General features: G+C 37.9%; 1 long non-coding RNA gene and 2 pseudogenes across 1 annotated transcript; all 3 read right to left on the bottom strand.

Annotated features, from left to right (window-relative positions):
- Positions 1-31,008: 31,008 nt before the first annotated feature.
- Positions 31,009-34,393, bottom strand: LOC114259577 (G-type lectin S-receptor-like serine/threonine-protein kinase SD2-5; annotated as a pseudogene).
- Positions 34,394-57,507: 23,114 nt separating this feature from the next.
- On the bottom strand, positions 57,508-58,908 carry LOC145814716 (G-type lectin S-receptor-like serine/threonine-protein kinase SD2-5 pseudogene; annotated as a pseudogene).
- Positions 58,909-65,679: 6,771 nt separating this feature from the next.
- Positions 65,680-70,464, bottom strand: LOC145814679 (uncharacterized). The gene is made up of 3 exons (XR_014358024.1): positions 70,261-70,464; positions 68,352-68,420; positions 65,680-67,824 (listed from the first exon to the last, which is right to left on the bottom strand). It is a non-coding gene; the product is annotated as an uncharacterized LOC145814679 (long non-coding RNA).
- Between the last annotated feature and the right edge of the window lie 1,625 nt (positions 70,465-72,089).

Here is a 72,089-nt window from a genome sequence, read left to right as displayed (position 1 = left end):
CAAAACCTCAGGACTGCTCCCTTGGACAGAGGCGATCACCACCGGCCGAAGGAAATTGCCACCGGCAGTGTGTTATGGCCATCGGCACAAAAATAAGCTGTCGGCAGAGAATTTGTTGCCGGCCGGCACCTTACACTGCCGGTCGGCAGAGTGTTCCTGCAGAACCTGCAACTCACAGCAACAGAGGGCAAGGCAAAGCATGGCAGCACAATTCAAGGCATATATGCACCAACCATGTCCCTTATCATTGTAATGACTCAAAGGGGCATGTGCCTCGATTCTCGGACCACCAATCACGCATTTCCATGCATGATGGCCCAAAGAACCAAGTATGCAACTTTGATTTCAAATGCAATGCAAACCAATCAAACAAACAAGGCCCAATTCCTATCATCTAGTCAAGGAACAAGGCATGCATGCAAGATGCAATGCAACCTAAGCATGCAAGCTAAGGATGCAACATGGCATGGCAACCAACTTATGCAAGCATACAAGCAAACATAGGGGCATGTAAATGGATGCAAAGATGGACTTAAACATGAATTAGGCAACTCCAAAATAGGCCTAAAACAAGGGCCAAAGTGCCAAAAAGTGGAGACCAAAACACATATACATACATGCACGTGTTAAGGCCCAACACTTAGGCATAAATTAGACGACCCTCAAGCACGCTTGAAAGGGACAAACATGAGCAATTAGCATGCAACATAAGCATTGAAATCATGCTAAAACATGGTGTCAAACCAAGCAATAAACCAAGCCAAATATGCAACAAATGGCCTAAGTGCTCAAAACAAACCAATGGAGCATTGGACTACACTAAGCAAGACTAAACATGGCATGCATTAAGCAACTAAAAACAGGTTTATAGCATGTTAAAACAAGGCTAAAGGACTCCTTAGATGGCATCTAAGTGGCCCAAATACAAAGGCGTGCATAAACACCAAAACATGGAGCATTGCAACACATGCTTCCAAAGCGTTAAAGAGGCATGCAAGGCAATCAAACAAGCATGGAAATGGGACTGAAATAGCATGTAGGGGGACCTCAAATCACCAAATCGATGCAAAGATGTCATGCTACACATGCACATACTCAAGGCCAACAAGCCCAAATATAAAGGAGCTATATCAAGCATGCCAAAATCAACCCAAACACTTAGGGACAGACCTAAAACATGTCAAGATAAGCACATAATCTTCACAAATGTAAGCCAAAAACATGCTCCAACAAAGGCTAACAACCTAAGGCATGTTAAGGCATAACAAGGCATTACATGGCAACTATGCTAAGCATGTATGGAGTACCAAAACCAACTTAGAATCATGTTATATTATGGATATATAAGCATGAAAAACAGCGTAAACATGCTCAACACACACTCAAGCATAGGCTTCCTTTAAAGACCAAAACATGCCCTTTTCAAGGACAACAAGGAGAGGGGGTGGCCCTCTCCTTCTTGGGACTTCAAGGCATCATCTTCACCACTGAAATCCCTCAAGATTTCAGTGGTGAAGAGACCCCAACACCAAAATCCCGGAGCTAGCACAAAATGGCTCAAAATGAGGCCTTTCAAGGCCTAAGGGTGGTCAACTACCTTCAAACCAAGAAACACTCTTAATAAACAATAAAGAGGGCCTAAAAACAGAACTTTTTTGTGTTATACAATAAGCACGAAAACAGCTCTAAGATAGGTAGAAAATCAATGCAAAAATGGGGAATAATGGTGTAAGTTTCTTACCCTTGAAGCCTTCTTCAACAATGGAGCTCCAATGGCCTTCCTTGACTTGAATCCAACACCAGAACCTCAAAGCAAACCCTTTAGAACCTCAGCTCCAAGAGGAAGGTGAAACACTAGGTGTTTGTGTGCAATAGTAAGACACAAAACACATAGAGCACAAATGAGAGGGAAAGAGAGATAGAAAGTGTATCTAAGTCTAACCCTAGAACTCAAACCCTAACAATGGCTGTTCTTGCTCTCAAAATATCCTAAGTCTCTAACCTTGTCTCTCCTCTTGCCACTAGAGAGAGCTTCTCTCTATATTGTCTTGTAAAGCTTACAAGACAAGCTTTACAAGAGGGAGATCCCTCCATACACGTGTATGGAGGGATGCAAAAGCAAGACAGCTGTCTAAAAATATCTGCAAAAGCAGATGAACAGCAATCGGCCGGCCAAAAATGCCATCTTGGCCAAAAAGAGTGCCGACCGGCACAAAATAGTGCTGACCGGCAACAAAGAGTGCCGGCCGGCAAACTATATTGCCGATGGAGACAAAAACCAGCCGGTGGCCTCTAGCCACTGCCGGTGGTGGGTGGGGATGGTCTACAAGCCCTACCCTACCCTTCCAAGACAAAACACAAGTGTTTGGTGTGAAACCAGACACTAAACGGTCGAGTTCGGAGATCCTGAGGCAAGGCGCGCGAGCCGAGACCTCCGGGAACTCCAAACGAACACGAACATGGATAATCACCGAGTGTTCAAACGGTGACGTCCAAGTCTTGAGGACGGTCAAAAATGGGGTGTCTACAGTTGCCCCTCTTTGACAGAACTCGAAAGTCATAACAATGACGTGAGTGAATGTCAAAGCCCAGAGACGACCCATTTTTGACAAGGCCGAAGACTTAGACAAACATGCAAAGCAAATAAGATATGCGCCCGAAGGCAGGGGCAAAATGCAAGACAATGCACAGAGCCGGACATAACTTATGATCATTCAAAGAAAGCTGTAATGAAGCAAACATGCAACAGTTTTAAGCATAGCATACACCAAACTACACTACAATGCAGAAAGGATGTAAGAGAATTATGCAATGCTCAATACGTCTCACTCGGGAGATACAATACCTGTGCGGCTCGTCTGGTTGCACCAGCCTCAAATGAACCGTACATACAATATCGTGCCTGAAAAGAAAACAAACTTAACAGGTACAATATTGTTAGCAACATGCATGACAATGCAAGAATGGATGCAAAATGATATGCAATATATACAAAACAATGTATAAACAATGCAAATGAAGATGCAATGTAATTGGAACAATGCAAACTAAAATGCAAAGCAATCGAATCACGATCCAATCACGAGCGGTTCAAAACCACACCTATGTCAGATAGATTGATGGAAGTAACAAGTCTGTCTACCACAGAACGGTCAACTGAACTGTGAGCATTGTAGACAGACACAAGAACAAATATTAGGTGGAATGACATAAGTGGGGAAACAACCCGCTAGAGAAGGGACAATGATCCTAATGCCGGATGCAAAAATTACACTACGATGTAATGAGAATGAATATGGCACGCAGGCCAAACCAAATCTTGCCTAGGAAAGGTATGTACGTATACAAGCCATGTCTAACACAGAAAAGGTGCCGCAACCCTCAACCAACATACCAGCGTGGAATTGGCGCGATACACATGCAGAACTGTGTTTTACGTGAAAAGTAAGGGCACATACTAGACCAAGCTCAACATGGAAAGGCGCAAGCCATAGATGGAAGGTGATACAATGAATGCATGCAATCTACAATGCAATGGATATGGCACGCAGGCCAAACCAAATCTTGCCTAGAAAAGGCATGTACACATACAAGCCATGTCTAACACAGAAAAGGTGCCGCAACCCTCAACCAACATACCAGCGTGGAATCGGCGCGATACACATGCAGAACTGTGTTTTACGTGAAAAGTAAGGGCACATACCAGACCAAGCTCAACATGGAAAGGCGCAAGCCATAGATGGAAGGTGATGCAATGAATGCATGCAATCTACAATGAAATATTTACAAATATGCAATGGAATGGATATTTACAAAATGCATGACAATGCAGTATGATGCGATCTACGGGGAAAAATGCAATGAATGCAAGCTATAATGGAAATGCATGACAATGCACTATGATGCAACGACTATGTTTGCAACTTTCCCTATCTTACCAACAGGGCGATATACTAGGTTGGTTCAGTATCCAGAACTGAGGCGTAGACACGCCGCCTCAACCTATGGGGCATCCATACAGATTTCAAGCTGAGGGTAAACCCCTGGGTATTTAAACCAGACTTTAGTCTCGGAACTCTTGAACCTTTGCGTTCTAGGCATAAGCCGTTCGAACTCTAGTTTCCACCGTCCCAGTTGGTCTTCTAGGAACTCACCGCAAACATAGGCAGGTGGCTTTACCAGACCACCGAAAGTCGTTCGGGCACGACAAACACCGAAGGAATTGCACCTCCCGAGGATTTAAGGTCTCCTAGACCGCGCGTGTTTAAGGTCTCGCCAGACCGCGCGTGTTTAAGGTCTCGCCAGACCGGCGCTCTTTATAAAACGCACCGAAGGTTTCGCACCTCCAAAGGATTTAAGGTCTCCTAGACCGTGCGTGTTTAAGGTCTCGCCGGACCGCGATGCAAAATGTATGCATGCGTGACACGTATGCCACACGGAATGCAAATGGACTTAAATGCGTAACAACGCACGTGTTCCGGAATGCATGACAATGCATGGAATAAAAATGCAATGACAATGCATGAGAAATGTGCACGACAATGCAAAAGGGTGTGTGTTACAACGCATGTAGTATGCAAAACAATGCGAATTCGAGGCGCATGACAGCGCGATGTAATGCACCAAAGTAGCATGATGAACGCGTGCAACACACATGGGGCAACTTTTGAATTTAAAAGGATACAAAAAGGATACACCTTGCACGAATTCGAGTGCCACGCACAGAAGACACGACCCGAGGTCACAACGGAGGCCGGTTGAGCGTCGGAGATGCACTTTCTTGCACTTTCTTGAGCTATGAAGACCACAAACTACTCATATGGCCTAAACAAGGCTGTGGGAACACCACCGGCCGGGAGGGGAGGCCACCGGCTGGCCACCGGCATCAAAATAAGTCCATCAGCACAAAAAAGTGCCGGCCGGCACAAAACATTGCCGACCGGCAAACAGTTGCTGGTTCGGGGCAGTTTCGACTTTTCACCTTGGGTGTTTTAAAATAGGGCTTCAAGCCCTATTTCCTCACTTCCCCACCGCCGAAATCTCTTGCTCTCTCTCTCTAGAGTGTTCTTCTCTCGTTCTTTCTCCGTTTCTTCGCATTCTACGCCCGTTTCGTCGTCGGATTCGCGTTTCTCTTCGCGTTCCGGACATTTTCGACCGATCACATTTTCGTTTCGGTACCTCGTTTGGCGTTCTCACCTTTTCGGGGTTTGTTCCCCTCATTTTCCTCTTCATTTCCGTGCCTTTTCACATTCTGGCCTTCCCGGCCATTTCCGACCCTCTCGGGAGTTGACTTTTCAGTTGACTCTTCGTATTCCGGCCCGGTTTTCCTTTTTTCGGCCATTTTCACACCATTTTCTACATGGCGGACGACATTCCACGTGGTGGGACTCCCCCGGACCACGAGATGGATCTCGGGGTCGAACTTCTACCGTTGAGCCAGCGCCCGTTCGACCCGGCGACCTACCGACCGGCGGTCCATGTTCTGCCCCCCGACGGTCTGCGTCAGTTCCGGAGCTTCGAGAGGTACGCGGCGCCTGAGCTACTACTACGCGAGCCTACCTCCCATCTGTCATTCAGCACTTCCGAGGTAACTCTTCATCTTCTGCTTTACTTTTCGCAATGTAGGATACAAAAACTGTCGTAGTTAGTTGTACTCTTTAACTGCTTGAATATGATATACCGTAGGCTGTAGTTGACTGTAAACATACATACAACTGACATCTGTTCGAGACTGACACATGCACACACACTGCACTAATCCCGAATCACTCAAACACACGGCACACACTGTACCTCACTGCATACACAGTGGCACTCAGTATTTATCTGAATCTGTTGAATTTGCACGCATGCTATATCTGTTCTGAAACCCCTCAAACATGTTGACGCATCACACACTGTAGTTCACTGTAAGCACACCGGCACCCGGTATTTGCTTGAATCTGACAAACTTGCACACATGCTACATCTGTATGCTTTTCAAAACTGCATTTTGAATCTTGTTTTGCCATTGTTATTTTCTGTTTGCAGGAGGGTTCCCATACCATTCGCCGGTATGGGAATACTGGTGCACGGGAGTGGTATGATGAGCTCCCTGATGCGGTCCGACACATTGTGGATCGGGCGGGCTTCGGCGCCTTCTGCCGAGGGCTCTCTAGGTTGTCCACATGCAGACCTCTCCTTGCCACTCTGGTGGAGAGGTGGTGGGACACCACCGATTCTTTCCATTTTTCTGCAGCAGGGGATATGACGATGACCCCTTATGACTTCTCGATGCTCACAGGCATCGGGGTAGGGGGTGATCCGATCCCCTTCGACACCGACATGGATGAGTGGACCGCCGCTCAGGTCCATCTGTTGGGGGAGGCGCCACCACTAGCTCGTCCAGGTTTTGTGCGGTACTCCTGGTTCGAGGTCCAGTTTCGGGTCCAGCCCGCGTTGGAGGAGGAGGCGCAGATGACCCAGGAGGACGTGGAGAGGTATGCTCGCGGCTTCCTCATGTTCCTGTTCGGGACTACCATCTTCGCCGACCGGGTGAACACCGTGCCTCTCTGTCTTCTCAGCGCACTGGTGGACGTCCGGGACATCCTGCACTATGACTGGGGCGGCGCTGCTCTGGCCACCCTCTACGGGTATATGAGCTTGGCTTCGCGTGGCAGCGGCCAGCTACTTGGAGGCTACTGGCGAGCTTGGGAGGTACACTTCTTCTCCGCTTTTCATTTCTATCCGATATTCTCTGTACTCTGTACACTGCACACACTGTAGTCTGCTTTACAGTTGCTGTATACTGTACACACGGCACACACATACATTCTGCTTCACACTGACCGTACACTGCTCACACTGTACACTGCACACAATACACTGCACAACACACGGCTCTGCCATTTCTGCTTTATTCTGTATTCTGCTTTATCTGATAGTCATACTGACACCCGTTTTGCAGCTGTGGGTTTATGCCTACTTCCCTAGGCTTGCACCCGTACCAGTCGCGGAGCCTCCTCCGGCTGTCCCGTTCTCGAGTCGCTTCGACGGGAGATGCACCCGGCGACCATGGGAGACATTCGGCTTCTTCCGCCGATACTTTGACACCATCACCTCGGCCGAGGTATGTTTTACTTTCAGTTTATTTAAGCTTCGCTTTCCCACTGCATACTTCAATAACAGTAGATAACAAACTGTCTGTCACTTTCAGATCACTTGGCGGTCGTGGGCTTCCTTGCCGGCGGCGATGCGGGGTCGGTTCCCTGGTGCGGAGGAGACCTCGCGTTTCCGGATCTTGCTAGAGGGCCCGGTCTGTCAGGCTTGGTACCTGGGGGAGCGTTTTCTACGCCAGACCCGCGGGTTACCTGAGCAGATAGTCCCGGCTCACCATCCTGCGGATATGAGGGAGACCGAGAGTCTCACCAGCGAGCAGATGGACGACTACACCATTGGCTGGGAGGAGGCCGGCTTCCGAGGCACCGGCGACTACGGGGAGTATGTCCGGACATATCTGATGCGACCCCTGAGCGGTGGCCGTCGAGCAGAGGGGGCCAGGCCTGCGGCATCAGCGGCTGGGGCCGGAGCGGGAGTTGGAGTAGGGGCTGCGAGGAGGGCCCGGGTCCGTGGCAGGGGCGGAGCTCAGGGAGGACGGGGGGTTGGTTGGCCCGCCCTGCCTGCTGTACTGACTTTCCAGGGGCAGGGTGGGACGACTTATCAGCTCCCCTTCGCCCCTCCGCCGGCTGGTCATGAGTTCATCGATGTCCCCGACTTACCACCGGTATGTATTACTGCATTTTGTACAGTCATTTCATTTCAGTTCATTTGCTTATTCCACAGAATATTGATGCATCTGATACTTTTGCAGGCTTCTTCTGAGTACACCCGTCAGTCGTTGGCGATGAATGCCTCGATGATGGGGATGCTTCAGCGGACATTTGACCTCCTAGCCCTCTACAGCATACCGGTATGTTCTTCTGACACTGGCCTCAAACCGTTCATACACTGCTTTGCATAATCTGATTCATGGCACCACACCTGATACACTGATCTCACAGCATCTGATACACTGCATACACTGCATTCTGCACTGTTAAGCTGCTCACGGCATCCACACACTGTACTCATACGTCGCATTCTGCACTGATAAACTGCCCGCGGCATACTCACACTGTACTCATACACTGCACTCTGTACTGTTAAACTGCCCACGGCATACGCACACTGTACTCATACACTGTATTCTGCACTAATAAACTGTCTACAGTATACTGATGTATTTCCCCTTATGTACTTTTTTCAGCCTCCTTTCCAGGTTCCCATGGCAGGAGGGGCTCCAGCGGGACCTTCCGTCCCTGTCCGAGGGAGAGACGAGGAGGGCAGGATATTTCCCCGCACCAGGGGAGGGCGCACTCATGTCGGGAGTAGCTCGCGAGCTCCAGTCCCGGACGATGACGATGACGAGGAGTCAGAGGCAGAGGTAGAGGTAGAGTCCGAGTCATCGGAGGAGGAGACCGGAGGCGGTTCTAGCTTGGGCTCTGACGATGATGCTGATGACGCTCCTGGACCCTCGTCCAGGAAGAGGACAAGGACCGACTGACAGCCCTCAGGGTGTTCGACACAGATGCTGGTTTTTGTTATTTTTCTTCTTCTTGTACTTTTCCCCTTTTCTTTGGTAGTTAGATTACCTTGTACTGCCGCAGGCAGATTTTGTTTCCACAAAACTTTGTACTTGAAAAAGATTATGAAATGAACAGATTTTTTTTTGTTTGCTAAAAAGTGTTTCATTTACATATCTCATGTATTGCATTGCATCTCATCATGTTACATCTCAATGTAAGCGGAATTGATCAGTTGTCTGAAAATTGAACACTCGCATTGTAATAATCAGATAACTAAATAGCCAACAGCAAAATACACCCACTGCCTGATTCTGGACACACAGCCCTTACTCGGTTGGGGATTGATCTGCATACAGCCCATAGCACAGCATTCAGTTCATTTTGCACACAGCAAACTTTAAACAAAACAACCCAATCTGACAAGACGGAGCTCAAAGATGGAACCGGTTGGAGTTGAAACATGCTCCAATGTAGAGAATGGCACAGCATTCTGAGTGTAAACGATTTTTGAAATCGAATGAGGGTTCTTCGAACCGGGGTAGCGAGCCTACAACTGAACACAGCAGGGAGGACTCGAACACAGGTACACGACCTAAACACAGCGAGACACGCTCTAAACAAGAGACGAGACCGTCAAATCAAAAGACACGACACACAGACGATTTAACGAAAACGGGGGACCTCGGATCACGAGGAGCCAGTTCGATCTGGGTATTGTTTCCCACCCCTTCTGATTTGTGATTCTCACATCACTCAACTCTCAAGCTTGGATTTTTTCTCTCAAAACCCTTTTTCTCGCTTTTCTCTCAACTCACACCTCTCTATTCTTCATTCTCTCATTTTTCTTCCCTCCCCGGGGTGATTGATGGATGAATAGGAAGTTGCGGGTTCACGCCCAACATCGTTAGCTCACGGTTATTTCTTCTGGCGGGTAGAGCGCTCTTCTGGCAAGTACGTCGATGATGGGGGGAAGACAGAATGCCTGACTCAACTGTGCCCCTAGTTCATCATTTTAACCATTCTTTTCGTTTTGGTTTTCTACTAAAACAAGTTTGATCAAAACAAGAGTCGGATTAACGTACTTGTTCGATTTTTGATTTGAAAACTATGCAAGTCAGGCTGTAAGCACTGAAAATTTTCCTTTTTGGGTCTAAGACAATGGTCCAATTTTGGAAAATGGAATAGTTTTCGAGAAAATAGTCAACCTCAGTAAAAATTTTCAAAAACTATTTTTCAAACAGTCAATGCTCAACGGGCATGGAACTTACTCTTTGAGATACGCAACCTCGGATCGGAGGCAATGGAAAATTGCCCCTGGTTTGGCAGGGGGGGAAGGCAACGGAAAGTTGCCCCTAGTTTGAATGGCGCCTCTCGACGGCTTATGGCAACGGAAAGTTGCCCCTTGTTTGGATGGTGCCACAGCAATCCGTAAACAGTCTTCATTGGCGGTGGTCGAGCTCTTGGACACAGCGATGACGAAGACGGTCACAACAAATATATGGATAGAATCGCCTTGGAAGGTGTTGATGACTGGACTTTGGGATGAAATCGAAACCATTGCATGGACTGAGACGCTATGAAAGCATTGGGGGCTGGACTTCATGATGAAGTTGCCTACGTATCCCAAACATGGGAATCAAGCCTCACGTAGTTCCGGTTAAGGTCCACTCGGGCATTTTAACCTTCACTTTTCAGGCTCTAACTTTTGCCAAGGCGCCCGATGCGAGTTTTCGACCTTGCGAGCTTCTTTTTTATTCTTCTTTTTCTATTTTCTTTTGTTCATTTCTTTTCTCTTTTTTTTTTGCATTTTTTTTTTGCTTCTTCTTTTTTTGTATTTTTTGTATTTTTTGTATTTTTCTCTTGCTCTAACTTTTGCCTGGACCGCCCTCCCGGGTTTTCGGCCCAGCGAGCCTCTCAAAGGGTAAAAGTGTAGCAAGTCCATGCCAAATGTTTTTTGGAGTCGAAGCCTCTCTGTGTCTAGGAGACGGCTATTGCAATGTTTTGCAGGAGAATCTATCCCGGTTGCTCCACAAGCTTCTTCCGGCGAGATCTACTCTTTCTGATTCGGTTTGGGTGCCTCTTCCTCGAGGGCTGCTTTAGAATTGGCCATACAGACCTTGCATGATGTTTGACCGTTGAACTTTCTGAATGTTCTAAACGGGTTCAAAGTTTGAACGGGTTGAATCTTGAGGCTGAGAGCGATCCTAGGCTGCGCAATCTCAAGAGCGGTTCCACACAGGTCTTCACAAGGCCGCGCAAAATATTTGTTTTTGAAAGTTTTTAAGAAAGCGACAAATCGCTCGTGCCGAAGATAGTGTGGAACCAATCTGGATCAAGCCAGGGTCCTTCTCAGTACTCACGCCGACAATCATAGTTTCGTTCATGAAAAAGGCTTAGCATGCTTCTCTTTCTCTCAAATGATCAAAGTTTTGCAAAAGCCGAGGAATTCCTTCCTCTTTGTTTTTACCACCGCAGTGTCCAAAAGAGGTTTTTGAAAAACTTAGGTTAATACAATGAGTTTGGCACGCAGGAGAGCAGGCGAGATGTACTGTCAATCCATTCAAGTCCTCTGGCACAACTAGTCCAAAACACATAATAAACACGGAAACATGATAGCCGCAGCCATTTCATTCAGGTTTCTTGGATGTAACTGGCTCCACAACAGAGACAGACTCAAAAAGAAAGCAAAAAGATTAAATACAAAACGGTGTCCGAGGCAAAAACCCCGGAATCACTAGACATCCTATACAACGGGACTGACTCGGTAGCACAAGACAAACCCAAAAACCAAAAAGACTGACTCAAAGGAAAGAGGCAGACTCAAAACAAAACTGAGAACTGACCCAAAACCCCAAGCCAGGAGCTACAAAACTGCATTTACAAATGCTCAAAAAGTGCGTGCCAAACGCCACATCTAGAATACAACGAGCGCCGCCCGCAGGTGGTCCAACCCCTGATCACAAACTTGCAGTATCCTCAAAATCCAACAGCTCAGTAGTAACGGAATTTGCCGAGGTAGGTGGAAGAATGACCTCATTATCGATCAGATCCTGAACTTCGTGACGAAGGCGAAAACAACCGTCGGTGCTATGGCCGGACTGTTGGTGGTACGCACAGTACAAGGTAGTATCGTGTGTGGCGGGGAGATTCTTCGGGAGTGGCCGGGGCTCCAGGGGTTTAAGATGCCCCTTTTTGGCCAATATTAGAAATGCCCTAGACAAAGGCATGTAAAGGGCGTGAAAGGCTCTGCGTCCTCGAGGCAGATACTTTGAAGTTTGAGGACCCTTGCTAGATGTGCTAGTGAAAGTGTCGGCTGGCGCTACCTTGGCTTTTTGACCTTTCCCCGGTGCAAGGTTGGGAACGACAGGAATTGTCTGGGCATGATGGGGCCCGTCCCGATTTTCTGGCTGGCTGGAACTGCCTTCGGCTGGAGTGGGGAAAGCATTACCCACAGCTTTGGCTACGATCGTAGATACCAGCTGCTTATTCATCCCCCCGGCTTTCAAGGCCTGGACTGCCCACAGCAGTTGTTCAATGGGGTCGGCATCTGCCTTCATTTTGTCTTTTCTTCCGGCCTCAGCCTGGTCAATGGTTTGGGTTGCTACTTCAGAGCGAAGCCCAGTTGTTGTTGACATGTCGTGGCTGTAGCTAGAAGCCACCTCTGGCTGGCTGAGCTCTATCACAATCCGCCCTAGCAGCGGGGGCTCCTGTGGTATGAAATTCCCAGCATACGGTGCCACTGGGGGCGAAGCTGACATCCCATAGGCGAGATCTGCCATAGACCTTTGGAGGTCACCTATCATTCCCATCAACTCAAAAGTAGTAGGTTCGCGAGCCTGGTATAACTGGGGAGCCCAACCCGGGTGCATAACAGGTGACCTAGGTGGATGTGACACATCAACGCTGGCCTCACCTTGCGGGGTGATCCCTTGCTCTAATGCTGTCGTCATAACTACAATCTCTTCTGAACTCTGCGTCATCGTTAGCCCTGCCGCGGCAAAAGGGGGACACTGACTATTCTATACTGGCTCTGGATACTCTGAACTGAAAGGAGAAACAAATAGCATTTCAGCCCAAAACGGATCAAACACTGGTGTAGCTGAACAACTGTACTCCACTGCTGATCACTGTTCCCGAAAACTGAACCCTGATACCCGCGGATAACTGATTCTCATAACTGACACTGATACTGGTGCCCTCAGGTTTGATACTCAAACTTGCAAACTGATGTGTACTTTCCCTATAGAAATACATTCTACAAGCACATAGCAAGTAAAGAGAACCAAAACACCCCTATATTGAGGTAGGGTTTCCCTGTCCTATCTTGTCAGGAGCTAGGGTTTTACTATGCACGCAGCGGTTTCAAACAACTTAGCATCGGGTAAGTAACCTGTCCTAGTTTGGAATGGTCACTATGGATCCGAATATGCACTAGATCGAATGGTCAAAAGGGTGCCCTGGTAAAACCAGGGTTTGTGTTCCCATGCTGTCAGAGCCCATAGCCGATCAGCCTTATGGACATGCCTTGACAAGACAAGCCTCCGGCAAACCGTTCAGGAATGGCAGATGGCAAACACTGTGTTCCTAGGCGCACCAATGCACATGCAATGCAAAGAGACACATAAATGAAATCAAAATGGGATATCACGAGTTCGAGTCAAGCTCTCTAAAACTCCCCAGCGGAGTCGCCAGAAACTGTAACAAGCCCGCGGGGGACCCTTCGCTACAGTTCGGACTCGATTGCCGTCACGGTTCTTAATCTTGAACCAAAGAGTCCAAATCTGGCAAAACGTTTGAGAAAACTGATTTTTTGAAAAGTAGTGCCAAACATGGACTGCTTTGCCAGATAAAGAGTCGCCACCTAAATATTTTTTAAATGGGGAATTTAGGAAACCCTGACTCGGTGCCGAAGGCCACATGTCCGTCATCACCGGAGTTTGTCTCGGCTCGGGAGCTTGGGTACGATCGGGGAAGGTCAGCTATGAGCACCCCCTTTCGCCCGGTCCGAAGACCGGCCTCTACTAACCATGATATCCGTTTTTGAAAACTTTATGTGTTCTTAAACCAATTATTAGCCTAGAATTACTATGTTATGCGCGCAGCAAACAAGTATAGACTAGATTGCCTAATTTGGAAACAAGCATTGCATATCCGTTCGGTTTTGAAAAAGGTTTTGGATTTGCTACTCGCAAGTAGGCTAAAATACGGATTTCAACGAGTTTTTCCAACTCAAACAATCCACCCTTCACCCACAGGCATTAAAACAGTTTAACACATAAGCATCTAGCCACATGGTAAACATACTGTCATGGTAGCATTCACACACATGCGACATGCTAAAGCATTAAAATACTTACATAGTACTCCATGCCAAAACAAAGAACTTGTTAGCAAACATGCATGATCCAAGTCCATGTTAAGTGCCTAATGTATCGCATGCAAAAATGCAATCTAGAATAGGCTCGGCTATCCTAAACATGGCAAGTGAAAATGCGCAACTATCACATATTCAGTTTGGGAATTGAAGTACAGATGCAGTTAGCATGATGTACCGAGCCTAATGTATGTGATACAAATGCATGAATGCATGCATGCATAGCATAAGGTATGCTAAATTAAACGTGCCCTAATCTACCATCAAAGCAGGTAAATAAAAGGGAAGAAAGAAGTGGGGATTGGAAGACATTCACACACCACCCACACACACTTATTACAGATTTGCCCTCACTCGGAGGGGCCAAATAAATATTACAAATTAATTAACTACTCAAGCTAATTAATATTACAGATTAATTAATTTAATTAACAAATTAAATTAATCTAGGAAAACAGTAAATCGCCTCGGGAAGCGTGCCGCCATGCATGGGCTGCCTCTGTTTTCTTTCCTTCACTCCTCTGGAGGCTGCCAAAACCTCAGGACTGCTCCCTTGGACAGAGGCGATCACCACCGGCCGAAGGAAATTGCCACCGGCAGTGTGTTATGGCCATCGGCACAAAAATAAGCTGTCGGCAGAGAATTTGTTGCCGGCCGGCACCTTACACTGCCGGTCGGCAGAGTGTTCCTGCAGAACCTGCAACTCACAGCAACAGAGGGCAAGGCAAAGCATGGCAGCACAATTCAAGGCATATATGCACCAACCATGTCCCTTATCATTGTAATGACTCAAAGGGGCATGTGCCTCGATTCTCGGACCACCAATCACGCATTTCCATGCATGATGGCCCAAAGAACCAAGTATGCAACTTTGATTTCAAATGCAATGCAAACCAATCAAACAAACAAGGCCCAATTCCTATCATCTAGTCAAGGAACAAGGCATGCATGCAAGATGCAATGCAACCTAAGCATGCAAGCTAAGGATGCAACATGGCATGGCAACCAACTTATGCAAGCATACAAGCAAACATAGGGGCATGTAAATGGATGCAAAGATGGACTTAAACATGAATTAGGCAACTCTAAAATAGGCCTAAAACAAGGGCCAAAGTGCCAAAAAGTGGAGACCAAAACACATATACATACATGCACGTGTTAAGGCCCAACACTTAGGCATAAATTAGACGACCCTCAAGCACGCTTGAAAGGGACAAACATGAGCAATTAGCATGCAACATAAGCATTGAAATCATGCTAAAACATGGTGTCAAACCAAGCAATAAACCAAGCCAAATATGCAACAAATGGCCTAAGTGCTCAAAACAAACCAATGGAGCATTGGACTACACTAAGCAAGACTAAACATGGCATGCATTAAGCAACTAAAACAGGTTTATAGCATGTTAAAACAAGGCTAAAGGACTCCTTAGATGGCATCTAAGTGGCCCAAATACAAAGGCGTGCATAAACACCAAAACATGGAGCATTGCAACACATGCTTCCAAAGCGTTAAAGAGGCATGCAAGGCAATCAAACAAGCATGGAAATGGGACTGAAATAGCATGTAGGGGGACCTCAAATCACCAAATCAATGCAAAGATGTCATGCTACACATGCACATACTCAAGGCCAACAAGCCCAAATATAAAGGAGCTATATCAAGCATGCCAAAATCAACCCAAACACTTAGGGACAGACCTAAAACATGTCAAGATAAGCACATAATCTTCACAAATGTAAGCCAAAAACATGCTCCAACAAAGGCTAACAACCTAAGGCATGTTAAGGCATAACAAGGCATTACATGGAAACTATGCTAAGCATGTATGGAGTACCAAAACCAACTTAGAATCATGTTATATTATGGAAATATAAGCATGAAAAACAGCGTAAACAGGCTCAACACACACTCAAGCATAGGCTTCCTTTAAAGACCAAAACATGCCCTTTTCAAGGACAATAAGGAGAGGGGGTGGCCCTCTCCTTCTTGGGATTTCAAGGCATCATCTTCACCACTGAAATCCCTCAAGATTTCAGTGGTGAAGAGACCCCAACACCAAAATCCCGGAGCTAGCACAAAATGGCTCAAAATAAGGCCTTTCAAGGCCTAAGGGTGGTCAACTACCTTCAAACCAAGAAACACTCTTAATAAACAATAAAGAGGGCCTAAAAACAGCACTTTTTTGTGTTATACAATAAGCACGAAAACAGCTCTAAGATAGGTAGAAAATCAATGCAAAAATGGGGAATAATGGTGTAAGTTTCTTACCCTTGAAGCCTTCTTCAACAATGGTGCTCCAATGGCCTTCCTTGACTTGAATCCAACACCAAAACCTCAAAGCAAACCCTTTAGAACCTCAGCTCCAAGAGGAAGGTGAAACACTAGGTGTTTGTGTGCAATAGTAAGACACAAAACACCTAGAGCACAAATGAGAGGGAAAGAGAGATAGAAAGTGTATCTAAGTCTAACCCTAGAACTCAAACCCTAACAATGGCTGTTCTTGCTCTCAAAATATCCTAAGTCTCTAACCTTGTCTCTCCTCTTGCCACTAGAGAGAGCTTCTCTCTATATTGTCTTGTAAAGCTTACAAGACAAGCTTTACAAGAGGGAGATCCCTCCATACACGTGTATGGAGGGATGCAAAAGCAAGACAGCTGTCTAAAAATATCTGCAAAAGCAGATGAACAGCAATCGGTCGGCCAAAAATGCCATCTTGGCAAAAAAGAGTGCCGACCGGCACAAAATAGTGCTGACCGGCAACAAAGAGTGCCGGCCGGCAAACTATATTGCCGGTGGAGACAAAAACCAGCCGGTGGCCTCTAGCCACTGCCGGTGGTGGGTGGGGATGGTCTACAAGCCCTACCCTGCCCTTCCAAGGCAAAACACAAGTGTTTGGTGTGAAACCAGACACTAAACGGTCGAGTTCGGAGATCCTGAGGTAAGGCGCGCGAGCCGAGACCTCCAGGAACTCCAAACGAACACGAACATGGATAATCACCGAGTGTTCAAACGGTGACGTCCAAGTCTTGAGGACGGTCAAAAATGGGGTGTCTACACCTAGGCTTGAGTGTTTACATGTACTAACAAATAAAAACAAACAACTGAAAATAGTCTTCAAAATTCAAGTCCCTTCCAAGCTAAGTCCTTGGAGGTAGTTTATCACCTAAACCTGAAAATGATGTTCCCATATAGGGTGAGCCACAGCCCAGTAGAAATATACTAAACCAAATATAAGCAATGAATAAAGCAATAGCATTCAATAGATGGTTAACCAAGATAATCAATTACAACATTATCCAGTCTCATGACACTATTGTCAATGACACGTTCCACTTTCCAACATTATCAATATGGCTCAGAACCTGGCCAAACTTACAACAGTGAATCATATATATCATATTCACATTCTTCCAATGTCAACAAACAAATGAGACTCAAGCTCAAATCAAAACACTTCATACTTCCAGTTTGATACACATTTTAGTGTTGTATCAATAAAAATACTTCAATATAAATAAGCACACATAAAAGTGATGCTAATGGAGTCCATCCCCTATCTCCTCCCGAACAAAATCCGGTTTAGAGGTCCATCCCCTATCTTCCCCTAAACCGTGGAGTACATCCCCTATCTCCTCCCACACAAAACAATGCATGTAAACACATAACATATAACACACAATCAATACACATAATGTCTGTATTAATTCAGCAGACAAAATAAATGACTCAACCAATGTGATTAGTTTCAATTATCCCTAATCCACATGCAATGTCTACAACAATCACGACTATCCTCCACCGATAGCCCAAAACAATTATTTCTAGATTTGGAAATAAATATATCAACAATTCAATAGGCGAGTGATTTAAATTATCCATCTACACCATTTAATCAATGAATTCCTCAATTTCATGAATTTAACCCAATTCCCTAATTCCCTTAAATTAATTATACAAATTAATTAATTAATACAACTAGGGTTTTTCCCAAAATTATCAAAGTAACCCCAACATATCAATATAACAAAACTTAGAACAAAACCTATAAAATGGAGTAGGAAATCCCTACCTCGAAGAAAACAACCCAAATGGAGAAGACAGAGATGAATACCCAAATACCAATGTGCTCCAAATCGCCAAATGTTCAGATTGAATGAAAGCCCTCGACTCCCTCTATCTTTTTAATAAAGCAACTAGGGTAGAAACACACTCTAAATAGATCAAACCTAAGAGAGAAGTTGAGTAGGGAGAGAGAGAAGTCGGACCTAGGGTTCGGAATCAAAAAGAAGATGAAAAAGACTGATCAAAACCCGGTGCTGCGTATATAAACTGGACAGGCTCGCTCGAGCGAAGACTTGGTCGCTCGAGCGACCAGAAACAAGAAATCCTCGCTCGAGCAAAGAAAATCTCGCTCGAGCCAAGAATGCAATGCTACAGGTCCATACTGGACGCAATCTCTCGCTCGAGCGACCAAACCCCAGCTTGAGCAAAGAACCAAAAACAACAGCTCGCTCGAGCGACCAACTCCTCGCTCGAGCGAAGAACCAAAATTCTGGACAGCAACACCTGGTTTCTAAACCCAACCAACCTAAAACAAACCTACCCAACACATCCTATAACTCCAAATAAGAAAATATGGGACAACAACAACAATTATATAATGACAGAATCTACGGAACCTAAGTCCAGATACAATAATCAAATGGGAAAAGACCGGGGTCGCTATACTACGTATCCTCAAGATAGGAATCAGGCCATCGTAGTTCCGGCTGAGGGTCACTCGGGTATTGACACTCTCCTTTTACGCTCTAACTTTTGCCAAAGCCGCCATTTTCTGGTTTTCAACCTTGCGAGCTTTTCATTTTTTCATTTTTCTATTTTTTTTAATTTTTTTTATTTTTTTTATTTTGTTCATTTCATTTTTTTTTTTCTATATATTTTTTTTGTTTTTCTGCTTTAACTTTTGCCTGGGTCGCCCTTCCGGGTTTTTAGCCCAGCGAGCCTCTCAAGGGTTATTTTTATTTTAACTTGACCATGTTGATTGGGTGTGAAATCTCTAGGCCATCTATAAGAGCGACTGCTACACTTGACCAGTAGATATGATGATGTAGGGACTAGACTAAATGGGTCTAAATTTTCCCCTAGTGTTGCCCCTAGTGTGGTGCATAGGAACCCGACTGTCCTTCAATAATAAAATTCATTCTCTCAAATTATGGGTTTTGCCTTTCTGTGCGGTCTTCTTTGGGAAACGATTCAGTTTTAACTCTTTGATCACATCCAACCTTTCCTAGTTTAACGGCTGCTTCAAATCTGAATCACATCCGACCTTCTTGCCCCTAGTTCAAGGGTTGCTTCCAATCTGAATCACTGGCCCTACATAGTTTTGGCTAAGGTTCACTCGGGTATTGACACTCTCCTTTTACGCTCTAACTTTTGCCAAAGCCGCCATTTTCTGGTTTTCAACCTTGCGAGCTTTTCATTTTTATTTTTATTTTTATATTTTTTTTTTGTGCTCTAACTTTTGCCTGGGTCGCCCTTCCGAGTTTTCAACCCAGCGAGCCTCTCAAGGGTGGTACCTTATTGCCCCTAGTTTAAGGGCTGCCCCCATTTCAGCTATCCAAGCCTCACACTTTTGCCCCTAGTTCAAGGGCTGTTTCAAATCGATATCACATTCTCTATCCTGAGTTCAAGGTCTGTTTCCAATCTGGATCACATCATTGCCCCTAGTTCAAGGGCTATTTCCAATCTAAATCATATTTGACCTTATTGCCCCTAGTTGAAGGGCTGCCCCCATTTGAATCACATCATGGCCCCTAGTTCAAGGGCTATTTCCAATTCGACTATGCAAGCCTTACACTTTGAATGATCATTGAATACTTCGAATCAAGGTTTGAAAGCTAAGGAGCTAAGGAGGTCGGACCACGAGTCAAGAGGGATCTTATGTTGTATAATCAATTCCAAGCATGTCTTCGTAGGACCACGCAAAAACAGTTTTTGAAATCTTTTAACAAAGTGACTAATCACCCGTACTCTTACGAAGATAAGATAGAACCAATTTGGAAAGCTAGGATCATTCTCAGTACCCACATTAACAAAAATGATTTTATTCATCAAAGGCTTAGCACACCTCTCTTCTTCTCAGTTGATCAAAATTTGCAAATCCCGAGGAAATTCTTCCTCTTTGTTTTCATCAGAGTTTTGGAAAAAGTTTTGAAAAACTTTGGTCAATGCAATGAATTAAGGCACAGAGAAGTAGGCAGACTCTATGGCATTTTGTTTTTTTGTTTTTCTGTTTATTGAAAATAGACTATGACTCAGCAATGGCAACAGACTTTTGACAACATACTCAAAAGAAAATGACAAAGAGGACCTAGGCAGGACAGAAATGTCTAGGTTAGCATTATCGAAATCAACAGACTCTAACTCATTAGGCTGACTCGAGCCTGACTCTAACTCTACAAACTTGGTGGAGTCAAACTTAGACTCAATACTCAATTCAGAACTCAAAATAAAACCATTCTCAATTTTGCTAGTCAAAGTGTGGGCCAGCCACAACATTCAAAATAAATTGCTAGTCAAAGTGTGGGCCAGCCACAACAATCAAAATAAAGCTCATGCAATCAACAGGTGGTCACTCCCCAATCACAGAGACGGTCGACTTTGTGGGATATCGACATTTTTTTTTTTTAACAAATTTTTTTTGTTTTTTTTGATTTTATGTTTTTGTTATTTTTTTGTTTTTGAAGTAATGGTGCTAAACTGAACAGCCTGAGCCACTCATTTGAATTTGAGAACCCCTGTATAGATCCAATACATTACACATAAAGCAGGAAAGAGAACAAACACCCCTAAAGAGGGTAGGGTTATCCTGTCCTAGCTTGGAATGATCTAGGGTTTCACTATTCACACAAGCGGTATCATACATCCTAGAAATGGGAAAGCATCATGTCCTAATTTGAAAGGTACTATAGCTCACTATATGTACAAGGTTGGCTCTATTTTACGGGTTGAAGCCAAGGTGACGTTACCAAAGAGTCCTTTGGGTCATAACCAATAAAGATCCCAGGAAATTAGAAGAGTCAAATAGCCTCTCTTCGGAGTCTGAGAACCTTAGATAGCAAAGCTAGATAGCAGAGCTACATAGCAAAGCTACCCTTTTGACAAATCTCAAAAGGTTACAACACAAGGCCTCTAAAGTATCGTAAAAATAGGTGTAGTGTCACAAAAAGCTTACCTGTGCTCCCACTAGTATCTGGGCAACACAAGGACTTGAAGTGAACCAATGAATGCAATGCAATGAACATATAATTGAAAATAACGGTCATATCATGGAGTTCGAGTCAAGGTTTCATAAAATCCCCAGCAGAGTCGCCAGAAATTGTAACATGCCCGGGGGGGTACCCGCGTGCGTTAAACAGTTTCGACTCCCGAGATCTCTTTGATCTAGTCTCACGAGTGCAATGTGAAACGTAGATGAGAGTCCAGATTTGGCAACTTTTATTAAAAATCCATTTTATTGCAATTTTGTCAAAAATGGACTGCGTCATCAGATCTCAGAGTCGCCACCTAATATTTATTTTGGGAAAATTAGGAAACCCATAACTCGTGCCAAGGCCACTGTTTGTCGTAACCAAGGATGCTTGGCTCGGAACCTTTGGTATGAAAGGGGAAGGTCAATAATGAGCACCCCCGCCCACCCGATCAAAGATCAGCATTTACTAACCATGATATGAATTTTATTTTATTTATATGTTCATGTTCTGATTAGTTAATAAATCCTAAAATTTACTATGTGAAGCATACAAGTATAGACTATGCCATTCATTTTGGAGCAATTTGATATCATGCATTTTGAAAGAGTTTTGACGATGTACAACCCAAATAAATTGAGTTTACAAGCATGAAAAATCAACATCATTCCAAATTAAGCGACACAACCTCCATCCACCGGCATTCATAGAGTTATATCACATAAGCAACTAGCCTTATGGTAGAATGCTAGACATAGTAAGAAAAACACACACACACGGGATGCTAAAGCATAAAAACTCACATGTTTGATGTCCCACGAACAAGCTGCAAAACGAAGTTAGTAAAATATGTATGATCTTATATACAAAACCCTAATGCAATTCACTCATGAGATGCAACTAAAGATTCGGCTTCTAAAATATGATATGTGAATCATCTCAAGAACATGAGGTAGCGCACATAATCACATAGGAATTGATTAAATCCACAAATGCAAACTTAGCCGAATCAAGATGCATGAAACATGGATGCAAAGCATAACTATGATGAAAAATAAATATGATGTTTATGTACAAATAAAGAAAGCAAGTAAAAGAACGGGATAGAAAGAAGCAGGGCGGGGAATTATTACAACATTTTAAAGAATAATTACAAACCAAATTAGAGAGGGATGAGGAGAATATTACAACAAAATAAAAACCTCACAATACACTCAAAATAAAATAAATAAATAAAATAAAAGCTTCATGTTCTTTAGAACCGCCGGCGGAAATTAGTCAATATTGGGAGATTACGCCATCTTGTTCGAAAGAAGCTAACCGACCGGCCAAATAGGCCGGCCGGCGAACTAGGCCAAGCAAAACCTATCTTGTTGCGAAACCAAGAAAAGGAACAAACAAAAAATATGTAGGTGGCTCAACTAACCACTACAGGTTAGATTAAAAAAAAGAAAATAAATATAAAATAAAATAAAATAAGTGCAAACTCACAACATAAACCTAAAGCAATAAAACAAATATAAGATAGAACATGCAAAATTACAACAAAACTAATATGAGACTAATACACGAAAAAAATAAATATGAGGTAAAACATGCAAGATTACAACAAAACTAATATGAAATTAAAGTATGCGAATAAAAATAAATAAATAAATAATTATGAGCTAAACAAACCGCTAGGATTATAACAACACACTATGAAATATAAAGTAAGAAAATAAATATGAGATAAACAAACCACTTGGATTATAACAAAACACAATGAAATAAGAAGCAAGAATATAAATATAAGATATAAAATATAAGAAAATGAAAGATTAAAAATTCACCTTCCAAAGAAAGATTGAACTTCTTGATTTCCAAACTTTCTCTTGATTACCCTCAAGTGTAGGAAGTGTGTTCTCAAATCCTCAATTCGAAATTATGGAGTTTATGGAGTTTGTGGTATGGAAAGTGGCTAACTCTCTAGTTTTCCTCACTTTCAATCACTAAACATTCTTCCTTATGATCGAGGCGATTGATCTTTGGCTATATCAGAATTTTTGGAGTGGTTTTGGTGTATGGAAATGAGGAATTTCAGTAGCTATGGGAGGTATAGGGTGTATATGGAAGATAGGAATATTTTTTGCTCAAAAACTCAAATTTTCTCTCTTTTTTCACTCTTTTCTTACTCCTTTCTCTTCAATTTCGTGGTCCTCCCCCTCTCTTACAATATGATCATTCTATATAGGCAATGAGGGAGAGTAAAGGTCAAAAAGAAGGTGGGAGACAAGGTGGGAGACAAGAATGTGATAGGAGGGCAAATTTTCAAGGTGGTTGCATGGGATACTCCTTTATGGATGCAAACAAAACCTCTTTTTGACAATGGAGGATGATTAGGTATAATGGAGGATGAGTGGATGCACTTGAATGGCTCAAAAAATAGGTAAATGGGTCGTCCCAACCGAACCAAAACCAAGAAAAATGGGCTATTGTTGTTTTGGGTCGAATCAACAAAATCTGCTTTTAAGCCCAACTTCAAATGGGCATATCTCCCCCATATGGACTTGTTTTTAGGCAGTTCTTTGGTCTAAATTGAAGCCCCAGAAGTCTAATTTCCAATGGTGGTGGCCTCACATTTAAATTCCAAGTGTACAAAGAGATATTCCTAATTTAGTGAAGGCTGTCTCGGGCTGGATCAACAAAATCTGCTCTTAAGCTCAACTTCAAATGGGCATATCTCCCTTATTTGGACTTGGTCTAAGGTGTTTCTTGGGTCTAAATTGAAGCCCCAGAAGTCTACTTTCTAATGGTGGTGGCCTCACATTTAAATTCCAAGTGTACAAAGAGAAATGCCTAATTTAGTGAAGACTGCTCATTTCCTTCTTAATGATTTGATACTCATCCTTTTCCTAAACCAACTTTCTTTCATCCCCTCCTATTTCCTTCAACTCCAAACCTATAAAGAAGATATTTTTAAATATTTTTCAAAAATTTCACCTCCTTTCCATTTATTTCCACTTTGTCCTTACTCGGTTTACTGAAAAGTGCAATATTTTAATCGAAATGGGAGCCTCGGGACATTGTAGAAACATTTAAAAAAAAAAAAAACATATTTTGAAAAGAGGGTTTTAAGGTCTAAAATAGTTTGGCCAAAAAAATGGGTGAAGGTTGGGATTAAAACTTGAATTCCATCTTTCTTACTGAGAATTTTGTGAGAAACACATTCTAATTGTCATCATCGGGTAATCAAAAGAAAGCGCCCAAGTCTTAGGGTCGGTCAAAATGGGGTGTCTACAAGCCCCCATCGTTGTACATTGAAAGATTTACTTTTTCCTTGAAGCATCGATAAAAAAATTTACAAATCAAACACGCATCCATAAAATCATACCTAAAAAGTATCCATAAAATTATTCATAAAAACGTCAAGTGTACAAATATCCATAAAATATCCATAAAATCTGTTATTGTTTGCATCCATCAGTCAAACATGTTATCACAATTCGTCTTGGTAATTTGTACGTAATTTTTCCCCTCTTAATAGAAATAGACATCCACACTTTTTAGTTACTGTCAACCTTAATCGTTCCCCCTTGATCTTCCTGTTGTCTCTCTAGTAACTACTTCTTTTACATGCAAGTTTAGGTCTTGGTTTTCTGCCATTGCTTCCCGCATCGGATGTCTTTATAACAATGACAAATCCAGTCATCTTCCCAATGTCAAAAGCCCATTTAATTAATGCTTCACGACTGCTAAAAATCTAAAGATAATAACTACATTTATACATCAAATTATTAATAAAACTCAATACAAATTAAAATTAAGAAACAATCGTGTTCAAAAAAAAAACTTAACAAACCTCGTCTACAATGAATTCATGACTAGAGTTCACTAATATTGCAGTACTTGCGTTGTTGCAATGAGTATAAGTTCCTTCCAGGCAAAAAATAAAAAATATAAAAAAAAATGAAACTGAATATACATTGTAATGAGAAGCCGAAAAAATTAAAAAAATTCGGTTTCGGGTTACCGGAAATGTATATTTTATTCGGTAGTTGGCTACCAGACTTATATTTTTTGTTCGGCAATGTGATGTCGGACTATTTTATTTTGTTCGATTTCGAACCACTAAATGAAAGTCGAACACCAATCCAGAAAAACGAAGCAAAAACCTACCAAATAAAAAAAAAAAAACTCACCATTTCACTCTTTTTATGGTTCTTCACCACCGTTCCGTCATCCATTACTGTAACGCCCTCAAAATAATACATAATCCCAACAGTTCTATGTACATGATAGATAGATCACATTTCCATACATACATCAGAGTTAATATTACAAAAGAGTATTTCATATAAGTTACAATGTTGACAAAATAATAGAATGTCCTACGGGCTTACATCTTTCCAAGTTGTTACTTGGTTACACAAAAGAAGAGTTCTAACTCTTTTACAGGTAAAGTCCTCAGCTTGCATTTCCATAAAATCTATAAAACAAATAACGAAACCGGGCCTTCAATTCCGAAAACCTCCTATGCAAGGATCTTGAATTTGGCACGCCTCCGGTACCTGAAAATGATGCCCCGAGTAGGGTGAGCCAAAGCCCAGTAGAGATATACTAAACCCAATATGAGAAATAACTAAAACATTAACATTCGACAAATGATTAACACGTGGAAACCAACTCACATCCTACTTATAGCCCAACAACAATTACATCCATGTTTCCTTCTACCTCCCTTATTTGTCCAATTCAATTCCTAGATATGGTTCATTATCTAACCCAAACAATTTAAGTGAGAATACAACTCGACTTAGTAATTCCTCCGTTTCCCTCAATCCAAAATGAGACTACGTCTCACGTAATTACTACTTCAACTAACAACTTCATTCCTGCTTTTTAATTATAAGGTTGCAGCACTTTTACCCTAGACACTCCGACCAATTTAATTGTCTATGGAGTACATTCCCTAACTTCTCCCTAACAAAGATACATAAATAATGTGTTAAAGCATATGAACACATATGGAGTACATCCCCTATCTCCTCCCAAACAATGATAGATAGATAATGTGTTAAAGTATATGAGCACATATGTGTGTGGAGTACATCCCCCATCTCCTCGCACACACTGGAGTACATCCCTATCTCCTCCTAAACAAAGATACATAGATAATGTGTTAAAGTGTATGAACACATATGTGTGTGGAGTACATCCTCTATCTCCTCGCACACACTGGAGTACATCCCCTATCTCCTCCCAAACAAAGATACGTAAATAATGAGTTAAGCACTTCATCACATACAATGATCAATCAATACACATATTTGTTGTATTATTACAACCGTCATATTCAACGACACAACACGTTCGATTAGTTTCAATTTTCCCTAATCAACATACAGTGTCTACAACAATCAAGACTATCCTCCACCGATAGCCCAAAGCAATTATCTCTAAACAGATGATAAATTTATCAAGAGATAAAGTATCGACATTTTCATAGGTGAGTGATTAAATTATCCAACTACACCATTTACTCCCACAATTTCCAATTTCATTATCCTCGGCTCAATTTCACATTTCCCCAAATCAACTATTCAAATTAATTATTCAACATAATTAGGGCATTTACTCCCACAATTTCTAATATCAACCCTAAGGTTTAATCTCCCCAACTTGACAACAATAGTTCCATTTTCCAGAGTCTCTCATACATATGGAGTTTAACATTTGAAAACCCCCTTTTTATAACCACCAAACAAACCCTAACTTTCCCAAAATTACCCAAGAACACCAACTAATCAAAATGAATAACATTTATGTCAAAACCCATAAGATGGAGTAGGATATCCCTACCTCAAAAGATGAGACCAAAGGAATGATGAAGAAAATCGAAAATGCTCCAAACTTCAAGATTCTCGGATGGAAAGGTAGCCCAAGCCAAGCTTTACACTTTTTACAAAGGGACAAGGGTGGAAGATTACTCAAACTAGATCAAACCTTAGAGAGAAGTTGTATTCTAGAGAGAGAGAGGCTCTCAAAATAGGTTTTTGAAAAGTAAGAGAGAGAAGGAGAGTGTGAAAAGTGATCTGAAATAACGTAGTCCAGATCTGATATACGTATGACCCGCTCGAGCGGATAATAGGACGCTCGAGCATCAAACACAAAGACTGGACCCGCTCGAGCTCCGAGATACAACTGCAAACTCCACCCACTCGAGCGAAAAGGGAAGAACCGCTCGAGCGTAGATTATACTCCTCCAGTATTTTCACAGACTTCGAACACCCGCTCGAGCTCAAGGATACCCGCTCAAGCGCGACCAGCTTAAGCGTAAATAACTCCGTTTGACCGTGAAAAACACACCTGCAGTATTTTTACAGATGCACAAAATGTTGAAAGGACGCAAACTCCGCTCGAGCGGATCACCAAAAACCTGGGCAACAAGAATGGGGACCAATGCTCAACCAACCTGTTTCAAACTTGCTCAACACAACCTAAAACTCAAATACCAAGAGTAAAGGATGGAAATAAGAATACGACAACAACACAATCACGGAACCGAGTCCGAAATACAATAAACAAAGAAAGGAAAAACCGAGATCGTTATAACCTCCCCTCCTTAAAGAATTTCGTCCCTGAAATTAGATACAAGTTTTTAAAAACATGATTTCTCAATTCTTAATAACATTACCAACCAACATTCCACATCCTGACCCATTACCGACCATCCCATCTCTATTCAAGAGGCAATTTATAATATAATTCAGGGTGCACTAACAATATGTTTTTCTTTGGAACACAACAATTTTCAATACCACATTCCACCATTTCATAACATACTCAATGTTAAAAATATATGTGCATTGCTACAGTACATTCAACATATACAATGCTAAATTAACTTTCATTTTCAAGGCCTATTCCCAAAATACTTCCATATACCGAAACATATACAATGTTCTTAAAGTTTATCAATACGACAAAATATTCAACATATGTTCAAATATCTCCAAATAGATCCGGATACTTCTCTCGGACCTCTAATTCGCTTTCCCAAGTGGCTTCCTCAACCCCGTTATGTTTCCACAACATCTTAATTAATGGAAAGTCCTGCTTCGCAAGACTCGATAACAATACTAACAGTATGACACAACCAATCACTACAGTGTTTTGAGACATCCACCGCGTCTCGACTACCGACAATACCCAAACCAGTATTTAGTACATAATACCCCAACATAGGAAACACGAAAAACATTCGTACACAAGGCTTCCGGTCAACTTTCACAAAACAAGAACGCAAGACGAAGCACGGGTAAAGAATAACATTACGGCACGTTAATACTCCAAAATTTCGATTTCTTGCCAAAGACACACAATGTGTAACCAGCAACCCAAGCTGGGTCAAATCTAACTTCCCATAAGATATTCTATTCAGGTTAGAGAAATTTCTTTATTTGCTCCATTTGTTTCAAAGCATTCATTTTTTTTTTAAATCATTCAAACTTATACCGCCACCATTTAAACACGTCATTCATAACTGGCCACAGCCGAACTCAAAGGTTTTTCTCAAATTATTTTCTCAAAAATAAGGATCGCAATTTCACATATCGATTTGAAATCAATTTAGCTTATGAAGAGTACCCAATGTCTCTCCAGTGAATCACAACATAGCCATCCACGAAACCCATCATATTCACGGTGATGACACAATACCCCAAAAACAAAACTTTCACGATAGGGACCCATGAAATTTTGAAATTTCAAACAATGCAATGACACAAGGGATAACATTGCATATCCCCGTGCCTTACACCACACAAACAAGGACCGAACAAGTTGAAACAGCTTTAACAGAGTGCCTCACTCACGGCACATAATTTTGCTACCTCACTTGTGTCACCACTATCCAAACTGGATGATAGACACCTATACCAAGGTGACCCAGCTTTACCAAACCTCAAACCACTCGATTCCATCAGTAACCACACCAACGCCTTACCAAGGCATTCTCCTGGGATTCCCTAAGACTGATCCCCTTCTACACATCGTCTAATAACAACCTACAGACCTCACATTAATGCGCACCGTACTAAGTAAAACCTCCCCATTTAATGCAAGCTATCTTACACCCATACTGAATCCCTCATTTAGAGCATTCACTCGCCACCTCGACTGAACCCATAATAACAAAATTTGCATACTCATTCCCTCGTACCGAATTAGCTAACAAGGGTTTACCACGCCACGACACTTATTACTACTACGTAACTGTTCGTATTAAACACAAGCAAACATAGCACCTTCCCCCCTTAATGACCTATAGGGTCCACTCTTTATTCCACTTTCTACTTGTCACTCATTCCGAGAGTACGATCAAGACACTAAGCCTCCGTGCCAAACCACTAGCCATTACTACTTCTGAACAACCACTTTGAACCAAACCTCGGCACAATCGCATGCCGCCGACAAGGCTTTTAAAGACTCACCATCCTAACTTCCCAGAGGAGTAAAAGTCCTCATCGTTCTCACTATTATTCCAAACCTTTTCCCGTAAACACCACACCACTGTGACTCTACTCACGGATCACACCCTAACCACTGGTTATACACCTAACCAATCCTACCGATAGCATCTCTTGACCTAACCGGTATTAAGGTACAAACCTATCGCATTCGACCATAATAAAAGGATTTGGAAACTTAGGAAGTACCCATCATCCTACTGCCCGAGATATAACACCAGCTGCTCACAATACACCACTCCCTGATGCCAACAACCACAATCCTATATAGGGACTAACACTCCCTCAATTAAAACAACCAATCGATACATATGCAATTTGGCAACGTTACCTACCATGAAGGTATAAGTCTATTCCTAACGAAATTAGGCGTTATGCCTCCGCTAAACGTTATGTTAAATATACAAAACCCAGTGTTAATCGTACACATTGCATCCTCTCGAGGAGTTTTCACGACAAAAGACCAAAATCTCTACCACTTACATAAGATCAGAAAGATAACACCAATGAACTTTCGTACATCCAGCAAGTATAACTATTCTCGCCCCATAATAGCCCTGACCAAGATACACATCCCTCAACAATTCTTCCAGATTTGAAATCATGGCTCACCAGCCCTCGTTTCTCTAAACCAAATTACACGCATATAAATGCATTAACGCAAAAATTTTACAGTTTCACAACAACTTAATCACATTAATAAAACTTTAGAGCCACAACATGTTCCAATCCGCCCAATCCATGGAAATTAACAAGCAAAGGCATATATATATATATATATAAACAAGCAGTTTTGATGTTTCAACATTCCCAAAATACATTGGTTACACAACAAAACCCAATGATTACAAAACGATAATTCACCGATTACAAAACAGATTAGCCAAAACAAAACCATCCCATCGGTATTACCACTGTTACCATCCCTCACTGGACTGCTAAAGTTGGTCATTCTCAAACCCAAGACATCCTATGAGCTTACAAGCCACGGACAAGAACTACAGGTATGCCCCAACTGACCACACCTGGAACAACTGCACACTTCCCCAAATGGGGCTTGGGAACTCGACTCTCCCGAGGCCCTCGAAGTCTGGCCTGATCGTTTCTCATAACGGTATTGCCCTTGCCCAGTCGATTAAGGCTAAACCTGACTAGGTTGCAAAACTCTCAAAGAAGCCCCTGGCTGGGTACAGAAACGTTTGATATGACCTGGCTGATTACACATCCAACAAGTAAGTGGCTCCCAAGTGCGAGACTGGTTCAAAGTCTAAACTACTGGGGAACCCAACGACCGCTCCCCCAATGAGCATTCGATCGATCCAAAATCTGGTTGGCTAGATGATTCTGGTGTTGCAGCTACTGGTCGAACCGTCAACCCTGCCCTCTTCCTCTGTGGGCAAACCAAAGACTTGTGACCTAGTTGACCACATTTGAAACAAGTGACGTTCCTCTGTATACTCTTTCTCGAACCCAAATCCGACATTAGAAAGGTAACACTAGATTGACCTCCCTGAAACTGTTGCGGGTTAAAACCCCTCTGCCTCTTAAAAGGCCTACCAACACCTCGAGTTACGAGAGTCGCCGAAATGGCTTCCTCCCCACTCTGGCCCATAACTAGCATTGCTGCCTCTACATGAGCCGCTGCCTTAACAAGCCCACTATAGTTCCTATGCCAAGACCTAGCAATCCTTTCTCGGATGCCGTCACACAGCCTACTCTCGAACTCAGAGCAACGCAGTTCCTCCGTCCCCACCAGCTCCGGAGCAAATCTTGACAGGTTAGCAAACCATGCTTCAAACTGTACCAAAGGTGTAGTACCTTGGTGTAATTCCACAAACTGTTTCCGCAACCCTTCCCGTGTGGAAGGAGGGAAATCAAAACTTCCTCGTCTAGGCATCCTAGTAAAAGTAACAAAGGCATTAGTACATTTTCAAATGCACCGAAGCTATTTCACTTGAGTCCTAATGCAATGGGCAATAGTAATTCATTCCACGTAAACACATAATCACATAAGCATTTACAAATTTCATTTCCGGATAATGATCGTCCCGTGGCGTTACTAGAGTTCCAGTTAGAAAGGACATTGATCAAGTGCCCTTCCAACAAGACTCCCAGAAACCCAAGGATCCAATCAACATCCTAGAAACTAAATTCCATACCCAAGTGGTCACATAAACATGTTATCACATAAGCATATAACATCATACATAAGTCTCTAACGAGCGAGACAAACCCATTGTGATACTAATCACTTCTCACGTACCCAAGGTATTCAGAAAGAAATAGAAAAGACTCAAACCAATCAATTGTAATTTTTTCGTAGACTACTTTTATTACCTTGGTCCTGATAAAACTGATGGAAATAAAGTAGTAGCAGCACCAATGTGATTCCCTTGGTGACCATGAACTGTGATTGCTTTTGGTGCCACAGGAGTTGTGAAGTTATAATCCAAATTGCTTCGAACATCTACAGAACCCTCCAAGACCTTAACCACCACCGACATGGAAGGCCTCTTGGAAAAATCACTTTGTAGACACCACACAACAACCCTCATCATCTCCACTACTTCTGCTTTATGTGTTAGCATGTCATCATTGTATTTATCAACGATATCCAGAAATCGTTCCTCTTCTACTTTCCTCTTAAATAGATCTAGTAGATGCATATCTTCTTCAGGTTGAGACCTATCCAAATTTTTGCGCCCACACAACATTTCCAAGACCACAACACCAAAGCTATAAACATCTACTTTCTCGATGATAATTAAGCTCAACCATTCAGGGGCCAAATAGCCTGGTGTTCCCCTCATCATTGTTACAACTTGGCTTTGGTCCTTATCAATTAGTTTTGATAATCCAAAATCAGAAATTTTCGCGTTGGAGTCTTCATCTAAGAGGATGTTTTGGGGTTTGATATCCAAGTGAAATATCTGTTGCCTACATTCCTCATGGAGATAGGTTAGTCCCTTGGCTATATCCATGATGGTCTTCCTCCTGGATTGCCACACAAGAGTGAGCTCCTGGTGCCTTTGGAAGATCCATGCATCCAAGGATCCATTGAACATGTACTTGTAAACTAGAAGCCGATATGATTTTTCAACACAAAATCCAATTAATCTCACCAAATTGACATGGTGAATGTTGCCTATTGTCTTAACTTCAGCTAAGAATGACTTCTTAACTTGACCAAAACCATTGAGACGCTTCACTGCTACGTTAGTGCCATCAATTAATGTCCCTTGAAACACTGACCCAAATCCTCCTTCTCCAAGCTTTTTATTGAAATTGCTTGTTGTGGCTCTCAACTCTTCGTAAGAGAATCTAGTAGGCATCCCCAATAATTGATCGACAAAGAACTCATCAAATCTTTCAGATTCTTGTTTCTTTGTGAAAAAGAAAAAGCAAAAGGCAGCCATAAAAAATACACCAAAGAAAGCTCCAGGACTGGATCCCAATATGATTTTGACACGCGTTGATTTCTTTTGAGGAGAATCTGTTGATTTGTGCACTTTAAGAAATATAGTAATGTTATCAACTGCTCCATCATTATTTAGAAGCGACAATACTTCAGACAGTAATAAACAACCTTTCTTTGAATCATATCCCACATGATACGCAAAGAAAGCAGCTTTGCACGAACAATTTTTCAAGCAACTCATCTTGCAACCCTCTAACTCTGTTTTTCCATCCAACTAGTAAATGTTTTCATATGAGAATTTGTATTTTGAGTTGAAGTTGAAATAACTAGTATTCTTAAGCTCCAAAAGGGTGTGATATTGAGAATGGTCACAAGAAATGGGTGTAACAGGGGAACATCCAAGGTTGGGTTGCTTATAATTTGTTTGCCTGAAAGTGCTGCTTCCAGTGGCTTCCTCAAGACAACCGCACTGCCCATTTGAAGAACAGATACCGTAATTGCCACACGACATGGGATACCCACACTCACCGTCACGAATTTGTGATGTCAGCAGATCCGCCACCACAGTCCAATTTGAGTCTCCTAACTGATACATCTTCAAATGCCCATCAGGTTCCAACCGCATGAACTGAGGTGATAATGTTGATGTAGCAGGGATTAGCTGCTCGTTGAAGATTCCATTTTCGAATTTGACATAATTTATAAAAAATAAATATGATTCAAAATAGGGCAATGGTGGATTGGATTCCACATAAGCCAATAGACTGTAATCCTGAACTATAAGAGAATACAAACCGCGGCTCCAGTTGGATGCGGATGTGTTGGAGGTGAGCTTCTGCCCAGGAACCAACGTCTGCCCAATAAGTAAGGAGTCAGTTGGGTGATCAAATGACTACCAAACCGTTGCATCGTGTCGATCAAAAAGGACCAGGTTTCCCGATTCGGTTAATTTCAAGCCGAAGACGGACTTTCTTGAGGTATTGGTAGACCATTCAAAAGTGCCATCGCAGTCTTCCAAGATCAAATCTCCATATTCAGTGAATTGTAACGTGGCGTTAATTCGAATAGGACGGTCCTGGTTAGCAGACCAAACAAGTTGCGGTGCATTTGCCGTGTAATAGGTGTTGCTGCTATCATCATATAAAACGCTGTCGAAGATTAAAACACCAAAGAGGCACGAAGCATGAATTTCTTGAGTAGGGCAATAAAAGCCATAGAAGAAGTGTGGGGCTGAGTCATCGTATAATCTCCCGAGGACAGGTGTCAGTTTTAAGCTGTCAACTTGGGTGTACATAGTGTAAATTGAGGGGGTGTTGGTCCAAAAAGATGGAGGAGATAGAGATAGAGGTTGAGCATTGATGAAGGGTGAAGAGGCTATGAAAACGGTGATAATAGCAGCAGCAGCAGCAACATAATAATAAATAGAGCAAGAACAACAACACAGACCCATTGATGGTGGTCTATGTCTATCCATTTAGAGTTCAGAGGGAACAAGAAGAAGAAGAATAAAGGTGAGGTGTGAAGTGAAAGCCAGAGATTTCGTGCCAACGACAAAGGAGTCCAGATCCCCTCCTTGAGCCCCCTCCTTCATTCCCTCCTTGCAGGGGCCTTTGGGTCCACTTTGAAGCCCAGTTTTGATCATCTGAACCGTTCATATTTTTAGATTTATTTAGTATATCATACCTGTAAAAAATCAAGTTGATCGGATATCAAAAAGTATGCGTTCAGAAAATTGGGACTACAAACTATTTTTTAATAAACAGTTTTCCGAACACATACTTTCTGATATCCAATCAACTTGATTTTTTACAGGTATGATATACTAAATAAATCTAAAAATATGAACGGTTCGGATTATCAAAATTGGGCCTCAAAATGGACCTGAAGGCCCTGCAAGGAGGGAATGAAGGACCGAAATGAAGTGGAGGATCCCAATTCACGACAAAGTGCATTTGAAATCACCCTTAAAACCACTCTTAGGCCCTGTTTGGTTAGTAGGATTCATAGCGAAGAGATTAAGGGTTTGTTTGATTTAGTTTTAGAATAATGATTTGACTGTGGAATTTTGTTTTGAATTTTGAGTTTTTGTTGAAAAGATAAAATTTATTTGTTTATGAGTTTTGAAAATAGTTTTGGGATGATCTGTAATTTTTTTATATATATATATTGATTAATATATAGAATGTAAGAGGAGAGATAAGAGAAAAAAAGTGAATAATTGATTGATTAATAATAAAAAAATAAAAATAAAATAAGAGCGGAGCTTTGAAAGTAATTTTGAATTATATTTCAAAAATTTGTTTCATTAACATGTTTCATTTAAATCATGATTTAAAAACAAAATCATGATTTGAAAATTATTACAAACATTACCTAATAATCTTGTGAATTAATATAGGGTTAGTTATTCAATTAAAAACTGAAATCCTTTTGGTTTTTGTATTTTAGGTGTAATATTATTACAAAAATATGTAATATTGTTATAAAATGTGTAATTTCATTTTTGGTAATATTTATTTAAAAAATGTATAACATAGCTAAAAAATACATAATAGAATATAGAATTTCCTGTACTTTGTAATCTCATGGAATAGATTCAAAAAATTAAGTAATTTTTTAGAATTTCATGAAAATGACCCTCCTAAATTATATAGTTGAAAAGAATGCCAGCTCTATTGGAACTCCGAAATAAGACACCTCTTTTTTTCGATTTTTTTTAATATTTATTTATTTTTATTTTTTTTGCAGTTTATCTTGTGTAGAAGAATCTAAAAACCAAATAAAAAAGCCAAAATAAGCACAAAAAAAAAATCTACTATTTTTTGCTAGGGGATTTTTTTTAAGGTCCCTGGTATTAAGAGTTTATAGCATAAAGGACATCAAATATTTTCATAATGTCTAAGGTCCCTCACACATTGATCCAGAGAAATTTCAATCTCCAGAGAAATTCTCTCCAAATTTCTCTGGACTTAAATTTCTCTGGACTTCTCTTCAAATTTCTCTGGACTTCCCACTGTACAGAGAAATTCTCTCCAAATTTTTCTGGACTTCTTTTCAAATTTCTCTGGACTTTTTTTCAAATTTATCTGGACTTCCCACTGTCCAGAGAAATTCTCGCCAAATTTCTCTAGATTTCCCACTCTAATTTCTTTGGACAAAGTAAGTTCAAGTCTCACCTTAGCCTAAACTATTTTTTTCTTTGGATATATGGTTGCAAAAGAAGCTTCTGATTCTCCAAATTTCTCATAGCCATTATTGGTCATTCAAAATCAAAGAATTTCTCTAGTTACCTACCAGGAAATATTTCTTGGTTATCTAAACTTCTTTATTATTGGTCATTCAAAATCAAACCAAACCAGAGAAATTTGGGCTACCTAGAAACAAAAAAACAATTATAATTTTCTCTGTGTTTTGAACAAACTAGAGAAAATTGTAATTGTTTTTCTCTATGATTATTTTTCTAAGAAACATTTTATCAAACAAGTTGGCTTCAAAGCTCATAACTATATGTTTTACAGTTCTAAAAAGAGTTTTGTCAAACCAAATCTCACAGTTATGTGTTTTGGAGTTCTAAGAAGCATTTTGTCAAACAGTTTAACTTCATACTATATACATGGATGTTTATATGTGTATGAGTTGAGAGAGAGAGAGAGAGAGAGAGAGAGAGAGAGAGATCTCCTTTTGACCAGTCAAGAAGAGGAGGATATCACGCTCAGGTTCTGTCAAGTGGATCTCTATAACAGTGATTAGAGATATATCTAGGTAGTCACTTTCTGGCTATTTGGTGTAGAGTATCTCCATCGGATAAGTTCTTCCAAGAATTGTAAAGATATTGCAGTTAAAGGAATAACTTGAAAATTTCTCTGCATCTAATGTGACAGATATGACAATCAATCGAAGGTCAAGTCTCCTTTTTACAAGCTGCTTCAACAATCCAAAAAGGACATCAATGTGGATTGTCCTCTCATGAGCTTCATCAAGCATTATAACTGAATACTGAGATAAATTCTCATCAATCAAAATCTCTCTCAGAAGCATACCATCTGTCATATACTTGATTACTGTATCCGGTCCGGTCCAGTACAAATGACGACGATGAACTCCGATGATGGAGGTAAAGTTCGTCGGAGAGAGAAGAGCAAAGAGAAAAGAAGAGAGGGAGAGGCAGTTTGATTTAAGGGAATCAAATTTCTCTGTGATATATGGGTGTTGGGGATTGAGGGACCTTAGACATCATAAAATAATATTGTGGATCTCTTTCATTATTAAAAATAGGAGAGGAACCTTAGACTAATTTTTCCTTTTTGCTATTATCATTATCATTGTTCTTTTATTCTTCATTTTTTGAAATTTTTCTATGACAATTCTCTGAATTTCTCTATGATCATAACATAGAAATTTCTCATTCACTCTAAATTTTCTCTGTGAAATTTCTCTGTATTTCTCTTCACAGAAAAATTTGTTTGTGAACCGAAAGTTCTTTGTGCTCAAAATTTCTTTGTACTGAAATTTATCTGTGAAAATGTTGAGGGACCCCAACTATTATGAAAATATTGTATGCCTTTGATCTTATAAAATCTTAATATGAAGGACTTTAAATTAAAAACCTTAAAATTAAGAAATTGAGTTGTTATGTGTATTTTTTATTTTATTTTTTTAAATATAAAAATTAAAAAAATTGTAAACTCATATAACAAATTGTAGATTTGTTTTTAATTTTTTTTTAAAATATCTTTGTTTTCTTCGCATGAATATGGTTGTATTTTTTTTCTTTTTTTTTATTTATTGAATTTGTTTGTGTATATTTTTTGCAAACAATATCATGTATTATGAGCAAAGCGAAAATGAGAGATGTTAAAAATAAAAATACAGAAAACATGAAATAGATAACTATAGATAAAATTTGTGTGTGAAATTTGTTTCAAACCTGTAAAATAATAATATAATTTTCATAAATTCGTGTGTGAATCTTGCCTATTCTCTTTCACGTTACTCACTATTCTTTCGTTTCCAATCTTTATATCTTATCTATTGATTCATCTATTTTATATTTTTGTTAAAAAATCAACATCAGCTCAATATAGATTGATTAGTTACGGATAGTGATGATGGCTAACGGAAAAAAAAAAAAAAAAAAAAAAAATAGAGACATAGATTAGTTACATATAGTGAAATAGTTATAGATAGATATTGGATTTTTCTATTTTACAGGTATATATAAATAAAAGGGTAACACTTTGTCCCTTTATGTGTTGTCATTTTTTTATTGTAGCCATTAATTTTTTTTTTTTTTTTTACTTTGACCTTTCATGTTTCAAGATTTTTTCCAATTTACTCTTAACTACCACGTTAACTACCACATAATATAAAAAATATATTATTATATAGATATTTGGGTTTGAATAATAAAATTGTCTTATGTCACGTGACTGTTAATGTGTTATTTTTTTTTGTCTATATTTAGATATAAATTAGCTTCTGGAGTAAATTAAAAAAAATTTGAAACATGAAAGGCCAAAATAAGAAAATGGCCAAATATAGAAAGGACAAAGGGTAATCTATCCATAAATAAATCACAATACAAACCATAAATTATGCGATAGAGTTGGCAATTATATATTATAAATTTTATTGGTTGATGGGCTAACTAATAAGATTTAAAAAAATAAAACAACAAAACAAGAATTTTTTTTCTACACCAATAAAAAAATACATATATTCTATTTTAAAATATAATGAATTTTTTATTTTCAATAAAATCATTAATTTTAACAATTTTAATAATCAAATATGCAGTACTTGATGTGAATTTGAAGTTTTGATATAATTTTTTCTAGAGTTGATACACTTATCTTATTGTTTGTTTATTTTATTTTTTTAAATCTAGTTCATTATAAAACTCATAAATAATGAGATAGATAATTATAATTTTAAATTTATATTGTGTCAACTTTAAATTTAAATTAATAGATTACTTGCCATATTTATTAGCTCTCAAATTTGAATTTTGAAATAGATTAAATTACTTTTCTAAAAGCCATAAATAAAGGAATATTGAATTTTTTTTAATGCTTAAATGAGAGCTAGCCAATAGAATTTTTGTCACGCCCCGAAAATAAACCCACATAAACTACCCTCATAACTATTACATCAACCCACTTCCAAAGATGAGATATTAACCAAGCTCATTTACATAGTTCCAAATGTTTACCAAGTGTTCTCACATGCCATTATACATTTATTTACAACTAGTACATAACTCTATAGCATATAAAGGAAATCATTAAATCACAACAAATAAGGCCCTCAAGGGCTTACAAGTTCCAAGGCAATAGCCCGGTTACACATAATGGTCTCATGGACCTAAACATATTTTCCCTTGGCTTACCAAAGATATCACAACAAAATAAGAGTTAAACTACTCTTCTTCAAAACATCCCTACGCCATTAGCTTGGCGGGGTCACCACTTCTTTACCTGTACCAATTCCCATAGGGGTGAGCATAAAGCCCAGTAGAGATTTCTCATAAAGTATATACAGTTATGCCAATTCCATTAACATTAAAAATTCATATGTAATGCCATGCAAGTGCCAATAATGAAGGGAAGTTTTATTTCAATGCACTATTTCAAAATCATCATGTTTTCAATAATATCCAATGCGCTATTTTAAAATCACCATGCTCTCAATAATGTTATGCAATCTCATCAATTTCAAACCTTCAATATTTAGATCAACAGGGGCGGTAAATACGACACTGGTAATCCCTAGGATGGTGTCTGCAAGTAGACTCTACGAGCACTACCAAACTGTCATTTTTACCGGTATTAACCGGAAGGCTCGACACCTATCCGCGCGGCTTTCGGGTCTTTCACCCTGGACACTCAGGCCAACTTATCAAATTCATCTACACCCCCTATCCGGACTTACCAACGTATTTACCCCATACGCATTTCCATTAGTTCTCATTACAATGATCTTTCCCAAAATGAATGCTTTTCCAACTCATGTCGTGATATGCAATAATGACATTAAAACAATTGAGAATATGATGCAATAACTACTAACTCATAGCATTCTTTTATATTCAAAAACATGTCTACAACAATATTCAACATCACATTTTCATTTCCTCCTTACCATGTTCTTCCACAAGGTACCCATACGTCTCCGACGCATAATTACCATTTCTCATTTCACACAATAGCCATGTGTCTCCGACACACCACAACCATTCCTCAACGTTAATTCATCATGACCAAACTTTCAATATGGCTAACATGCCATCATTCATTTCACTTTTCCATTACACTACGATTAAGCATTTTCACATCACTTATGGCACTCAACAACTTGACATCTACCACTTTACACAATTATACAATTATCAATGAATTTTAAAAGAGGGCTTAGTCTCCAACACATATATACATCATGAAGTTGCTATTTTATTAGACATTTGGTGAGACTTACTCTCATACTTCCTTTTTCTACAAGAAAATAAATAATTTCAAGGCATCTTCATTATTTTTCAAAAGCCCCAATTTCTAGGGTTTCCATTGAAAGCAAAATTTCATCACTTCTAAGAAAAACTCCATCATAATCCTTCATCATGAGTTTTATAGAGGGAAACCCCCAAGAAGTAGTAAAAGATAGAGATTTCAAACCCATTTTCAAGACTCTCAACATTTTGAAACCAAAATCTAAAATTTAGCACAAAACTACAAGAATATTTTTAAATCAACACCCAAATAGCAAAACTATATATATAACTCAAGAAATCCCTACCTCAAAGCCTTTGAGAAGATGGAGAAGAAAAACCCTAGCTTAGATGGATGAGAGAGCTTTGATTTCTACCCACCAAGTGAAGCCCTAGCCTTGGATCTTCAAGATTTGAGGGAAAATGTTGATGATCTTGCTCCAAGAATCACAAGAATCAAAGAGTTTTGGGTGATTGATGTAACGCCCTCAAAATAACAACATTTACCCATCGGGTAAGACATGCATTTACATATAAACCATCCACATTCCTTTATTCATTAGAGTTTCATATACATATGTATTACATGTTAACATCAAAACAAAATGCCCTACGGGCTTACAGCTTTCCAAGTTAACACTTGGTTACAACAAAGGGTACTAACTCGTTTACACATTAAGCCCTTGGCTTGAAGTTACATGTAATACATCAAAAGTTAAACAACAAAACATGTCCGCCACTAGCCTCCCAGCTATGTTCTTGGAGGTGGCATGCTTCCTGCACCTGAAAATGATATTCCCATATAGGGTGAGCCACAGCCCAGTAGAAATACACTAAACCAACCATGAACAATGACTAAAAGATTAGCAATTGATAGTTGGCCAACACTGATACAATCACATAAATCATCTATTTATGTCATACGACTTACAAGACCAAGTTTCCTTTCATTTTCCCTTTTTCAACAGATAAGCATGCTAGCTCTATCATCATTTCCACAGATATGTATAAGAACTATATCTCACATTCAGATATGCATATTAGCTATATCCACATTCTACAACAGATATGTATAATAACAATATCCACAGATAAGCATATAAGCTATATCCACACATCACAAAGATAAGCATATGAGCTCTATCTTCACTTCTCTAGACAAGCATATGAGCTGTGCCTACGGAGTTCATCCCCTATCTTCTCCCAACACTATCCGGTTTAGAGGTACATCCCCTATCTTCCCCTAAACCGCGGAGTACATCCCCTATCTCCTCCTCTACACATAACGTATACAAACACGTGGGTTCTATATACCATCACTCAATACATATAGTCAATGTATTCTATCAACCGTCAAGTTCCATGACACATTTCATTGATTAGTTTCAGTTTGCCTAATCAACATGCATTGTCTACAACAATCACGACTATCCTTCACCGATAGCCCAAAGCAATTATTTCTAAACAGAAAATAAATGCACAAATGGATATTCAATCAACATTTCATTTCCTCATTCTTCTCAATTAATTATCCCAATTAATTAAACAATGTAATTAGGTCAATTCCCATAATTAACATTTCAACCCTTAGGTCCCATTTTCATCAATGATTTAACATTCACTCCATTTCTCTATGCCAAACATGCATCTAGGTTTATTATGAATAAAACCCCAACTTTTGTAAAATTACACAAAAGCCCAAACTTTCACAAAATTACCAAACCAACCCCAACATCTCAAAATACTAAAATTTAAAGACGAAATTCATAGAGAGGAGTAGGATATCCCTACTTCAAATTCGGAGTCCCAAAGGAGAAGACGACAAAACCCAACGTGCTCCAAAATCCGAGATTTTCAGATTAAAATGTAGCTCTCGACGATCAACAACTTTTTTGTAAAGGCCAAAGGTGAGCAAATCACTCCTACTAGATCAAAACCTAGAGAGAAGGTAGTATCTAGAGTGAGAGGCTCAACAATGGTGATTTTGGAAAAGTAAGAGAGAGAAGAGAAAGTGAAAAAGTGATTTGGAAAGTCACAATTTCGGGACTTTAACCCAGGTCTCCGCTCGAGCGTAAAACACCCCGCTCGAGCGGCCACTCACAGACTTCCGCTCGAGCGCAGAATGCACTCTCCCAGCATTTCTGCAGAACCAGACCTCCGCTCGAGCGGCCAACCCCACGCTCGAGCGTACAACGCTGCACAGGAAAAAGTACTGAATGGGTGTAATCTCCGCTCGAGCGCCAACATCTCCGCTCGAGCGGACAGGCCAAAAAAATCTGGGCAACTAGTTTTGGTTTCTAAACTCAACCAACCTGAAACAAACCTGCCCAACACATCCTATAACTCAATTATGAAGTAAAAAGGATGCAAACAAAATAATAAACAACTACAAACATCCACGGACACATGTCCGGATCACTGTACAACAAGGGTAAACCCGGGATCGCTATAATTGAGGTGTTTTCTAGAGAGAAGGAGGAGAGAAAATAGGTTTAGGATGAGAGAAAAAAGAGTTAGAGGTGATATATATTTGGACCAAAACGTTATAAGAAAACAGGGCACGGACTGCCCAGTTGGCCGCTCGTGCGGCCCACTTATCCGCTCGTGCACCCTTAGATAGTATGCAAAACCTGGGTGTCAAACCTCACTGCTCGTGCGGCCATACCCGCCGCTCGTGCGGGCCATCCCCGCACGTGCGGCCTAGGGCCTCGCATGTGCGGCCCAAGCCTAGCCACCCAAAAATTCCGCTTCGCTCCTGGCACTCCAGACTCACCCACGCATCCTCTGGAACAAGCGAAATTCAACACCGAACAGAAAAACACTAGAATTCCAATCCAGGGAACCATCCCAGTCATTTCAAATCCAACAATGGCAAATGGAGAACGAAGCAAAGAAAGAAAGAAAGAGAAAGGAAGGAACCCGGCCGTCACAATTTTTGTTTTAATTATTTAAAATAAAAAATTAAGAATTTTAATTTGAGACGTTAGAGCTATAAGAATACTTCTCCTTAAAAATCCTCTTTTACTTTAATATATATGGATATGGTATACCATTAAAAAAAATAATAATAAATAAATAAATAAATTGTAGCTAGAGGTTCTAAATGTATTGAAAAAATTTACATGAATCTTGAGAAAGAAATAAAATTTTCAACTCACAAACATCTTTGGCTTTTCAAGATCACCTTAATATATTTGAATTAATTCTATCTCAAATCTAAATATTTAATTAAGGTATAAGTGGTGCGGTTTGGTCGGATAGAGAAAAAGTTTTGCGTAAATTACAAATACACCCCTTGAGATTTGCTTAAAATACGAATTGCCCCTTGTAGTTTGAAAAATTACAATATCTCCTGTCAGAATTTTTTATTTAATAGAATTGATTGAAAAAGTGAAAATTTTAATTGTTCACCTATAGAATAATACAATTATCTAAATTATTAATTGAAACAAAAATTTAACATTATTAAAAACTGTTAATTAACTTGATGATTGATTAATAAAATGACCTATTTATTATGAAATTAGAAACTTTAGGGGGCATAATGTGTAACGCCCTCAAAATAATAACAATAAACCCATCAGATAAGACATGCATTTACATATAAATTAACCACACTCTTATATTCATTAGAGTTCCGTTAATTAAATATTGCATGTTAACCTCATAACAAAATGCCCTATGGGCTTACAGCTTTCCAAGTTAACACTTGGTTACAACAAAGAGTTCTAACTCGTTTACACATTAAGCCCTTGGCTTGAAGTTACATATAATACATCAAAAGTAAAACGACAAAACTATGCCCGCCACTAGCCTCCCAGCTATGTCCTTGGAGGTGGCATGCTTCCTGTACCTGAAAATGATATTCCCATATAGGGTGAGCCACAGCCCAGTAGAAATACACTAAACCAACCATGGACAATGACTAAAACATTAGCAATTGATAGTTGGTCAACACTGATACAATCACATAAATTACATATTTATGTCAACGACTTACAAGTCCCATTTACTTTTCATTTTCCCTTTTTCAACAGATAAGCATGCTAGCTCTATCATCATTTCCACAGATATGTATAAAAACTATATCTCACATTCAGATAAGCGTAAAAGCTATATCCACATTCTCAACAGATATGTATATTAACAATATCCACAGATAAGCATACAAGCTGTATCCACATTCTACAACAGATATGTATATCAACAATATCCACAGATAAGCATACAAGCTGTATCCACACTTCACAAAGATAAGCATATGAGCTCTATCTTCACTTCTCTAGACAAGCATATGAGCTCTGTCTACGGAGTTCATCCCCTATCTCCTCCCAATACCTATCCGGTTTAGAGGTACATCCCCTATCTTCCCCTAAACCGCGGAGTACATCCCATATCTCCTCCTCTACACATAACGTATATAAACACATTGGTTCTATATACAATCACACAATACACACAATTAATGTATTCTATCAACCGTCAAGTTCCATGACACATTCCATTGATTAGTTTCCGTTTACCTAATCATCATGCATTGTCTACAACAATCTCGACTATCCTCCACCGATAGCCCAAAGCAGTTATTTCTAAAACAGAAAATAAATGCACAAATGGATATTCAATCAACATTTCATTTCCTCATTTCTCACCAATTAATTATCCCAATTAATTAAACAATGTAATTAGGCCATTTTCCATAATTACCATTTCAACCCTTAGGTCCCATTTTCATCAATGATTCAACAATCATTCCATTTTTCTATGCCAAACATGCATCTAGGTTTATTATGAATAAAACCCCAACTTTTGTAAAATTACACAAAAGCCCCAAACTTTCACAAAATTACCAAACCAAGCCCAACATCTCAAAATACCAAAATTTAAAGACAAAACCCATAGAGAGGAGTAGGTTATCCCTACCTCAAATTCGGAGCCCCAAAGGAGAAGACGACAAAACCCAACGTGCTCCAAAACCCGAGATTTTCAGATTAAAATGAAGCCCTCGACGATCAACAACTTTTTTTGTAAAGGCCAAAGGTGAGTAAATCACTCCTACTAGATCAAAACCTAGAGAGAAGGTAGAGTCTAGAGTGAGAGGCTCAACAATGGTGATTTTGGAAAAGTAAGAGAGAGAAGAGAAAGTGAAAAAGTGATTTGAAAAGTCACAACTTCGGGACTTTAACCCAGGTCTCCGCTCGAGCGTAAAACACCCCGCTCGAGCGGCCACTCACAGACTTCCGCTCGAGCGGCCAACCTCCCGCTCGAGCGCAGAATGCACTCGCCCAGCACTTTTGCAGAACCAGGCCTCCGCTCGAGCTCCCAACCCTACGCTCGAGCGGCACTCAGACAACCCCGCTCGAGCGGCCAATACCACGCTCGAGCGTACAACGCTACACAGGAAAATACTGAATGGGTGTAATCTCCGCTCGAGCGCCAACACTTCCGCTCGAGCGTACAGGCCAAACATCTGGGCAACTAGTTTTGGTTTCTAAACTCAACCAACCTGAAACAAATCCGCCCAACACATCCTATAACTCAAATACGAAGTAAAATGATGTAAACAAAATAATAAACAACTACCAACATCCACGGACACATGTCCGGATCACGGTATAACAAGGGTAAACCCGGGATCGCTATATAATGTAATTTCTAAAATTATAAGAGATAGTTTGTAATTTAAGTAAATTTCAGAAGGTGTGTTTGTAATTTGCCCAAAAATTTGATATCGAACCAAACCATTCAACCATTTGGTTTTGTTGGTTAATAAACTCAAATACACCACATACATACTACTATTCGGTTTTGTTGGTTTGGTATAAAGAAATAATTCACGAGATTTTAACGGTTTTTTATAAAAATTTGTAAAATTTTACATTGAAAAAAAGAGGAAAAATGAGTAAACTTGTTCTATAAATGTCTTCCTTTACAAAACATATATTATTAGTCACTTATCTTCTAATGTATAAAAAATTAAAATCTAAAAATATTTAAATATAATATAATATTTTGGACAATTCAATTTATATCAATGTAAAAAATTTTAAAATCGAAATAGACCACACATTTTGAAAAATAGGACTGCAAGTCAAAATTTTAATCAATCTTTAATGGTTGATTTAGTTACTTTTAAGGGTGAAACACCAATAAATTTCAAAATGTGATCCTGTGAAATATTTAGTTCTTCCTTTTTTCTTATGAACTCAAAAGACCTATTAAAGTGGAAATTACACAAAAGCCTAGTCACTCACATGTTTGGATTTAATTTTTTAAGGATAAAAGTGGGTTTCTCTAAATGTAAAATTATACATTTGGACAATTCTCACTATAGAGGTTTTGGATCTTCCCTCCTCGTGCAACAAATCACACATTACGAACAAAAACATAATACTTCAATGTAACACACTAAAAAATGTCTTGGTGTACTTTTCCTAAATGTAACAACATAAGACTCCAAAAAAACTCTTTAGTGTATTTTTTTTCCAAACGTAATACTCACAGTTTGAAAATGAATTTTTGTACTATTTTTGGATTGGTTTGAAGAATTTCACATCTTTTTTTTTTTTTTTGGAGTGTTATATTAGAATATTACGTTGGGGAACACTAGGAATTTTTGTGTGTGTTACATTTGAAGTGCTATATTGGAATGTTACCTTTGATAAAGGTATACTAAGGATTTTTTTTGAAGTGTTATATTACAGTGTTACATTTGAATATTACATTAGAGTATTACAGTTTAAAATTATACATTTGCACAAAGCTTACTAAGGAGTTTTTGTACTCATTTTGAAATGTTTGAATAATCAGACATCCTTTTGGAATGTTTGGAAGATCCTATATTTCAAGTCATTTTTATACTCATTTTGAAATGTTTTCCAAATAAAAAAGATTCTCATATAAAAATTAATCTCAAATTTAATTCTCATAAATTGTGTATCTTACCTTTCTAGTACAAAAGAAAAAAGAAAAGGAAACATAATAAAAATAAAGGTATAACTGTAAATTCAATTTTTAAATAATATCTTATATCTACATTTTCTAAATCAATGGGATTAATTGGTCTATAAAAAAATTCTTAAAACTAAATAGACCATCATTTCTCAAAATGGAATTTATGGATAAATTTTCATACTTTTAATGAGTCTAGACTACTCTTAAAACAAAATGACATGTTACACTCAGATTGACCCACCACATTATAAAGAGTCTGAACTTGTTCACCCTATGAGTAGGTCAACAACGCACGCCTTTTTGGTATAAAATAGTAAAGATTTGTCATTTTACCTGCATTTTGTTTGGGCGAAAAATATTTTCTAATATTTGATAAAATAAAATAAAAAAAGTCAATGAAAAACATTTTTCGTGGTCAACAGAAAACAAGTCTGTATAGATAGAAAATATTTCTACTTTTAAAAGACAGAAAACGTTCTTCGAACTAAAGTCTTACTAATGTCACTACATTCCACTGCCACTCTCACCTCCACCATCACACCACACAACCATCACAATAGCCACTTCTCCGCCGCCACCACCCCGCCACCATGTCACCACCTCCACCTTCATTTTCGTTTCACCACCATTACTAAATATAGAAAAATATTTTTTTAAAAAAATATTTTTTTCATTTCACCATCATTTAAAAATGTTTTTCACTCAAATAAGATAAAACCAATACATTGCTTTAAATATGAAGTTTAAATTTTTATACTATTATATTATGTGTATTATTGCACCAATAAAACGAGTGTCTGAACAAAGTTATAAAAGTCATGTGGCATTAATTATTTTTTCCAACTCTAGAATTTCTGTGGTCTACTGCACTTGCACAAAAATAACATTTAAACTTTTTTATCATTATTTTCTTTTGAGTTTGACCCACCACATGATAAAAATCATTCCACACTAGTTAAAATTATCCTATTTTTGTAAATACTAATTTGAGAAATTTTATGATATTATCACTAGTGGCCCAAGATAATTAGATGTCTTAAACTGAATATTAAAATAAGATTTTATCTAAATAAATCTTTAAAAAGTTAGAGTCCTCAACACTAAATTTTTTTAAAATTTTCTTATGGACCTTAGTCGACAGTTTAATTGATCTAATGGTCCAGTCATCTTTGGATTTTGCACCTTTCAAGCAATGCATGATGTAAGATTTCACTCATTGTTAACATTTTACTAAGTTAAAAATTGAATTTTAAGTTAAATATGATAAGTTACCATCCAATTAAAAATTGTACCTTTTTTTTTAAATGATAATTTTTTTTTTCTTTTTTAACCAAACCCCACAAAAAATCAGAGTAAGTCTTAAGTCGACCATGCAAGATGCACGCCACAAATTAATCTTTTTAAATTTTTATTAATTCTTCTTTATATGTTGACCCACCGATTAACAAGTCATGGTAGCAAAACTTTTTCCAACTATGCGCTTTCTATGATAATGCCTATTTTCTACTTGACTAACAAGTCATGGTAGCAAAAATTCTTTGGAAAAAAAAAATTTATTAGTCAAATTTTTAAATTTCTGTTTAAAAATTAACGTAAACTTATTTTTTGAGTTTATGTTTTTTTTCTTAAATTTATAAACTGAGACAACCATTTATAAACAAAAAAAAAATTATTAAACAAATTTTTATGATAGTTTTTAAAAATTTTGTAAATATAAACTGAAAACTGAAAACTGAAAACGAAATAGTTACCAAACAGGCCTTGAAAGTTTGTGATTTCTCAACACAATGTTCCACCAATCAGCCAAGTTCAGATGGTGAGTGCTGCCTATTATCTTGACTTGTTTAGCTAAAAAAAAAGACTTCTTGACATGGCCTAAGCCATCAAGATGCTTCACTGCAAAGACCAATATCCATATCATCCTTGCCAAAGTTTCCTTTTGAAATTATATCAGTCAGTGATTTGAGCTCAATTCTATAAGAGAATCTCATGGGCATTCCCGGCACTTCTTGATCTAAATAATCCTCCTTGGTTTCATTAGTTCCTCTTTTTTACCTTGGAACGGAAAAAGGTAAATTACAAACACACCACCTGAGATTTACTTAAATTACAAATTGTCTTTGTGGTTTTAGAAATTATATTATGCCCCCTAAGGTTTCTAATTTCATAACAAATAGGTCATTTTATTAATAAATCATAAAGTTAATTAACAGTTTTTAATAATGTTAAAATTTTATTTCAATTAATAATTTAGATAATTTTATTATTGTATGGGTAAACAGTCAGAAATTTTACTTTTTCAATTAATTCTGTTAAATAAAAAATTCTGACAATGACGTATTTGTAATTTTTCAAACCACAGGGGACAATTTGTATTTTAAACAAATCTTAAGCGGTGTATTTGTAATTTACCCCAAGGAAAACAAAGATGAAAATTATAATAAAGAGACCAAAAAACGCTCCGAGTCTAGATACCAGTTTGATTACAAATTGATTATTGACTGCACTTTCTATTGACCTTCATTGAGATGATCTCTGTTAGTATATATAAAGCATTTTCCACTTGAATTTTCATTGGAAACATCACTTGAACAAAACAGAGCAGCTCCGTAGTAGAAACTACTTAAATAGCCTTGCTTGCAACTACTTCACGTCTATGTACTCGTAGCATTTGACATGTCAGCCTCAATAATGAGGTAGGTAACATTCTTTATCTCTATGAGCTTGTGATGTTTTGAAGCTTTGCAGAACAAAGGAATAATTTCAGAACATTCAAGATTATTGTTAGGTTTTTATTCTTGGCAACCCTGTTTGACAAAACTCCTTTAAGTTGTATTTGTTTTCACACTTTTTATTTCAGTGAGGCTATGTGGGTTTAGATGCGAATCCAACCCGAATTGTGCCTTGCAGAGAAACTTTCAAGATTGCCACTTCGCTGATTATGACGGGGATCGAGCTGCCTTTCAAGATTGCCACTTTGCAAAATTGCATTCAAAGTTGCATGTCTGCCCTTGCTCGCTCGAGTGAAGAAGTCCTCGCTCGAGCAAAGGTTGCGTCTGTGTAAAAACCTGAAAGAGATGAATGTACGCTCGAGCGAAGGTTGTGTGGCTCGAGCGAAGGTACTTATGGAAAACACGCATTTTTGGTTCCTCGCTCGAGCGAGAGACTCTTCGCTCGAGCGAGCTTCGCAGTCCCAGATTTCTATAAGTACGGGTTTCTGTCAGATTTTAGGGTAACTTCTCCAGATATTCTTCTTGGGTTCTAGGGTTTATATCTGGGGATATTTTGCTGGTTTTCTTTGATGTTTTGATTGAGTATTCAACTCATGGTTTAAAAAGTATACATCAAAGGATTGTTTGTTTGTTCTACACAAAAGAGAGAGTTGTTCTTCGGTGGATTCTGAAGAATTCGAGCCTGAAGCTTTGGTGGATTCCAGAGTGGCTCATCGTCAAGACAATTCCAAGGTGAAGACGGGGTTGGAAGAGGCACATAGAGGTTGGTTCAATTCGGGCGTGGATTCGCTAGGTAATTGAGAGTATACCTGTGTAATTCCTTTATATCTTCTTAGTGGATTGTTTTGTGGCTGTTGCCCGTGGTTTTTTTATCACAATTGGAGGTGTCCAATTGTGGTTTTTTCACGTAAAATCGTTGTGTCGATTTGTCCTGATTGTTTGGCTGGGATTGTTATATACTACTTAAAATTGATACATAATCACAAATCAACATCTAAGGGATTTCTAGATTTTTCAATTGGTATCAGAGCGGGTTGCTCGTTTGTTTTTTAAAACTTTTGAGCGAGATCTTGTTTGATTTGTGATAATGGATTCAATTCGTGAGGAAAATTCTATGTTTCGACCACCCCTACTTGATGGATCCAATTATTCATTTTGGAAAGCTCGGATGAGATCATTTTTAAAATCTATTGATGAAAAAGTTTGGCAATCTGTCATGTATAGGTGGATTGAATCGACAATTACCATTGATGGAGTAACTTTCTCCAAACCAATTGAAAAGTGGGACACAATTGATTACCAAAATAGTAGCTGGAATAGTAAAGCTATCAATTCTCTCTTTTGCGTTGTCACACCTGAAGAGTTTAGTCGAATTTGCAATTGTGAAGTTGCAAAAGAGGCTTCGGATTTCTTACAAACTATTCATGAGGGCACTCCTTCTGTTAAACGCTCAAAACTTCAAAGGCTCACGTCTAGTTTCGAAAACCTTTCAATGAAAGATAGTGAGACCTTTGATGAATTTTATGCGAAGTTGAGTGACATTGTAAATTCCAGCTTCAATTTAGGTGAAAAAATACCAGAATCCAAAGTTGTGGGAAAAATTTTGAGATCCTTGCCCGATCGGTTCCAACCAAAAGTTACGGCTATTGAGGAGGCTCAAGATGTTGACAACCTCAAGCTGGATCACTTGGTTGGAAATCTCCAAACTTATGAAGCACATAGGAATTTCAAAAAGAAACAAAAAGATACTATTGCTTATAGTAGTGCTCATAGAGTTGAAAAGGATTCTGATGAGGATTGTGAGATAGATTCCAAGATTACAGATGCTTTTATAAAACAATTTCAAAAATCTTTTCTGAAAAAGAATCCTAAACTTTTGGAATCTACTCATACTCATAAATCTAAAGGCAAAGATAAACTCAAAATTAATTCTATAGCCAAGAAGGAGAAAGGAAAGATACAAGAGAACTCTAAAAGAGTCCGATGCTATGAATGCCAAGGATTTGGCCACTTTGCTTCAGAATACCCCACTCGTTTGAAGAAGAAGAAAGCTCTTGCTATCACTTGGGATGATGAATCAGAATCTGATGAAGATGAAAGTGACAACGAAGATCAAGGCGAAGAGGGACATAAACAATTCCTTGCTTTCATGGCGGCTTCCGAAACTGAGGGACGAACAAAGTATCCGAAGAGCCTGGTTGAGAATGCCACTAGTGATGAATCCTCGGGATGTGATGATGAAGAGCTTGAGCAAGCTTATGAAAAGTTGTATAAGGAATCTCTTAAGTTATCCAAATTGAATGACAAACTCACTATGAAACTCACAGCATGTGAAAGTGAGAATGTTACACTAAAGGAGGAGATTTCCAAGGGTAGGATTGATGCCATCAAGATAGCTAATGATCGACAAGCTGTTTGTGCAAAACTCTTGACTTGTGAGACAGAGAGGAACGAGCTACAACAAATCTATGCAACATATGAAGAAAAAATTGAAACTCTCGAGATGTCTCAAGTTGCTTTGGAAGAACTAATGATCAAGAAAGAGGAAGAACTCAAGTGTGCTATGGCTACCATTGGTCTTTGGAACAGAGGATCAAAGACTTTGGACAATATCATTGGGTCTCAACAAATTTGTTCTAACAAGAGTGGCATTGGCTTTGGTGATAAGAAAGAGCAAAAACAGAGTGCATCCACAGCTCATGATACAAGAACTCAAGGGCAGGGGGAGCACAAGGTTCAATGAGAGGAAAGACTTCTCAATCTTCCTAAAGTTGGTAAGGTCAGAGAAAAGAATGTACACCCTATACACCCTGTTTTTATTTGTCATCATTGTGGTATGCATAGTCATATTCACCCTTATTGTTATAAGTTACATGGGAAAGTGTCTCAAATAGATGGAAGAAATTCCAACATCTCGTGGGGTAAGAGACACTTCATTGGTTGTAATGAGGTTAAGGGTCATATTAGACCTCATTATTTTGATGTGCTTGAGACCAAACATAGAGCGAGTTTGTATTTGTCCAAACCTAGAAATAGAAAGTTGGAAACCACGTCGAGACAGGTTCCCATTGAAAAGGAAGGGAACCACAACGTCAAGACACCACCCAAGAACCGCAATTCTCATAACTTTGTTCATACTAAAGCGGTTTGGGTGAGAAAACTTGACTTATGTTAATTTGTTTATTCTTTTTTGTTTTTGGGTTTCTGTGTGTTTTTTTCTTTTTGAGTCGTTTAATGTGTGCATATTTGTTTTCTGTCTTGCTTTGTTTAGAAAAAAAAATGTGTTCTTATTCATTTTTTTTCTTGCTTTATTGTTGAAAGAAAAAAAAAAGGAAAAAATTCAAAAAAAAATAAAAATAAAAATTCTTAGTATGGTTTTGCAAGCTTGAAATTTTTTAGAAGTCCTTGATGCATATTGGAATTGATGAGAATATCCATTACATGTTAATATGTGTATGCTTTCTGTGGTCATTACTCATTTTGGAGTGTGTGTTTTTTTTATTAATATGTCTCATTCTGTACACACTCTTGGATTAGCAAATTTTGGAGTCTTCCGCCTTAGTGATTATTTTTTCTCTATGGACTTCTGTCATTGATCTTTTGCGTTTCTAGAGGAATTGACCTATACTAGCATATCATGGGTGATATTGAGTCTCTTAACCATCTTCCATCTTTTTTGCATCTCCACGGTTTTCCCCTCTATTCTTTGTTGTCCAGCCATGAGGAAAAGGCTACCTCAGAGTCACCAACCAGGCCATCCTTATTTTATCCATGCTTCTCTGGTTCGGTTTCCATACTATTGAGTGTGTCAGCTGCCAATGAGTGTGCAAAAGAATAAGAAAAAGAAAAAGAAAAAGGAAAAAATGTGCAAAAGAAAAAAAAAAAAAAAAAGAGGGATTCATTGATTGAGGGGGAGCCTCCGCTTTTACTCACCAAATACCCCTTAATTCCTAGTGGTTTGACTTTCCTTTGTTGTGCTTAGATTCTCTTGTCGGAGGTCTAACTTTCAGATCACTACTAGGATTGAATCTAGTGTTTGTCGAACTCCAAGAGTCACACACACACTTTTATCATGGGATCTATGCTTTTCACATAATGCATCACTTTCTTTCATGAGGAATCTTCTACAGACTGTGCACATTGGGTTTACTGGTAATTGTGCTTCTTGGATAATCTTGTGTGTTTTAAGGTACAGATCTGAGATTTCTTGCTTGCTCCACCATATTATTTTTGTTGTTTTTCTTCTTGATTCACTGTTTTCAGTGTTTGTGGTTGCTTTTAGTGAGGGGGAGTTTGGTTTTTCATTGCAAGAGTTTGTTAGCATGAACACTTTGATTTGTTTGGTAAGGGAGATTGGCTATAGTTGTTTTGCATGTTGCTATGCACTGTTTGCTAATTATTTCCTTCTTGCATGTTCCTGGTATTTACATCGTCATATCATTGCTTGTGTGGTTTATGATCTTGCTTTTGTTGTTTGAGAGTTGTTTTTCATGAGTCTTAGTTTTCATCTATTCATGTTTTCCATCTCATGTTTCAAGATAATCGTGTCATATGTCTATTGCTTTTTCATATACTCTTGTAGGACTAATAGTTGTTTTGGAGATTGTGGCACTAATAGTTGTTTTGCAGATCATGACCTTGAGAAAGAAGTTTGTTTTTATTGGCTGTAAGGGTTGGGGTGTTTAGGATTTTATTTGTTAGGTGTGTTTTGTCACGGCATTGCCAAAGGGGGAGATTGTTAGGTTTTTATTCTTGGCAACCCCGTTTGACAAAACTCCTTTAAGTTGTATTTGTTTTCACACTTTTTATTTTAGTGAGGCTATGTGTGTTTAGATGCGAATCCAACCCGAATTGTGCCTTGCAGAGAAACTTTCAAGATTGCCACTTTGCAAAATTGCATTCAAAGTTGCCTGTCCGCCCTTTCTCACTCGAGCGAAGGCTGCGTCTGTGTAAAAACCTGAAAGAGATGAATGTACGCTCGAGCGAAGGTTGCGTGGCTCGAGCGAAGGTACTTATAGAAAACACGCGTTTTTGGTTCCTCGCTCGAGCGAGAGAGTCTTCGCTCGAGCGAGCTTCGCAGTCCCAGATTTCTAGAAGTATGGGTTTCTGTCAGATTTTAGGGTAACTTCTCCAGATCTTCTTCTTGGGTTCTAGGGTTTATTTCTGGGGATATTTTGCTGGTTTTCTTTGATGTTTTGATTGAGTATTCAACTCATGGTTTAAAGAGTATACATCAAAGGATTGTTTGTTTGTTCTACACAAAAGAGAGAGTTGTTCTTCGGTGGATTCTGAAGAATTCGAGCCTGAAGCTTTGGTGGATTCCGGAGTGGCTCATCGTCAAGACAATTTCGAGGTAAAGACGGGGTTGGAAGAGGCACATAGAGGTTGGTTCAATTCGGGCGTGGATTCGCTAGGTAATTGAGAGTATACCTGTGTAATTCCTTTATATCTTCTTAGTGGATTGTTTTGTGGCTGTTGCCTGTGATTTTTTTATCACAATTGGAGGTGTCCAATTGTGGTTTTTCCACGTAAAATCGTTGTGTCGATTTGTCCTGATTGTTTGATTGGGATTGTTATATACTGCTTAAAATTGATACATAATCACAAATCAACATCTAGGGGATTTCTAGATTTTTCAAGTATGATGCTTATCATTTATTTATCTGTTTAAAATAGCTTATTTGTATTGCTATTAGCCACTTTTGAGTAACTGCAGTCCAAACTTGCCATGCTATTGTACCATATCTACTGCAAACTAGTGGTGGCCTTAGGCTAGGCGCTCTATTTAGGAGGGCCCTACTTACTATATATTCACTACTACACAATATATACATAAAAGAACTTATACTCAAAATAATTCTCAAAAAAAAAAAAAAAAAAAAAAAAAGAGCAAAAAATCTCTCAGTAAATAAATTAAAAGGATTAAATCTTAAATTATCAAACAAGAATAACACTTCATGAGTTATCTTAGACTATCAGTCAAATCATAAAGAGAGAAAACAACCTCACTTACTAGAGGACATTTACATTACACCTCTTCCATTCTCTGGTCAAGTCAAATAAATAAATAAATAAAAGGCATTTTTATCAAAATTATTTTGATTGTAAGGGTTAGGGAAATTTTTAAGAATTTTAAATAAAAATTAAAAAAAAACAATATTACAAAGGGCCCCAATTATATTTTTTGCCTTCATTCAAATAGGCTTGATCCGTGTAGTGCACAATTTAGCAATTCAACGCACAACAGTTTAGGCATTGATCTAATGCGCAGAATCCATGTAAAAAAATGATACAAGAAAAATATTGCAAATCAGATTTCAGTTTATCCATTTCTTGTTACAGATCAGTAGATTTCGAGAAAGCAGAGGAAGAAAAACATGGCAGTAAAATTTTTTGTTCATAATGTCACACTCTTTTTGTTTTCCCAGTCAAGTCTAGAGTGAGAAAAAAAATTGCACATTCTGCAGACTAACTAATGTACAAAATGCTTTCTTTTCCAGCAATTCAAGAGCATAACCCCTTAACCAAATTAATTAGTCATAAAATGGCTCCAAATTTGTCCAAAATGTAAGCTGGCTTTGTTCCTTCTTAAAACTTAATTTACTATTCTATGTCACATCATTTGGAGAATAAAGTTTGAACCATAACCCACTAATTTGATGTTCTCTTGTTTTACTTGAATCGTGAGAAACTCTCATACTCTCACAAAATATCTACCTACTTCACCTGCACTATAGAACTTGAAAATGTTTGAATTAAAACTATGGGAAATCTAATCTTGCTCACTATATTCATGTGGTTTTGTATGTACTATGGAAATGATGATAGAAGAACTTGAAGAAATAGAAAGGGCAAATATTATTGAGAGAGTTGAAATTTTATCAACTCTACCTAAAACACCATTAATCCCGGTATCATGGATTGTGATTTACACAAATAAAAATCTTTGATTATAGTTCACTACATAAAAATGGAATACAAAAACATTAAAACAATTAGTTGTAATTTGCTCGTTGGAGTCTACTTTATTTACCTTGGTCCTGATAAAGCTGATGCAAATAATAGAGTAGCAACACCAATGGCATCCCCTTGGTGACCAATGACTGCAATTGGTCTTGGCGCTACAAGAGTTGTGAAGTTATAATCCAAATTGTTTTGAACATCCACAAAACCCTCCAAGACCTAAACCACCACCGACATGGAAGGCCTCTTGGAAAAATCACTTTGTAGACACCACACAGCAACCCTCATCATCTCAACAACTTTTATTCTATGTGTTTGCATGTCATTATTGTATTTTTCAACAATATTTAGACGTTGTTCCTCTTCTGCTTTCCTCTTAAAAAGATCTAATAGATGCATATCTTCATCAGGCTGAGACCTATCCAAATTTTTGCGCCCACACAACATTTCCAAGACCACGACACCAAAGCTATAAAAATCTACTTTCTCGGTGATAATTGAGGATAATTGAGGTCAACCATTCTGGAGCCAAATAGCCTGGTGTTCCCCTCATCATTGTTACAACTTGGCTTTGGTCCTTCTCAATTAGTTTTGACAATCCAAAATTAGAAATCTCCACATTGAAGTCATCATCTAAGAGGATGTTTTGGGGTTGGATTTCCACGTGAAATATCTTTTGCCTACATTCCTCATGGAGATAGGTTAGTCTCTTGGCTATATCCATGATGATCTTCCTTTTGGATTTCCATCCAAGAGTGAGCTCTTGGTGCCTTTGGAAGATCCATGTATCCAAGGGTCCATTAGACATGTACTCATAAACTAGAAGTCGATATGATTTTTCAACACAAAATCCAATTAATCTCACCAAATTGACGTGGTGAATGTTGCCTATTGTTTCAACTTCAGCTAACCTGGCCAAAACCATTGAGATGCTCCACCGTTACTTTGGTACCATTGCTTAATGTCCCTTGAAACACTGACACAAATCCTCCTTCCACAAGCTTATCGTTGAAATTGCTTGTTATGGCTCTCAATTCTTCGTAAGAAAATCTGGTAGGCATTCCTGGTACTTGATCGACATAGAACTCATCAAAATCCTCAGACTCTTGTTTCTTTTTGAAAAAGAAAATAAAAGAGGAAACCACAAAAAATACAACCAAAAAAAGTTCTGAGACTGGAACCCAGTATGATCTTGACTTGCCTTGACCTCCTTTGAAGAGAATTTATTGCTGAAGGAATAGGATTCTATGTAGTTAAAGATTTCTACACTTTAAGAAATATAGCAGCAGTCTCATGCATTGTTCCCTCGTTACTTATAAGAGAAAAGACTTCAGAGAATAATAAGCAACCTTGCTTTGAATCATTTTCCAAAATATGTACAAAGAAAGCTAGTTTGCATGAAGAGATTTCAAGTAACTCATCTTGCAATCCTCTAATGCTAATTTTTCATCCAAGTATTTGTCAAGTAACTAGTATTCTTAAGCTCCAAAAGGGTGTGATATTGAGCATGGTCGCAAGAAATGGGTGTAACAGCGGAACATCCAAGGTTGGGTTGCTTATAATTTATTTGCCTGAAAGTGCTGCTGTCAATGGCTTCCTCAAGACAACTGCACTGTCCATTTGAAGAATAGATACCGTAATTACCACACAACATGGGATACTATTGACACCATAAATAGTATTATTATTATTATTATTACTATTATTATTATTATTGTAGGACACGTGTCACTTTCTTGATCAATCAAAAGTTAAGAGAAGTTACAAAGTCAGTGGTCTTGCATGGTGAAACGTGGAAGACAAGGTGAAAGAAGTTAAAGCACATGTGAAGAATATGATGGACAAAGTGACTTAGTGGAAGACATGGAGAGATATGTGGTGTTGTGGAAATGAAGGTGGAAGAGTGGATAGTTTTAGGTGGTTATTGGGTAGTTATTGCTGGAAGTTTTTTTTCCTATAAATAGCCATTGATGGCTACATGGGGACCCAGACCCAGATCCAGAAACCAGTTTATTTACTTTACATTTTCCAGTCTTTTACATTTCGAGTCCTTTACTTTCTTGTATTGCACGTCAAATTCTTAGGGCTAGTTTCAAGTTAGTCTGTCGCTATAAACCCCTTCGAAATTGTGAAAGTGCGAAGGTATAATTGTAAACTCTTGTTTACTTAATGAAATTTGATTTTTGACACAGTTTCTCCCTCTTTCTTGTACTCTTGGTGATTAGTTCTTCTGAATTTTCTCCTAAAATAAGCCACCAGTAAAAGTCCTCTTTAGTGAGGCTAAAAAAACTTCGAAGCAATCTTCTGTTAATTGGTTGGCACTTAATATTTCTGTAAGGACTTATTGATCCTTGCTGGCACGCTCAAATTACATTTTTAACATTCGAAAGCCAAAAAAGCCAACATTTATTTTTGACATGCCTAGTGGGACTACCATTATAATGGCTAGACGTAAGAGACAAGGAGAAAATGAGAGCCTTGAAGAAGGCATAGAAGAAGAAATGACAAACGAATTGCATTTTGCCATTCAAATTTGTCAATTTGAAATATATTGGCGTGAAAGAAAAATTTTAGATCTTCAAGAAGAGATCCATTTTCTTGATGAAGAAAATTTCCAAGTTGTTTCTTCATTACCATATTATTTGGTAGAAGTAAAAATACACCATTTAATTGGAGTAATTCATTAACTTGATATAGAAATTTGCCAATGGAGACATGAGTTATCAACCCTTCTTGTCAAGTCTTTAAGCATTGAATTTTGTGGCATTTTACAAAATGTTTTCAAGTCTTTTATGACTGAAATTGGTGAAGAAATAACTTCATCAATGGCTCGGGAAGTTCAAGAGGCCGTTTTTAAAGAGGCAAATTATGAAATTAACAGAACGAAAGAGCATGTTCTTGAGTCAAACATGGCTAAGAATGATGTTCCATATATCACTCGGGGGGTTCATACATCCATTTGTAGAGAGCCAAGTCATGAAAAGCTTGTTAGGGAGCATGTTTTTAGACCCAGTTTGGTTAAAAATGATGTGCAACCCACGGTTAGTGGATTTAAAATTTTTGATGATGTGAAAAATCTAAAAAAAATTGAATTTCCAAAACCACTATATACCATTATCTTCGTTGTTCAAAATCCATTTTGGATTTGTGATTCACATCAAAATTTAATTTTGATGAAATGATTAACAAAATATAGAAGTCTAGAAAATATATTTGTTGAGTTTTTCCCTACATTTTCACAATGGGAAGCATAGAAATGACCAATAATACTGGTCCTGACTATTTTCATGGTTATTTGTGAAATAGTGGTTGTCACGACCCAAACCCGCCCCTATAGGTTTAGCATCGTAACCGACCAGTAATCCTGGGATTACCGAAGGCCTCTGAGGCAAATTAACATAATATTAGGGGCTAGCGGAAGCAAATAACAAATATACAACGTCCATTGAGCTGTGCAGACTTATATGAGACAGAAAATTTTAAACTTTTTATATACATATATACACATTATCTTTAAGTCATCATATATATACAAATTTAGACAAAAAGAGGTTTAGCTCTATTTACAAAATACACAAGACTTGTTCAACCAAACACGAAAACAAAACTTAAACTTTAAATCAAATAGCGATAATCACTTGACATATTCGGAACCTCCACGGGAGGCACATAGGTTGGCTGACAAAAATAGATTCTAGGCAGATGCCTCTAAGCTTGGTCACGCGCCTAATCACCTACATACATAAATAATATAGTGAGCTAAAGCCCAGTGAATAATAACAGAGTAAAGGGTTTTAATGAATGAGTCCGTACAGATTCAGAAATCATAATTCAGTTTCGTATCAAATTCATAATTTGTCCAAATCATATACAGAAATCATGGGATATGCTTAAGTATACGTGATACATTCATTAGCACTAGCAGAAACAGTTGACCCATAAAAGGACGGCCATAAAGGCATACAGTTGACTCACGTGCACGGTGATGGTATACAGTTGGCTTATGAGACGTACAGTTGACCCATAAATAGGACGTAAGGATCCATAACAGTTGGCTCATGAGACATACAGTTGACCCATAATTGGGACGTAATAGAACAGATAACAGTAACCATTTGAAGCTAAGAATGTCACGAATACATTTCATAAACATTGGGCACCCATTCATTCATACAGAGAGTATTATCTCAGAAAACAGATCACCTTATATCATTCAGAAAATACTTGTAATTGAACATAATTTTACAACGTTATTACTCACAGATAGTCACAGAAGCAAATCAGACGGATCGGACATATCAGATAAATCAGGCAGACAATGGCGCGTGACCTACACAAACACATAACATACACACATTGAAATACAATATTACTCCCTTGATCAAACTTGATTTTCCTAGTCTTTTTCCGCCTAAACAGTCCGAAATTCTACTATGCTTATTCTTTCTCATTCAAATAAACCAGGATCTTGTTTCAGATATTCTTTCATTACTAAGCCCTTCTTTTCCAAATAGATTGATCTTTTACTTGGCTTCTTAAACAATTACCACTAGATCAATGATTCATTCTTCAACTAACTAATCTATATTGATTGGTAGCTTATTAGTCTTTATTGAGTCATGAATCATGTCTAGAATACTTTGGAAAGAGATGAGAATAAAAATGTGAACTAAATGCAATTTTCCAAAATATGCTGAAAATGGGGTCTTCGCTCGAGTGCCACTTTAGTCGCTCGAGCGGACTGTAAAATTTGAAAAACTTCTGGAAGCTCGATTTTCACACTCGAGCGAGACTTTCCTCGCTCGAGCGGACAGCGTAAATTCTTAAAACATGTACTTTGGGTACACAAAAATGGAGAATCATTGTATAATTTAGTAAACACTTTCAATTAGAAATCATTCATTGAAAATCATGCTCCAATTGTCCAAATTTAGTTTTAACTCATCTTCTCCATATCAAACCCAATTTCAAGCCCACAAATTTTAAAACACGAATTAAACTTTCAAAACTCTTGAAAAGTTCATAATGTACGTACCATTGGAACTCAATTTCATGTTAGGACAAATAAATTCAACCCAAAGTAATTAATTTCGTAATTAATTTTCATACATTTGATCATAGCTTCAATTCCTCATTATCTCTTTAATTACATAAAATTGGCCTCAAGTTCTTTCTATTTTCCTTGAAACCATGAAATTGGAGTCATGAAACTTCTTATAAATTTTCCAACTAATTTCCATAATCTTAAACTCAACTTAATTTGTAACCTCAACCTAATTCATGATCATAGATGTCCCAAAATATGTTTAATTTAAATAAAATCTCAAATTATATGCATGGATTAAAATCTAATTATAAAATCAAAACTTTATCTAAGATTAGGATTAATTCTAAATTTCCATAAACTTGATGTTTATGCAACATTTCCCTTTTCTCTTCAAAATATGAACTTAAATGGCTCAATTTCTTTAAAACTCATGCATTACAAGAAAATACTACAAAATCAAGTCAAAACAATTAATTTTCCAAATTAATTTTCACAACCATGAGTCTACTTAATTTCTTACTTAAAACCTTATTTCTTACAAAATCCACGAGACTAATTCCATAACTTTCTTAACTCATGATGCATGGAGGATTATCTAAAACATGAAATTAAAGTTATAAAACTCTTAGAAAAATATTTGCATGTGTGAAATTAGGGTCAAGATTCAAACCAATTACATCCAAAATTCCTTTAATTCAATATTAAGTTCAAAATGTTCATGAATTCCTAATTTCCCAAAACTTGCTCTCCTTGTACCCAAACATGAAATTAATTATCCAACTTTCTCAAAGATTGATTGATGCATGTAAAGATGAAGCCCAAATTCATGAGGAATAACACAAATTAAACTTAAAATAATTATTTCTAATTTATTTTCCACAATCATCCACATGCATGTAACCCATTTCATGTTTTGAACCCAATTCCAAATTAACTTCCATAATCTCATACTTGAGTTAATTTTTCTTCATCTTCTTGTTATTGATCCCAATTTGATATGAAATTGAACCCAAATCTTCTCCTTTTTTTTTTTTGTTGCTAGATGATTTATCTACAAGATTTAAGTTTCAATACCTTACTTGGAGTCTTGATTCATTGAATCTCTTGTTAAGCTTTGAGTCTCTCTTTTCTTCCTTTCACTATCCTAGCTTTTTCCTTGGCCTTTCTTCCTTTAGATTTTCTTTCCTTCTTTTGTTCCCAGCAGTCTACACACACACAAACCCACTCTCTCTCTCTCTCTCTCTCTCTCTCTCTCGGCTGTTCTTCCTTTGCCTTTTTCTCCTTCAAATGTTGTTTTGAGCCTAATGAAACTATACAATTTCTTGAACTCATATATTAATATATTTATATAAATATTATTTGCTGTCTTCACCTTACACGTGCATACACACACATCACAATCAGATTTCTCAGTACACCCACCTAAATTTCTAAGTGCACCCACACCCACAATTCTAGTTTATTCCATAAGGCAATTTATGCTTAGGATTAATTTTAATTAAGCAACACTTAGTCTTAACAAATCTTGGTTAGCACATAATTAATTAATCATAACTAATTACAAATCCCACATAATTTAATTAGTTTAATTTGACTTCCATTAAGGCCCAATTAATTTTATTTAATTTTATCAATCCGAATCAGATTTTTAGCCAGACTTCTAAAAGGCTCCAAATGTTAAATTAAACTTATTTTCGTCTTCAATTCTGGTTCCTTAAATCATTTAAGCCTTCAATTTCTGATCAGATTCAAAATTTCGTCAATAATTTACATATTCAAATTAGGTACTTCATAAATGAATTTAATTCGCAATAATTACAATTCTCAATCTTCATGATTTAATTAACTTGATTAACTTCAATTAGGATCTAATTAATCGAATCTCAATTTTACTAAACTGAAACGAATATTTAATTAAACTCCCAAATGGGTCCATAATTAATTAAATTGATTCAACTTCTTAACTCCACTTCCTTAAGCCATTTGGACCCTTAATTTCTAATTCCAAAATAAGTCTTTAATAGAATCATATACGAGTCAGATCCCACAATTCTCATAAATCCCAAATTAAATTATGATACTCGACAATTAAATTTCAAATCCTCTTAAGATACTTATAGAAAAAATCAGTCATATAACTTGGTCTCATTTCATTCCTTTCCTACGTAACTTCCTTTTTCATTGGACTTTGTCTACATAAATTGAACTTATTCCCAATCACTTAATGGTTAATAACCCCAAATTGGCGATTCCTTATCGTCTCTATTAATTTCAATCACATACCTTATATAATTTAATTCTTCAATCTGTAATTCATATATTTCCAATAGTAGGAGATTTTTTTAAGGAATGTTCATGATTCTCCTTATTTTTCAAACAGATTAAAATGTTTCACTATTGACTTGTTAAATCCTTCAAATAAGGTTTCACTTGCTGATTTCTAACAAAAATTTCTGAACTATATAGAATTGTATTCACATATTAATGGTCTCAGTTTCAAACAAACATCTTGGATACCAATTATGATGGTAATTCAAAATAGAGGAGCACATTGGATTTCAAACAGAAGCATATTTCACAGAAATTCATTGAGCCTATTGAGTAACAGATGTTGGCTTGCTCTCATATAGTAGCAAACAGTCATACAGATCAGAGCAGAACTTTACATACTTCTATGAAATTAAAATTACTGTTCTTGACAATCCTTCACATACTATCATTTCAAAGTGGTGATTCAATTTCATAGTAGATCTACATTTTACGTGGTCTCGTTAACTTTCTTATTTATCTAAGATCACACTTACACAAGTAATTCAAATTACATTGTCTTTATGCTTATTCCAATTCGTAGACCTATATGGATATATTCATTAACTTTGGTAAATCGACACATGGTAACTTAGAGCTAAATTTTAAACTTCCTCAAACCATTACAATTAGCAGACTGAAATTCTTACGTTCCCAAATGTTCTTTAAGAAATATATGTTTGTCATTCTAACGAAATTTATTCTCTTATTTCCCATTACGTCTCTTTCTTTTCCTTTTTTTTTTTTTTTTTTTTGAGGGGGAAATAATTCTTCCAGATTCGTAATTCACCATATCATAATCGGTCACTTTCAATGTTTTTTAAAGGTCCCAAACAATATGATTTTAGTAAATTAAGTGTCACTTATTCGGTTATCAAGTAGAACAATTTTCATTGGCTCAAATCGTTTAGTCTTTCATTTAGCTCAAGTCTTAGCAATGTTTTAATCAAATTTTTTTTTTTCAATTTCAGGTTGAGTTCTAAATAGTCCAACAAATGGGTTCCATCTTTATCAAACAATACATAACATAGCTTGTAACGAAACATGGGATGAATCAAGTTCATCAATCAAAATCTTTCAAAGCTTCTTGGGATGTCTACTAACATCTACCTAATACAAAGATGACATTCCTGACAAAACAAAGGAATAACCGCCCCGAAATTGAAGCACTCCCATTCCTGAACGTCGGTGGCCAATCCGAAATCGGTTAGACAATCCACCCGGAAAACCGTCGGTGGCAAATCGTAACCCACCCGTACAAGACCGTCGACGGTACCATCCGTACATGATCGTCGATGGCAGAGAGATATCTCAACAAAGGTGCTACACAAGCTTAACGTCCCCTAGCACGAAAGGACCTTTCAAGAATGTCATCAAAACAAAGCTAATACTTGATACAGAAACTAATGGATAATCATTCATGCTTGATCAAATACTTTTCCAAAACAAGGCAAAGCAAGCTTTATCGAAACATAATAACATAGCCTTATTAAATATACCACTCACACATAAACTGTTAACTTCAAGTAGTCCTACTTGTACTTAAGTATTGTCCTTAACCAATTAAATTATTTGAGCTTTCTCTTAGATTTGGGACAGTCTTTCACTTGATGCCCTATTTCTCCACATCTGAAACATGCCCCCGTGAGTCGATAACATAATTGCTTATGACGTTCGAGACATATTGAACATGTTGGGGCAAGCTTACTTCTTTTACGTCCTTGGTTAGGATTGCTCGTCTCTCCTATCACAACACTCTCAAATATATATATATATATATATATATTTTTGGTCTTTTCATTGACTTCACACTTAGCTTTTTCTTTTGATCGTGTATTTTATCATAACACGTTTGCATAGCTCTCATCATATTCTCTAACACTTCTTCTACTTTGTCTAGATGCTTTGATAAGGATTCAACCTCCACTTCCTTCACGCTTTTCACCGTCTTGTGACAGAAAATAAGGTTAAACATAAGAAGATGGTTGATAACACTTGGGTTAATCTAACCGACTTAGTGTATAACACAAAACACATATCATATACATGTAGACATACACATATAGGCATATAAGGACATTGGTAGCATAACCTATTCATTCCCATGGAATTTGTCCAGAATTTCTGATTCGAAGCAACGCTGGCCGAACGTGATTCCAATCAGACTTTCAAGGTTATTCTACAAAGGAATAAGACTCTACGGTTTAACACTCCACATAATAGGTTCCCACCAAAATGTATTGTCTTACATATCAAATGACTTTTCTCGTCCTCAATTACCGTAGTTCCACATATTTCATTGATCATCAAATTCCTCAATTTCCAAATATTCTCATAGTCCAATTTAACATATAACCCATGTAGCTTTCATGACTTTCATTAAAGATCCTAATTCTGCATAACACTATGTTTCCACAAATCAACATACTTGTACTCCCCAATGTTCTACTAAAAAATTTATGATTTCTTCATAACGTTTGTAATTTCTCAATATCTCAATGATTCTTAGCTTTTAGCCTTATTGCTAAACTAATTAAACACCTTCCAGTTTCCTTATAATCATCACAATTCCATAATAACTCATAATACATAGTTTCAATACTTAAACATATTACACAAACGCATATACATTTTCTTGAATGCACAACTTCTTACATACTTACTATATGCATGAAACTTAAATTTGTTCTAGACATTCCAATGCTCAATGGACACGTGTGTGAGATATTAACTCGTGCTCTGATACCACTCTGCCACGACCCAAACCCGCCCCTATAGGTTTAGCATCGTAACCGGCCAGTAATCCTGGGATTACCGAAGGCCTCTGAGGCAAATTAACATAATATTAGGGGCTAGCAGAAGCAAATAACAAATATACAACGTCCATTGAGCTGTGCAGACTTATATGAGACAGAAAAATTTTAAACTTTTTATATACATATATACACATTATCTTTAAGACATCATATATATATATAGATAGATTTAGACAAAAAGGGGTTTAGCCCTATTTACAAAATACACAAGACTTGTTCAACCAAACACGAAAAAAAAACTTAAACTTTAAATCAAATAGCGATAATCACTGGACATATCCGGAACCTCCACGGGAGGCACATATGTTGGCTAACAAAAACAGATTCTAGGCAGATGCCTCTAAGCCTGGTCACGCGCCTGATCACCTACATAAATAAATAATACAGTGAGCTAAAGCCCAGTGAATAATAACAGAGTAAAGAGTTTTAATGAATGAGTCCATACAAATTCAAAAATCATAATTCAGTTTCGTATCAAATTCATAATTTGTCCAGATCATATACAGAAATCATGGGGTATGCTTAAGTATACGTGATACATTCATTAGCACTAGCAGAAACAGTTGACCCATAAAAGGACGGCCATAAAGGCATACAGTTGACTCACGTGCACGGAGACAGTATACAGTTGGCTCATGAGACGTACAGTTGACCCATATATGGGACGTAAGGATCCATAACAGTTGGCTCATGAGACATACAGTTGACCCATAATTGGGACGTAACAGAACAGATAACAGTTATCATTTGAAGCTAAGAATGTCACGAATACATTTCAGAAATATTGGGCACCCATTCAATCATATAGAGAATATTATCTCAGAAAACAAATCATCTTATATCATTCAGAAAATACTTGTAATTGAACATAACTTTACAATGTTATTACTCACAGATAGTCGTAGAAGCAAATCAGACGGATCGGACATATCAGATAAATCAGGCAGACAATGGCGCGTGACCTACACAAACACATAACATATACACATTGAAATACAATATTACTCGCTTGATCAAACTTGACTTTCCTAGTCTTTTTCCGCCTAACCAGTCCAAAGTTCTACTATGCTTATTCTTTCTCATTCAAATAAACCGGGTTCTTGTTTCACATATTCTTTCATTACTAAGCCCTTCTTTTCCAAATAAATTGATCTTTTACTTGGCTTCTTAAACAATTACCACTAGATCAATGATTCATTCTTCAACTAACTAATCTATGTTGATTGATAGCTTATTAGTCTTTATTGAGTCATGAATCATGTCTAGAATACTTTGGAAAGAGATGAGAATAAAAATGTGAACTAAATGCAATTTTTCAAAATATGCTGAAAATGGGGTCTTCGCTCGAGCGCCACTTTGGTCGCGCTCGAGCGGACTGTAAAATTTGAAAAACTTCTGGGAGCTCGATTTTCACGCTCGAGCGAGACTTTCCTCGCTCGAGCGGACAACGTAAATTCTTGAAATTTCAGAATTGCAATTGAAGTTCAAATTTGGTATTCAAAGCCTCAAAACATGTACTTTTGGTACACAAAAATGGAGAACCATTGTATAATTTAGTAAACACTTTCAATTAGAAATCATTCATTCAAAATCATGCTCCAATTGTCCAAATTTAGTTTTAACTCATCTTCTCCATATCAAACCCAATTTCAAGCCCACAAATTTTAAAACACGAATTAAACTATCAAAACTCTTGAAAAGTTCATAATGTACGTACAACTGGAACTCAATTTCATGTTAGGACAAACAAATTCAAACCAAAGTAATTAATTTCGTAATTAATTTTCATACATTTGATCATAGCTTCAATTCCTCATTATCTCTTTAATTACATAAAATTGGCCTCAAGTTCTTTCTATTTTCCTTGAAACCATGAAATTGGAGTCATGAAACTTCTTATAAATTTTCCAACTAATTTCCCTAATCTTAAACTCAACTTAATTTGTAATCTCAACCTAATTCATAATCATAGATGTCCCAAAATATGTTTAATTTAAATAAAATCTCAAATTACATGCATGGATTAAAATCTAATTATAAAATAAAAACTTTATCTAAGATTAGGATTAATTCTAAATTTTCATAATCTTGATGTTTATAAAACATTTCCCTTTTCTCTTCAAAATATGAACTTAAATGGCTCAATTTCTTTAAAACTCATGTATTACAAGAAAATACTACAAAATCAAGTCAAAACAATTAATTTTCCAAATTAATTTCCACAACCATGAGTCTACTTAATTTCTTACTTAAAACCTTATTTCTTACAAAATCCACGAGACTAATTCCATAACTTTCTTAACTCATGATGCATGGAGGATTATCTAAAACATGAAATTAAAGTTATAAAACTCTTAGAAAAATATTTGCATGTGTGAAATTAGGGTCAAGATTCAAACCAATTACATCCAAAATTCCTTTAATTCAATATTAAGTTCAAAATGTTCATGAATTCCTAATTTCCCAAAACTTGCTCTCCTTGTACCCAAACATGAAATTAATTATCCAACTTTCTCAACGATTGATTGATGCATGTAAAGATGAAGCCCAAATTCATGAGGAATAACACAAATTAAACTTAAAATAATTATTTCTAATTTATTTTCCACAATCATCCACATGCATGTAACCCATTTCATGTTTTGAACCCAATTCCAAATTAACTTCCCTAATCTCATACTTGAGTTAATTTTTCTTCATCTTCTTGTTATTGATCCCAATTTGATATGAAATTGAACCCAAATCTTCTCCTTTTTTTTTTTGTTGCTAGATGATTTATCTACAAGATTTAAGTTTCAATACCTTACTTGGAGTCTTGATTCATTGAATCTCTTGTTAAGCTTTGAGTCTCTCTTTTCTTCCTTTCACTATCCTATCTTTTTCCTCGGCCTTTCTTCCTTTAGATTTTCTTTCCTTCTTTTGTTCCCAGCAGTCTACACACACACAAACCCACTCTCTCTCTCTCTCGGCTGTTCTTCCTTCGCCTTTTTCTCCTTCAAATGTTGTTTTGAGCCTAATGAAACTATACAATTTCTTGAACTCATATATTAATATATTTATATAAATATTATTTGCTGTCTTCACCTTACACGTGCATACACACACATCACAATCAGATTTCTCAGTACACCCACCTAAATTTCTGAGTGCACCCACACCCACAATTCTACATTATTCCATAAGGCAATTTATGCTTAGTATTAATTTTAATTAAGCAACACTTAGTCTTAATAAATCTTGGTTAGCACATAATTAATTAATCATAACTAATTACAAATCTCACATAATTTAATTAGTTTAATTTGACTTCCATTAAGGCCCAATTAATTTTATTTAATTTTATCAATCCGAATCAGATTTTTAGCCTGACTTCTAAAAGGCTCCAAATGTTAAATTAAACTTATTTTCCTCTTCAATTCTAGTTCCTTAAATCATTTAAGCCTTCAATTTCTGATCAGATTCAAAATTTCGTCAATAATTTACATATTCAAATTAGGTACTTCATAAATGAATTTAATTCGCAATAATTACAATTCTCAATGTCCATGATTTAATTAACTTGATTTACTTCAATTAGGATCTAATTAATTGAATCTCAATTTTACTAAACTGAGAAGAATATTTAATTAAACTCCCAAATGGGTCCATAATTAAGATTAAATTGATTCAACTTCTTAACTTCACTTCTTTAAGCCATTTGGACCCTTAATTTCCAATTCCAAAATAAGTCTTTAATAGAATCATATACGAGTCAGATTCCACAATTCTCATAAATTCCAAATTAAATTATGATACTCGGCAATTAAATTTCAAATCCTCTTAATTAATCAGGTACTAATCATTATACGTGATGTGGTCGTTATAGTGGCCAATACAAATTTACAGTTGGCCAAGAAAGAAAAAGCTCTGTAGAAAACACAATGAGTTCACATGTTTGTTGTTTTCTACCATGTAATGTGAAAACCATCATTCTTGACCAAAAGCTGGTCTTTGCTATGTATTAGACATGATGTTTTTATACTCCATATTGTCTTTGAAGTGGATATGTAAACAACTATCATTTTGGCTTTGTTGTTGGTCAATGTGTATGCTTCGAAAGCCATTTTTGCCATAATTTTTTAGCTTCGAAGCACTCCATCTTGCATCAACAATAGCTTCGAAGAAAAAAATAATGGTGGTTGTGAACGGTTGAAGCTTTCCCGAGTATTTCCAAGGATGTAATTAGGCCTTTGTCGGCACCTTCAACCTTCGAAGGATGTTTTTGGCCCTCTAGTACTATCTTTAGAGGATGGCTTTCATCCATTGAATTACAACTCTTCAAGAATTCAAGATGTCTCATAATTTATTTGTGCCATGATATTGGCTACTGTCAAGTGAGACATTTGCTACTTTTACATGGCGGTAAACTTCGAATCATTTCGAAGTGGTTTCTAAGCATTCGAAATTAGCTTCAAAGTAGCTCCAATGAGGCTTTAATATGTCCTTCTTTATAATGAACCTTCTAGTAAGCTTCGAAGGGTGCCAGAGAAGCTTTGAAGGATTCCGAAAGAGCTTTGAAGAGGTTTTTTATAATGAACATAGTAGTGTTGCCATGTCATTGAAGTATTAGCCATGATTTTTGGACACCAAAC

The sequence above is a fragment of the Camellia sinensis genome, unplaced genomic scaffold (genome assembly GCF_055761805.1).
Source record: "Camellia sinensis isolate YWXY unplaced genomic scaffold, ASM5576180v1 Unanchor12, whole genome shotgun sequence".
Classification (NCBI taxonomy): Eukaryota; Viridiplantae; Streptophyta; class Magnoliopsida; order Ericales; family Theaceae; genus Camellia; species Camellia sinensis.
This window is presented reverse-complemented; position numbering and strand designations above follow the sequence as displayed.